Source organism: Plutella xylostella, chromosome 18, assembly GCF_932276165.1.
Source record: "Plutella xylostella chromosome 18, ilPluXylo3.1, whole genome shotgun sequence".
NCBI classification, from domain to species: Eukaryota; Metazoa; Arthropoda; class Insecta; order Lepidoptera; family Plutellidae; genus Plutella; species Plutella xylostella.
In genome coordinates this window covers 10773144-10834091 of record NC_063998.1, presented here as the reverse complement: position 1 = coordinate 10834091, position 60948 = coordinate 10773144, and the positions used below count along the sequence as shown (strand labels likewise).

At 41.3% G+C, this 60948-nt stretch overlaps 8 protein-coding genes across 9 annotated transcripts in view; 2 read left to right on the top strand and 6 right to left on the bottom strand.

The window, feature by feature from the left end:
- Positions 1-10717: 10717 nt before the first annotated feature.
- LOC105380866 lies at positions 10718-17344 on the bottom strand. 2 transcript variants are annotated; one of them, XM_011550473.3, is made up of 2 exons: positions 17188-17344; positions 10718-13527 (listed from the first exon to the last, which is right to left on the bottom strand). In XM_011550473.3, exons 1-2 carry the CDS (start codon positions 17194-17196, stop codon positions 12661-12663), a joined length of 876 nt encoding a protein of 291 aa, XP_011548775.2. In that variant the 5' UTR covers positions 17197-17344; the 3' UTR covers positions 10718-12660. The 2 variants fall into 2 exon arrangements, with proteins under 2 accessions (XP_011548775.2, XP_037969908.1); XM_038113980.2 differs by lacking the exon at positions 17188-17344 and adding an exon at positions 16907-17120.
- Positions 17345-17831: 487 nt separating this feature from the next.
- LOC105380899 (zinc finger protein OZF) lies at positions 17832-19727 on the bottom strand. The gene has a single exon (XM_011550507.3). The coding sequence runs from the start codon at positions 19536-19538 to the stop codon at positions 18090-18092; it is 1449 nt and encodes a 482-aa protein (XP_011548809.3). The 5' UTR covers positions 19539-19727; the 3' UTR covers positions 17832-18089.
- A 2258-nt stretch (positions 19728-21985) lies between these two features.
- LOC105380865 (gastrula zinc finger protein XlCGF57.1) lies at positions 21986-23821 on the top strand. Its single transcript, XM_011550472.3, has one exon. The coding sequence runs from the start codon at positions 22080-22082 to the stop codon at positions 23499-23501; it is 1422 nt and encodes a 473-aa protein (XP_011548774.3). The 5' UTR covers positions 21986-22079; the 3' UTR covers positions 23502-23821.
- A 1201-nt stretch (positions 23822-25022) lies between these two features.
- On the bottom strand, positions 25023-32798 carry LOC105380864 (protein Smaug). Its single transcript, XM_048627274.1, has 7 exons — positions 32312-32798; positions 31015-31228; positions 28828-29435; positions 27005-27217; positions 26463-26563; positions 26100-26233; positions 25023-25773 (listed from the first exon to the last, which is right to left on the bottom strand). The coding sequence occupies exons 1-7, from the start codon at positions 32553-32555 to the stop codon at positions 25596-25598; spliced, it is 1692 nt and encodes a 563-aa protein (XP_048483231.1). The 5' UTR covers positions 32556-32798; the 3' UTR covers positions 25023-25595.
- A 724-nt stretch (positions 32799-33522) lies between these two features.
- Positions 33523-34408, bottom strand: LOC105380898 (hepatic leukemia factor). Its single transcript, XM_011550506.3, has one exon. It carries the CDS (start codon positions 34406-34408, stop codon positions 33638-33640), a length of 771 nt encoding a protein of 256 aa, XP_011548808.3. The 3' UTR covers positions 33523-33637.
- A 5264-nt stretch (positions 34409-39672) lies between these two features.
- On the top strand, positions 39673-44138 carry LOC105380897 (transcription factor VBP-like). The gene is made up of 2 exons (XM_011550505.3): positions 39673-40261; positions 43456-44138. Exons 1-2 carry the CDS (start codon positions 39673-39675, stop codon positions 44136-44138), a joined length of 1272 nt encoding a protein of 423 aa, XP_011548807.3.
- A 4287-nt stretch (positions 44139-48425) lies between these two features.
- Positions 48426-49178, bottom strand: LOC105380862 (protein giant). Its single transcript, XM_011550468.3, has one exon. The coding sequence runs from the start codon at positions 49071-49073 to the stop codon at positions 48426-48428; it is 648 nt and encodes a 215-aa protein (XP_011548770.3). The 5' UTR covers positions 49074-49178.
- A 5730-nt stretch (positions 49179-54908) lies between these two features.
- LOC105380861 (40S ribosomal protein S12, mitochondrial) overlaps positions 54909-60948 on the bottom strand; it is a 6272-nt gene continuing 232 nt past the window's right edge. Inside the window, exons 2-5 of the mRNA XM_011550467.3 lie at positions 60876-60945; positions 56358-56521; positions 55752-55915; positions 54909-55066 (exon numbers count right to left, since the gene is read on the bottom strand). Coding sequence (XP_011548769.3) covers positions 54985-55066; positions 55752-55915; positions 56358-56521; positions 60876-60945 — 480 coding nt within the window. The 3' untranslated portion in view covers positions 54909-54984. The remainder of the gene's footprint in view (positions 55067-55751; positions 55916-56357; positions 56522-60875; positions 60946-60948) is intronic.

Sequence of the window (60948 nt, the reverse complement as noted above, 5' to 3'; positions counted from 1 at the left end):
AAGTAAGTTATGTTCCGCTATATAGGGTTGCTACATGAAAGATAGCAGTGCCCTCATTTAATTTCAGGACTTTATAGTTTCACTGTACCTAAGCAGGAACTGTTCTTTTTTGAAGTTGGTGCCATATTTCTTTAGATTACTTTGTCACCGCACCAACATCAAAAAACACATACGAGTAGAATTTGTGTAAACCTTAAATTATTTCTTACATTTTAGTGGTTTTTTGAAGTCGGTTTTTTAATTTTTTTAATTATTATAGATGATGAATATCATTCTATTCCCATTAGGTGCACAAGATTGGCCCATGCCGCATCAACAGTACGCCTCACGACACTTACTGCTATAAATGTGATGATTTTGATTATATAATAGTTGGCAAAGTAATGCGACACTGTGTGCAGTGTTCCCACAGCTGACAATATTCGGTCGCACGGCCACGGCGCGCCGCGAGTGGCTTTGTTTCCCAAATTAATGACAACACCGTTCTCATTACTAAATCTAGACTATTCAAATTATCCGAAAAGACACTCTTTTAAAACCGACAACAATAACTAATTAGTTGCATAAGATTGTTACAAAAATTAACGTCTACGCGCCCGGGGGTCCCGCAAGGGTCAGCCTTGGAACCGCCATTTTTCTATACATTTTTGTTATCTAAGCATGAATAAATTATGACTTATGGCTAAATCCTACGTTTAATTAAATATAATAAAAATATGTATACACTGGAATGATTTTGATTAGATTCGATGTCAAATCAGCACGTAAGATTTTCTCGCGCTTGTAAAAGTTTGTTCAGTTAAAGGAGTTGTGTAAATATAAGTGCTTTATTGCCAAGCCAAATATGGTAGATATTGTTGAAGTTACAGTGAAGCTTTTAGATACTTCGATTACCAAGTTGTGGAACGAATTGCTTTGCTATGAAATTATTTGCAGCTCGTTTTTCTTGACTTCGGTATTAGTTCCAGCTGTTGATTGACATCAATATCGTGGCTCTGCACATCATCATGTCTTTGTTGGTTGTATGAACAACTTACTACTTTCTTTGTCAAGTTATTGACCTTTGTACTTATTTGTTTAAACGCGTAGGTACATATTTTTTCTATCAGCGTTGTCAGTAAAATAAATTACAGTTTACTAGCAAGTAATAAGTACTAACTGCGTACCTAAGTATTTACCGTGTTTACTTTCATTTTAATTTATTTGTTCAAAATTTTAAAGAGTTTCGCTGACGTTGAATTGCGGACATCAAAGTTGATGACTTGCAAAACGTTGCCCCGCGCACCGAAGGCGATACGTGTCTACACAAAGTATGAAACTAAAACTAACACCCAGGCACCTACCCACATCACAATATCGTCATCATTAATCATTATTAATTGTACCTATCGTCAAACTAACTTTCATTGCATACATGGTGTAATGACTTGCTCCCGAAAAATTCAACCATTATATGTATATTGGTCAGCCTGGTCCAACTGAAGAATTTCGTCAAGATACTCGACAATTAACCATTTTACTTCAATCTCACTACAAGTTGAGATCTTGTTTTTTAAGGGAGATAGAAAGCCGATACATTTTCGAGGATGTGTTTCTTAAAGTTAGTTCTTTAGTTGGACCAGTAGAAATATTCGGTTTACATAAATGCATTATTGTTTTTGTAGAATAAAATGCTATGCTTTTGGTATTGAACTTTCTTACATTGTGTTTGTCGTTTGCAGTATCATTATCAATCGATGGTTGACTAATTTATTTCTGATAGGCTATCTTTTATCAAACTAACAAAAGGGTTATCTTCTTACATTTCGATAACGCGTGCTATAATATCGATGAATGTTAGCAATTATTTGCTATTTAAAAGTTCCTAACTTATCTTTGTTATTGCAAACAGCTAGAAAAACTAATGAAATCCACAAGATTGCTTTGCAAGACTAATTAATGTCATTTACATATTTATTGACGTCATTAAATTATGTTTGCAAAATGGTTTTTTTGCAATCCGTCAACCGTGCAATATTGGCCAAAGGTAACTTCTCGGAATTTACATTTACTGAAGTCTTTAAAACAGCTGCATTTTCAAACATAAAGTAGATCAGTGGCTCATGAATCTCGTGATGATGACTCATCCATCCCGCTGGTGGAGTGCTGTCTTCGAGGTAACCGTTCGATACCCGACCTTTTGATATGGTTGCTAATTTTCATCAGAATCAATTCTTGGTCGCTTAAAATGAACCTGAACACCAATTTTCCAAATTCTATAGTAAGTGCTGCAGTGCAGGTTTGCTTGGGAAGCTGCGAAGCTGTATCAGGGCCGGGGGCCTCCGCTAGCCGCTACATTTGTATGTCTAAATATCATAGAGGTTGACGTCGGATGTGGTGAAACCCAACTTATGAGTCAAACTGAAATCGAGATTATTTTAAAAAGTGCGGCCCGCGTCGCTAGTGGGTTCCGTATAAGTACCGGTGCACGCTGTCGGGTAAAGGACGTTCCCAAAAGGAGCGTAAATTAAAATAAACGAGTTGTGCGTGGAACTGCAGAATGGGTGTTACTTTCGAAGGAATGCGGGACGGCAGCATTATTGGAAAGCGAACGGTTTCGGACAATAATACTGACCTGGTAGGTACACGAGTACCTACCCACTGCCTGTATGAATGTGTCTACCCAGGCCTATCTTTCTTGTATAATCCAATGTAGACCTGATTTTTCACAGGTTGTTTCATAATGGAATAAATTGCAAGATTGGCGTGCATTCCTACTAAGGTAGACTCCTATTTAGGGAATGAAATGCCTAAATTTTATGCCGATACTCCACATTTACGTACATTTGCAGTACTAATGTGGGACGGAAAAAAAGAGTCTACCTACCTACGGATATCTCATATACGGTCACACATTACATGCCGCACTGTTGTAATTTAGTAAGATTGTGGATTTCTATAACTATTACGCTTATTTGCAATACAACCTTCGCCCCGCACCCCGCATCTCATGGGAAGGTTGTCGTTGATAGCAGACCGCATCAGGCACTCATTCACTCATCGTTCATATTATAATTGACCATTGTCTGCAGAGCGGGGACGGTGGATAGCCAAGGAGATGTGGCGGCCTGTAGCTATGCCGGCTACTGGAGGGTTACTTTACTCGTGCAATCGGAAAGTTTATTGTAACTAGATGGGAGTCGTGGCTCGCGCAGCAGCGCGGCAGCTCTCAGAAACTTAGTTTGTTGTCATTAGAGTGATCCCCCTGTATTTGTCATTATTAGGCAGTGCATCACTTTCGTTAGGTCACGTAAGAGATTCTGATGCAGTTTGTATGATTTGCTGATGTTGTTGAATCATTCATCAAAGCTCAACGTTTATTTAAATGTATACCTAAGTGAACCACCGCTGACGCGTCGACCGACGTACTATTTAGATGATAGCAAGCAAGTTTATGTTGCATATTATACCACATACATAATTTGTAACTAGGCTACTAGGAAGGTACATAAGTACACTGCGAGCCAGCCTGTAACAATCATACGTAGCAAATAAAATGAAAGTTGTCATATTTGGCTGCATTAATTGATTACTTTCACTACATACGCTGGCTACGGAAATATCAAAAGCCTTCTTTTTGGCGTCTGTCTGGCAGTTGTAAACTTTTTAAACAGACTCAACAGAAATGGGACCTAAATACTGAACTAAGTATAAAATCAAATACTTATAGTAATTTAAATACTAATATTATGTATGTATATTGTATAACCGTGCGGTCGACCGAAACAATCACACTCAGATTAGAATAAATTAATAGATTAATGTATTATGATTTTATGATGTACGAGTATAATATAAACTACATAGATTAAGCAAACATTATAATAATTCTAATGAAGCAGTTAGAAATGTCATTTTGTTTTTAATTTATAAAGTTCAGTAGTCTGCCTCGATATTTGAAGAAGAGTGCAATCGGAAATGTAGATGTCCATGTCCTCAAGTTACTGCTGCTTTAATTTAAAATAAATTAGCATTAATGCTCATAGGTTGTATTATCCTAGGTATAGAGCTATTATTACAGCTGGACAGTGGACACCTAATTCATACATACAACTTTATTCATTCAGTTATTTATAAGTACTTAATTAATTATAACTCACTCAGGTACTCGTAACCATCGCTATAAGACATAGCGGTAAAGTTAGAACAATATTTGATATAAATAAAACAACGGTTTCCTAGATATATGTAGCTACTACGCTATGATGATATATATGAATGATTAGATCATGATCTCATGATGGAGCTTATCCAACAGTGTCTTGATGCAGCGCACGTCCGCGATGTGACGACAGACGCAGCGTCCTTCACAAAGTGCGTGCAGAATAAATGCATTGCTATTGCTTTAGCCAATAGGAATTTCCAGATACATATTTAACACAGTCATTCCGACGCAACGCGAGGATTTTAAGGTACCTTCTTAAACCTAGTTTACTTCAGTTACGTCGCTCTTTGAACGTCATCGTCATCATAATCATAATGAAAATACAAGTTTTTATGTCTGCCTTCGCCGGATTTTAAACTGGGACCGTCGTTTATTCAGTGGGGCCAGCGCTCGCTGTTTTTATACACTGGAAGGCACAGACCATTCGTACTCCAGAAAAGGATGATCCGACGGATCATGAGGAAACCTCCTGATGAACCGGCGAGAGAGCTGTTCATCGAGTTAGGAGTCCTGACTGTGCCCAGTCTGTTCATTCTGGAGGTCGCCAAGTATGTGCGACTGAACCTTTCAGAATTCACATTTACCTCGAAAATTAGTAGGTACAGCTCCAGAAGGCCAAATAACTTGTTTGTCCCCGAACATCGGCTAGCCAAGACCACAAAGTCGATAGACATTGTTGGTCCCAAAATATACAATAAAATACCAGAAGGCATAAGGGAGTCACCAAGTTACAATATTTTTAAAAATAATCTGAAGAAATATTTGAGCCAGAAGGCTTTTTACACATTTGACGAATTTATTAATGACAAATAAGTATGGCTAAGGTACAATAGGTACAAAATTTGTATTTTAATTATCTTTGACATAAGTATTACTTTAATTTAACTAATTTGACATACCTTTTGTTATATATTTTATATTATGTAATTATTTAATGACACATTGTGATATACCTATTATCAATTTGTAAATTTGTTTAATATACAATTATTAATTTGTATTAATTAATAATACCTAATTATTAAGCTGACGATGTAAATTTAACAGAAAATAAATGAATTATGAATTATGAATTATGAAGATGACCACACCATACACTTGTCTGCTGTGATCTTAGTGCTTGGAGTGGCACTGCTAGTGGTAGTTGCAGTGGACCAATAAGATCACAATGGACTGGTGTGATCATCTTCTAGCGTATGACGGTTGTTAACTGAATATATAATACCTAGGTCTAGAAACATAAAACTTATTAGCTGTCTAGACTTTATTAGTGTGAATCTAGAGTAGCTAGACACGTGGATTGCGTAAACACAAGTGGGGCGACACACGGCGGCGACGACGCGTCGCCTAATGACCCACCCCAGGATCTAGGTCACAGTGATCCGACGGGAAACACCAGGAACACAGGTGTCATTCACGATCAAAGTTACCCTAGGTCAAATAATCGAGTTCATTATATTTACGGACCCGCTACTTTTCATTGAGTAAAGTAACAATATAAGTACCTACTTGTATATTTTATTCTATCTTTGACCTTGTTACTGCCAGCATGTACGTTATACTTACTTACCAAGGTAAAGTATCTATCAAGTCACCTGCATATAAGTATTTTCCTTATCGAAGGTATCGTTATCAATTCAATATCACAACACAGTGGGCAAAGATAAATTCTTAAAATCGTCACCGAGAGAAATGATATCCAAATGATACCCTTTAAAATTGACACGAATATGATAAGTGCTAGCCCAAACATCAATAGCCTTCTTGGCCCAGCGGTGTCTTCCCACATCAAACATGCAAAAAGTGGACTGGACTAGGTTTAATAACTGGGTCAAACTTTATGGGTCAAGGTCGTTAGGCGACCGCGGTCACGCCGTAGATGGAACCGTGTCACAGCAAGGAGCGCCCAATTCGTCGAATCACTCGTTCACGCGATACAAAACCGTGATCCGTTAGAGTGAGCGTTAAGTTTCCATCGCTCATGTTTGTGGGTTACATTTTTTGTTCCGGTCGCCGGTAATTACAAATTTAATCAGCGATTTAATGGTAGGCACAGTACCAGTAGTAGCACAATGGTCGACTACGTACGGCAGTTTTATGCCTCAGTGGCGTGCGTTGTATCAGGAAGGATTTCAAGTTGTCGTAGCAATTTGTTATCAGTCGGGAAAATATCAATTTTGTGCTCTGTTAGTTAAAAACACTTATAATTACTTATACCGCTGGAAATCGCCCATGTTCAATATTTTGTACACGTGTTACTGTAACTGTAAACACCTACTATCCCCATCGCCAGTAAATGTAGTTAATCCTATCCATTATCACCTATTCCTAGTTGCTTTTTTGTACTTTTAATAGTACCTACATACCTACTAGGTAGGTACAAAGGTAGAAAGATGATAGGTCTCAATCTCGAATCGGTTAATTTATCGATTCAATCGATTGTGACTAATAAAGAGTGAAAGCTTGAAATTGTAACTAAAACGCGAATCTTCCGTTAAAATAATTAAATTGAGAATATTGAGTATTGGCTCGACCGGCCCTCGCTGCGGGTTTACCGGTTCATAACATTGCTTTGAGACAAGAGCAACTAAGTAGGTAAGTACTTACTTATAACGTAAAATTCCTTGAATTTTAATAAAAAATATCACTTCATTTTTATTTCAGTACCTACAACTAATAAGAGTGCAAAAAACCTGACTGATCGCGGAGTGAATCTAGAAGCTGCCAAAAATATGATTTAAGGGCCCGTACAGGGTGACGTGCCGCGCCAATTTTGGGTTTTCAATGCTCTTCACACAGCACACGCAGTGACACGCACACATGTAAGTTTGCACAGTGGGTCGATAAACTTTTACTCGCCAACTTTATTGACAATTATTTTCAAGTAGTGATTTGAGGGTAAGTTTAATTTTTAATTACACTGGTAAGCACCAGGAAAGAGTAGAAATTAATAGGGGTGCCACTTTTCTCCATACTCGGAACCCGATTAGATTTCTAAACAAATGTGGTATTTACTTGTAGAAAGGTAACTACAGGTATTAAAGTGTAGATAATAAGTTATACTAAGGGTATACTAAGCCGAAAGGGGATGACTCAAGGGGTCATTCTGAACAACTTTAGTTCAACGAGTTTTGCAAAAACGCGAAAAAAAAATTCGTTTTCCATGGTAAAAAGTCACGTGTCAACAAAGTTTATATGATAAAGGTTTTTTTTGGTTAATTTTTAAAACTCGTAGAACAAAAGTTCAGAATCAGTCTCACTTGTTTTAACCCGACTGCCGAAGGAGGAGAGTAATGTTTTTTGATTGTATGTATGTATGTTTGTAAGTATATTTTTTGGTGGCAGAATAATATTTTTTCATATTTTTAGAGTTTCGTACCTCAAAAGGAAAAAAGCAACCGTTATAAGATCTCTTTGTTGTCCGTCTGTCTGACTGACTGTCTGTCACTGCCCTTTTTCTCAGAAACGGGTAAAGATATCAAGCTGATATTTCGCATAGATATGAGGAGTACCCAAAAAAAATTGGGGTACTCCCTCTCCCATACAAGTAAATTGGGGCTGATATTTTTTCCGGTTATTTTGATGGTGTAGGTAGGGTATCGTTGAATAGGTCTTTTAATATAATAGGTATAAAAAAGGTTAAAATATAATTATTTGGCTTTTACCCTTAAATTTGGGGACCACACCATAGACAAATCCTAATTTAAAAAATGATTTCAATAGATGGCGTGATTTTATGTTGGGTAACTCAGAATAAGAAGTGATGATATCTCAGAATAATAATGGTTAATGGTGCTATTCCGCTGAGCATCGAAACCGGTGGGACGCTAATGAAAAGTGGTCATGGAAATGCACCAGGGTAGACCCTGCTCCTAGAACAAGGCATGAGTTTGTGATTTGTGTGCGTGAAAAGCGAGGATGGAAACTTTGAATATTTTCTTGATTTTTTTATTATTGATGCAATAACATATAATTAGTATTATTCTGAGTTACCCACCGAAGTCACCCCGTGGCAGGTTGACTAGATAGGTACTTTTGCAAATCACGCCATATATCGTTGTTTTTATTAGTGGCTACTGTCTATAGAAGAAATTCCGTCATTGACAATTTTACGTTACGAATGAATTTAGTAAACCCAGTAAACCTAACTAATCCAGAGGAAACCTAAAATATCTTTCTCTCTCTCTTTGAAAAACATACTTAATAGCCCAAACTCGATTCTATTCTATTCTCTGTGGGGGTGTAAGTACCTGCACCTGGCTCTCTCGAGTGGAACCTTTGTGCATATCCCCAAGGTCTAAACTGCCTTCCTAAGCTTGAACCATTTCCCACCACGCTGGTCCACTGCGGGTTGGTGAGTTCACATATCTAGATGTGCTAAATCTAGATATGCAGGTTTCCTCACGATGTTTTCCTTCACCGTTAGAGCGATGGTATACATTGTACTTAAGTTAAAAGAACTCATTGGTACATGTCAGCGCCGTGATTTGAACCCGCATCTCTTGCGTGAGAAGCGGGCGCTTACCCGACTGAGCTACCACCGCGCCCAAACTCGATGCTTTTAGCTATTAAATCTTTGAAATAAAATTCAGTCACCTCCGTGTTACTGCCCTCATCAGATCCTCACGAGACCATGCCTCAACCAGCACCATGAGACTGTGTTTTTGAATCCTAACCTAATCTTCCTACGTATTGTCATCACTTAGATCCATTCACTATATTCCTGCTCCTCATCCCAGGGCCGTGGGGAGGCACGTCAGCTTTTTAAAGACATCAGCAGCAGACTAATAGAAGTCTCAAGGGACCCTAGGGCTGGCACTTACCTATCACAAAGGCTAAGTATCGCTATATAGCGGGGTAACGCGGCCAGCGTCTTGGGTACCCTACCCGACAGTGGCAGCGATCTGGCCAGCATCTTCTTTTTAGTTTAATTTTAATTTTATATTAGTGAGTTTTAGTTAGGCATTAATAATTATAATTTAATCAAGAAGTACCATGGACTTAACTAATAAAAAACATTATCATTTAATTTATTGAATATAGTATAAGAATTATGCTTCCTCAATTTCAAATCAAATTATGTTGGTGTCATAAAAGTTGAAAAAGTGCAATGACAACCAATGTGCAGTGATTTTGTGTCTGTACACAATTAGATCGCGAGCTGTCAGTGCCGCCTAAACCGACGTGACCCTTCTTTGGAGGCCACCGGCCAACTGAGTCAAACGTCGCTTGTGTTTATGATTTTATTACACAGAAAGCCGCCATAGATATTTGTATGAAGATTTGAGGGAAAAAAATTGCTCAAGTTTGGGATTAATTTACACAAAATAGGTGTGTGTTTATTAAAAAACAAGGTATTTAGCGCCTAGTCCAAGCATTTATCTTTATAATTTGATAAGAATCATATGAAAATTCTTGATAATTACGACACAGTTGTTACAATACGGGAGTGTGATTTACTGGTTTTTCGTAATTAATTTACAGTTATCCATAAGCATTTACTTAAATTCGAATGATTCAGCACCTAGCTAGACTCTTCGGCTACCTGTGTGATTTTTTTCAAGGCTGTAGAGCATCATTTACTACATAATTCTATGACAATGCCAACCCTCGATTGCCTATTGCCGACCCTTAATACCTACTTTTACAAAATAACAATGAATCATAATTTACTACATAATATTTCAAGAAATTCACAGTAGGTATTTATCTGCGGTACTATAGATAAGGATAGTTTATTGGAAACTACAATTTTGGATAACAATGCCAGGAACCTCGCCGGTTATAACTATATTATATCTGAGCCGCGACTGCAGCGGCCTCGCAATGTCTATTAATATTTTAAATACTCACCATTGTTTTACACAATGCAGCATAAGCAGAAACTTAATAGTTTTCCTGAACTGCAAGAATTAAAATAGAACAACATAAAAACAATGATGGCAAACAACAGGCAATGTGTAGATACTTATTGCAAAATTATATTGGATTAGCTAGGTAGGTACCTATCTATTAAATAATGATGACTGAACAATTGTTTACATAAATAGGCCCCAAGCAGCTACGTGCCTAGACTACCTCAGTAGCTTCGAGTGTCTAAAGTCTAGTTTACCGAGCGATAAACGTGCAGTGTGCCGAACACGAATATTTTCGTCGATAACGCCGCCCTAGCCACTACTGGGGGCACAACCATCCTAGCGACCCTTATATTGCCAAAATCGAGATTAGCTCACCTAAAATAAATAGGTATATATTTACATAGGTAGGTACATAAATTACATGTGAATCAAATCTGATTAAAAAGCTATAAGTAAGTAGGTACTTAGGAAAGTAAGTAGGTTAATATCCAGTAGAAGATACCTATTTCGAATAATGGAGCCTTTGAGTTTAATTTATACCTAAGTGCTTAACATAAATTATACTTAAAGTCTACATTATTCGAAATATGTCTCTTCTACTATTCCCTATATATTCTACTAACTAGGAGGAGGTAAATAAATGAAAGATGTCACATAAAAAATAATCAAAATTTTACTTTAAAACCTTAATCATCTAAACATAAATTATTTTTCTCATTGATTCTATTACCTATATGCACAGTTCAATAAACGCGTATTACTACATAAATATAAATACTTTGTTTCCATCAATTCATTTAATTACTGTAACAGGTAGAAAATACAAATTTTCAAATATAGATAAGTAGTAGATAATAATAAGGCATTGGTATCACATATTGAATTTCCTATAAAATGTTGGGATATCTAAATCGGCAGTAATTTTATAAATATAAATATTATGTACTTAAGTTGCGTAAATAGGAATCATTTAAGTAGCAAGCCCTCAGTATAGGTACATACATATCCAAAACATCTACCTTGAAGCATTGCATTGCCATCGTTACTTATATTATTTAATTAAATCTCTTTTCGATAGGTAGGTACTTCTACAATGTTGTGAAGCGATCCACTCTAATTGACTAATTAATTAACTATTATGCTACAAGAATACCTATTCCTTGAATGTTCTTCCTACATGTGGCATGGTGTGAACTAGAGACGGTTCGCCTCGTGCGTACAACATACTTATTCGTCGATCAAGGCACTCATTTTGACACTTCTACTGTGAATTTTTATTATACTTATGGCTTTTCAATACTATTCCGTGCAACGCATACGATGTGTGTTTCTGACCATAACTAACTGTAACTAGGTAGATACTTAATTGAAAACTAAAGTAAAACAAGTTCTGTAAGGCATCTTCACAAATTTAACAGCACTTTGTTCACGTTTAGACAAGATTATGTTGCTATCGAAATATCTCAATAGGTTCATTCGTAAATCTTTTCCCTTCTGTTCAGGGGTCAAACATAAGAACAAGCACGAGATGTAACCTATCGATCTTCATGTTCAATAGCTACGTCTTTAGTTTGATACCTAGAACAAGTTCTTTAGAACAGTAGTATTCTGTGGTGATGAGGTCAGGAGACTCCTCACTCGCGCTGCACGGGGCTGCGCTGTACCTACCTGCACTACATCAGCTACAAATAACAATAAAGTATTGCTTCTGTTTGCCGCGCACTGTGCGCACTGTGCGCGCTGCGCCGTGCGCTCTGCGCATCACGAGCGCGGATACCAGCTCCGCCGCGCCTGCATCACTCATCAATACTTCGCAACTCACACATTATCATTTAAATTAACTTAAAAAACTCATCACAGTAAAGTTACTATTTATGTGAAAGTATGCTCAAATGTTTGCACAATAATTCATGAATAATGCATCAATGTTAACACGAGGTGGCAAATGTAAATAAATGCATAAAAATATTAACAAGATAAGAGTTTTGAAATATGGCACCCCATTGCCAGAGCGCAGCCGGTCGGGGCGGCTCCATCCCACATTCAAATTAAACTAGATTATCATTATGTTTTTGCTTCGGACATTTTCTAGTTGCAGAAAAAAGTGCATCTACGAACAATACATTGCGGTTATGACAGATGAAAGACTGTACTGCCTCGGGAAAGCGATCGGCAAAAACAACCTGTTGGGTTTTTCGAATACCGCCTAACAATAGGAAGAAAACATTTACCCATACGTCGGGCGGCACTGCGTCTCATGCTATCGGCCGCTTTCCACTGCGCGAGTTAATTACTGTTACGGATAACCATCATTTGCATTGTTCGCAGTCTGGAGAAAATTAATTACCACAATCGATCGTCGATAGAAATCGATCAAAATTGACTACGAAGAGTGAAAACTGTTAACGCACTGCGACTATCGCTTAGAGCTACTCGCGCATACCGACGGCGATATGTCCCTGACGCTACACAGGCGCGGGGCGGCACTCGCGGCCAACCAGGTCGTCCTCGCCTCCTCGTCGCGACACTTGACTCATACCAACTACACATCGACACTTTGTCCTCACCGACACGCACTTAGTCCTGTGGCGGGCGCGGCTAGGCGGCGCCGGCCTCCTGCTTCTGCTGTATGATGGACTCCCACTGCGCGATGAGGCGCGTGGAGCTGGGCGCCAGGAACTCCTGCCCGGGGCGCAGCTCGCACAGCTCGGCCAGCGACTTGGCGGGCTTGAGGCTGCCCAGCGACTCCTGGCCGGAGCTGTGGCGCGGCGACGGCGTGCGCAGCTCCTCGTTGAGCGCCTCGTACAGCTCGCCGATGGAGCGCGCGGGCTTGAGCCGGCCCGGGCTCGCGTCCTCGTCCTCCGACTCGTCGCTGCTCTCGCCCGAGCTCAGCTCCAGGTCGAAGGGCCTCGTCTTCTTCTTCCTCATGCGCTTGAGCTCGTGCTCGCGGTCCTTCATCTCGCGCAGCTCCTTCTGTATCTTCTCCTCGACGGGCACGAAGCCCTTGCGCAGGAGCTTGCCGTCGGGCGCGCGCGCCACCGCGGGCGGCGTGTAGGGCGGCGTGGCGGCCACGGGCGAGGGGGTGAAGGCGAGCGGCGGGGTGAAGGCGCCCGGGGGGGTGGCGCCTACCGGGGACGTGATGTTGATCTTGCCCTTGTTGGCGATGAAGCGCTGCATGAGTCCCTTGGTGCCGTTCTGCGGGGTGAAGCGGCGCGTGTAGCCGTTGGAGGCGAGCAGCGCGGGCGAGGCCGGCGGCGAGGGCGCCACGGGCCCCAGCAGCGTGGACGTGCTGACGGCGCGGTGCAGCGCGGGCGCCCGCTGCTCGCGCGGCTCGTGCACGGCCAGCGTGGACTCCGACAGCAGCCGGTTCACGCGGAAGTGCCCCTCCTTGAACTCGCGCTCGCGCTCCGTCACCTCGATGATCTCGCGCTGGATCCGGCTCAGCGGATCTTCTTTCAGAAGTGACTGGAACAGAAGGAAACGATGCTTGTTTAGTGACGTCAGCGATACGACATAAGTAGGTATAATTATTGATGATTCATTTGTTTTCCAACTGCACAAATACCGATGTAGATATAAATACATTTTATATCGATAGGTTGATGGCTACCGATATCTGGGTACCTACGCATAGATATCTTTAACACTACACTTAGTTATACCTACCTATTGATTTCTAGATAAAACAAAATAGCATTTGCTATCAAATTATAAAGGTTGTATGAGTATTGAACCGGCCTTTTGCATGGGAAAGACAGAAGGAGGGTCAATATAATCATCTAAGTAAATTGTGGACGGGAACGCAACCCATCGCCCAATCACAGTAGGGGACCAGGGTGTACCTACGGCTGAATCACGATATAATAAAGATGATAAAAAGGTCCCTACGGACAATCGTAATAACATCTAAGTTACTTAAACAATTATTTCAGCAACGCTCATAACGAGATGCCTCCATGATGGGGCTGAGCGGGGCTGGGGCGGATCCTAGAGCAGTCCCACACACATGCTGTGTCGCTGCTGCTAGTGCTGGTGCCAAGACATCGCACCAGGTCATGTGCTCCACCTTCCGCAGCAAACTCTACCAGAAGTATCTGGGTCACATGGGACCTCATTCCACCGTTGTTGTCGGTAACGTAAGAACTGCTGGAGAGTTTATTTGAACCTCCACTACACGAGGTCGAACCCTCGAGGACATGCATCTCCTGCTCGGGGTGGCCATTTACGGCAGTAGGAAGTATATAGGGACTAACAGCCGGCGGAACTTTCAGATGGTTTAAAAGTACCTACCCAAGGAACTTGGAATTCAAAAGATTAAAATTAAAGGAAACACGAAACAATAAGGTAAACTCAACCACCGCTGCACTTCGGTACGTTTTTAACTACCCCATTATCTGTAATCTAAAATTGAGTGTAATAAGAATAACTATTTTGAATAAACAATTATAACGCTACAAATTCAAAAGTAACGCAGACAGGAAGGAAGGAAGCGCCGGGCAAGCAGCATGGTGTGAAGATGTGTATCACTGCAACTCGTTGTCAAGGAAACCAATAGAGGCTTGCACATCAGAGGAATAATTATTTATTTACTTCCTACTACCTGTAGTCTCACAAATATTAAGTACGTTGCCTCATCTCACAGTAGATTTATTATTTCCTACCAATATTTCTTAATGTCGGACAAAAGTTGTTAAGAGATAGGTACCCTCTCTCTCTCTTTCAGGCTATGTGTCCCAATATGGTGGTGGGGTCTGCCTTCCTCGTTTTCTCTCTCCACTTCGGCCTGTCTCCAACGTCGTCTTCAGAGACTTGGCAGTGTCGTAGGTCTTTTTGCACTACGTCTATCCATCTGGTTTTAGGTCTTCCTCGGGATCTCCGACCGGGGGCGGACAGGCGCAGTGCTTCGTTTCCAACATAGTCAGGTGGTCTTCTCTTGACATGTCCGAACCATCGCAAGCGGTTTTCTTGGAGTTTGTCGGCGATGTCGCGTACTCCCAGGCTGCCGCGAACGTACTCATTGCGGATTCTGTCAAGCCTTGTGACCCCGCACATCCACCTCAACATCTTCATTTCAGCCGCTTGGACCGCTCGGACATGCGTTTGCGTCGCTGCCCAGGTCTCACTGCCATACATTAAGAGATAGGTACCCAATTTCGGCTTACTATTCCACTGATACAACATGTTGTCTTTTAGTTAGGTAGGTTCCTATAATTTATAACAACAGAAAGGACATAAGCGTAAGCGTGGGACGCCTCCTAGGGCACGCTGGACCAATTACCTAATAATAAGTCAGGTAGCCGGTCGGTAGTGGCTGCACAAGGAAGGCCGAAGATAAATAAATGAGCCGACGTTGTGTCAATCGCTCCTATGGAGAGGCCTTTGTAGTGGACGATTACGAGCTGATGATGACGACGTTGACTACGGAGGTAGAAGCTACAGGTCCTCATTCCTTAGTTCTTTTAAACACGATTTCCCACGAACAATGTCCCAATAGAATATTTATAATTGCTTTGAGTAAGGAGGAAACTTTACCCACTTCTTTGCTGCAGAATACTATGACAAATAGCTAACTACATTCCAGCGATGCATAGAAGTCTGCCGAGTATAGCGAGACAACTACCGGGCCGACGGGAGTAGACAAAGGAATAGCGATAGACCACCTCACAGCCAGTTCAGCCCAGTTCACACACACCAACAAGTCTATCACAAAGATTTTAAAGCTAAAACCTGAGTAAAGTTCTAACTTAACTTGTTCTAACCTACCACTAGTTAATTAGTTAACTGAATGCATTTTTTATGCAGGTTTAAATTTTATTGCTGCTGCATTTATCTATTAGATATTTACCTACACCTTTACTAGTTCATATAAGTAAGTTTATAGTTTAATTCGATACTATTCCAAGTAATATTTAGTTAACCATTTTAAGAAAAATTCCCGCTAACACTCGCTCTTAGTTAAATCTTGTTTGTAATTATCCAGTTACCCACGAACTAGATTACAACCACAAGGTATTATTGTATAGCCATTGTTCGACCACGCCGCTGCCGAAAGCACAAGAGAAAATCGGCTTATCCTATTAATGAACTAAGTACCACACAAACTGTTTAGCAAAATTAGCCTAAAAGAGGTCAGAGTGTCAGACCACTGAAGCCGTACGCTTCCATATAAATGCAAATATGTCTCTACCTACACGCGTTACATTATATTGCTAACCAGCGACCATAACGGAATATTATCTGATATTGTGGACATGTACGGAACTTACATACTCGAACGCATTTCGACATACTGACAGACAAACACAGATGGTCTGTAGGCTCTACTAAGGTGCATTAGTGACGTGCCATAACTCCAACCCAGACCAACTAATTATCTAACTAAGTGGCATAGTATGGCGCCTACCCTACTGAGAGTACCGAGTCTACCGATCCTTTAAACAGGATTAAAAATAAATGTCCTAGGTCGCCTATAAACGGGTACTAAGGTATAGGTTGCTAACCTAGGTCGGTAGGTTATAGTTATTTAGCTGGGTTAACTAACTACAAAGTTACTAACTAGATAAGTTGTTAAGCTGTACTTGACAACATTCAGTTTTAAGAGAGGCATATAATTTCTCTGATAAGCAATCATTATCGTCTAATCAATTAATAACAATTTAATCGAATTCCCGGTGAGTACCTAATACCACCAAGATAAGTCATTTGTTCCAGCAAGAACATTCGATTCAATATCATTAAACACAAAGCGGACACAATAATCAAAGATAAAGTATCGACACGACGAGTGTTATCAGAAGTTGGTTAAACCGAATAACTGTACTTCGGCAATCTCGAGCGCTTTTACCGATGTAGCGGCGGCGTGCGACATGTCCCGGGCTGAGCTTTCTACCAGCGCCACCTGGCACCTGGCAGACCCTCCCGGCTGGCCACGGCCAGGGCACACCGGGCAGAGTGCTCTCACCCGTGGCCGCGCTAATTGCTCCGGCGACCCGCCGCTAAACCGCCGGCCCAGACGTTGACCTGCCCTACGACCGCAGATCGTAATCACAAACACACAGGAAAGTCCGATCTAACTGGAGCACGTCGCATTCCACCACTAATTGAAGCAAACAATTTGATACTCACTTCACTCATAGTGAAACTCGAAGAACAATCCAACAACAAGCGATCAGGAAGGAAGTTTTACACATGGAACACGTTCACGGTCTCGACATCACACACAGCACTGAGCGAGCGCGCGGGGCGGCGGCCGGCCGAGACATGCCATCGTCCTCAAGCAACGCCGCGGAGCGCCGGGCCTAATTGCTGCCAGAGCGGGACGGAGCGACTAGCGCACCTGTTGGAAAGAGAAAGGTGCACCTTCGCTTCGCACCTGGCTCTGTTTTATCGACGGCTCGGAGGTAGGCGGCTTTGCGGCCAGTTTGAAACTCTGGCGCGGATTTACGCGCGATTAGGTTACAGAGGGTGCCCCAGCCCCTCCCGACACAGGAAGGGACCGGGACCTCCGGAGCCCATGCAAGTGTGACGACGCCGGCACCGCCAGGGCTGGGAGATACTGTTACAGGTTCAATCACCGAAATACAACTATGTTTTGCTCCCATTAGATTCTAATTGGAAGATATACTTGGGTGCAAACAGTAACAACTAGCATCATGTCACCACACACATGGATCATCTCAGGATTGTTGGCTGTTTTATTTAACTTTCATAAAAGTTTTATCTGAATGGTTAATAGAAACTAAGCTTTAGCTTGAATGAAACAACTTATGTTCTTATTAGATGCTCTAATGACTGTTCTTATGCTAGTGACTAGGCAACAGTAAGTTTGTAAATATAGCTAGTCTTTTCAAAGTTATAACCTAGGTAGGTAGTATAATTTAACTAACATACTAAAGTAAATTAAGAATAAACCTTATATACTTATAAATATACATAATACTGTAAAAAAGGTATATAAATGGCACTTCCTCTGTGCTCTAATCTCTTTAGTTAACATTTAAACTAACTAATTCATAATTAAAGCACTACTACGCAGTCAAGTACGTGACGGGCTTGAGTGTGATGTTGGGTTCCTGCAGGCGCGGGTCGTGCTGGTGCGACACGCGCAGATGGCGCGACAGGTCGCTGGTGCGGTAGAACCCACGGGCGCAGTGCACACACACGTGCGGCGTGTGCTGCGCGTGCTGCTTCAGCAGGTGGAACTCCAGCATGGTGGCCGTGGGGAACGTGCGCAAGCACTCCTCTATCGAACACGCGTACTTCTTCACATTCTCGTGTTTGAATAAAACATGGTTGGATAAACTCCTCTTGGTGGCAAACGCTTTGCTGCACACGTCACAGATGAATGGCTTCTCGCCTGTGTGCTTCCGCATGTGCACTTCCAGGTCCGAGAATGTCTTCATGCACACATTGCACTGACCAGACTTCTCGGAATGTACTCTCTGTATGTGGATCTTCAGGTTGCCCTTCATGGTGAAGGCCATGCCGCAGAAGCTGCACACATTGTGCTTCTCATTGCTGTGGCGGGACATGTGTGCGCTCAGCGAGCTCTTGCTCTTCACACTCTTGCCGCATAGCTGGCAGCAGTACTTCTTCTCATCACTGTGTACAGATAGGTGCTTTGTTACCAGACATTTGTCATTGAAACCCTTGTTGCAGATTGGACACAAGAAGGGCTTGTCACCCGTATGGATTCTCTTATGCCGTATAAGGGATGAAATTTGAATGAATCTTTTATCACAGAAAGGGCAAATGTATGGTTTTTCTCCTGTATGTCGGCGCATGTGTGTGATAATATCATTCTTCCTGTAGAAGCTGCTGCCACAAGTCTCACAAGTGAACTTTTTCTCTCTGGTGGTGTGGTAGGTCTCAATGTGGCGCTTCATGGCTCCCTTGGAGACGAAGCTGGAGGCACAGTACTGGCACTGGAAAGGCTTATCACCAGTATGGGTGCGGACATGGATCTTCATAGCAGACGGACTGTTCACAAGAATGCCACAAATTGTGCAGGTTATTGGGCCAGCCTTACCTCGGTTTGCAACTTTCTTTTTGTTTTTCTTTACCTTGCTACTGACATTACTTTTTAGAGGTTTAACATCTTCACCGGACAATTCGTGAGTATTTAATGCGTCGAAAAAGTCGTTATCGAAGAAGGCTGCAGCATCAGTTTCCTCTTTGACTTCTAGTTTTATTTGTTCGTCTACGGGAGGGAAGAAGTAGTGGTCGTCGGGCGCGGCGGCGGCGGCGGCCCGCAGCGCGCGCTCGGCGGCCGCGGCGCGCGAGTGGAAGCGGTCGGCCACGGCCAGCTCGGCCAGGCAGCCGCCGCAGATGTGCCGCGGCAGCGCCTCCTCCGCCGAGATCACCACCGCGCTCACGCAGCGCATCACCCTCACGCTGTGCTGCACGCCGCCCTCGTCCTCGAACAGGGACACCGTAGCGGTTTTCATCAGACAAATACGACATATTTCCGGCTCCATTTTCTCAATGGAAAATTCGATATTAGACACTAATACTCGGTCTTCTGTATGTAAATAGTTAGAATCATAAATGTTTTAATTAATTAGATAGTTATCTCAATTCTTAAGATATAACAATTTTTTTTATGGAAATTATATGTTTCGCATTTTACATGGCTTGGTTCGTTTGTTTTGTTGCATTTTCGACGATGACAGTGACAGTCTTCTACACTGACAGACATCGATTTGACATACACACAGACCAGAGACCAGTAACCACCAATGAGGCCGTTATTGTTCTACGATCCCGTTATGAGAATGGGAGGATTTCTAACAGCTCAGCTCATTAAAAGTAAAAACTAAATCATAGATGGCTCTAGTTGCTAGTAAAAACTAAGTACTTATTAATTCCATGGTAAAAACCTTCATTCGACGCCTCTGCTTACTTACTGCCAGTTTCAATACTCAATCTCTTTCATACGATTTTGACTCAAAATCGTATAAAATGTAACTCAGCTATAATAATAATAATAATAATAAAGTTCTTTATTTACAGGTAAGACCCATTAGAATACAAATACAATAGTAAAATTAAATTAAATTATACATAATATGTTGCCTATGATAACTAATCTATAAAGCTAAGATTAGTTAAAATTTGCCATTCTCAGCACGGTGCACGGCCAACCAGTGTCTAACAAATCCGTTATCAAGGTTGGAACTAATCGTTTCTAGGATCCGGTTGTTAGAGTTCCTAATCCTCTCCCAAAAAGCAGGTGAACGAAACCGAAGGACAGCATAGAAATCCGGGACCCTGGCGTCCGCGAACATGCCACTCGCGCTGCAGTACCTGGGTAACTTCATTATAATACGGAAGGCGTCATTGTATTGCACTCTTAAGACATTGTAAAAGCGTTTGGTGAAGTTAACCCAGAGCTGACAGGTATAAAAAGTTTGGCAGTACGCTTTGAACAATGTTATTTTGACTTCACGGGAGCAGCGCGCGAATCGCCTGGCGAGCATGTTGCAGCGCACGGTCAGCGCGCGCCGCTCCCGCTCCATGTCCTGTTCGTCGTTCAGCTGCTCGTTCAGGAGGTGACCCAAGTACTTGAAGCTCCTCACTACCCGAACTGGTGAACCCAGCAAGTAAACCGGCGGCACCGTCTCCGGACCCCCACCTGCACGAAATACGAGCATCTCGGTTTTCGCCACATTATACTTTAAGCCGTGTCTTTCAGCAAAGGCTTCACAGACTGAAAGCAGCTTCCTTAATCCGTTAATCGAGGGGCTGAGAAGCACCATATCGTCCGCGTAGCTCAAGTTGTTAACACACACGTTATCAACATGGCAACCGATCCTGGTGCTTCTCAGCCCCACGATTAGATCGTTAACATACAGGTTGAAGAGGTCCGGAGAGGTGAGCCCCCCCTGTCGTACGCCACAGTCTAATCTAAAATCATTAGATAGTGCGTCGCCCCATTTCACATTGTTAGTCTGGTTCTCGTACCAATATCTCAACAGGTTCACAACAATAGTCGGTACGTTGGAATCAGTAAGCTTCTGCCAAAGAGTCTTATAGTTTACTAGATCGAAGGCGCGGCTAAGATCTAAGAAACATGCATAGACAGAAGTGTTACGATTGAGGTAGTATTTTACAGTATGTTTGAGCGCGACTATTGCTGAATCCGTCGAGAGACCGGCACGAAACCCAAACTGCGCGTCATCAATCTTTATATTGTTCACCAGTTCGGGCTGCAGGAGCCTCTCGAAGATTTTTCCTATAACCGTACCTAGCGAAATAGGCCTATAGTTGTTCGGGCTCGAGAGGTCACCAGTTTTGTTCTTGACAATCGGTACCACTACCGTCTTCATCATGTCGCTCGGCATGAAACAAAAACGGATCAAAAACTATCGATAGAGTTATTGAAACTGGCAGTTAGTACCTACTATCTAACTAATATTTAGTACTTTATCTGTGACCACTACATTTTATTTTATTAACGTACTATTCCGTGCATCGCGACTGTCATTTTGTCCCCTAATATATCTGTCGCAGCAGTGCCATACATTTTCATACTCTGACAGTCGTAAGCCGCGCGTGGTCTACGACTGTCGCGATGCACGGAATGGTACCTGCCTTTAAGCTGCGTACAGACCGGCCCAACGAACGCCCAACGATAGATATTTATCATACATAACACAAAGCAGATTGCAGCAAAGAAGGTCAACGAAACCCGTTCGTTGGGCCGGTCTGTACGCAGCTTTACAATGGTGTTGGATGGAGGCTTTACTAGCGTCATCTATGAGTTAGTTAAATTTTTTTAATGAGCTGTCTGAAAACCTCTCATTAGGTACTTAGTAAACGTACTCTGTGAATTGTGAGCCATTTTTGACAGTTGCTTTTGTAGCTAGGTTCCTGTCATTTGATGATTTTGGAATTTTGATTTGACTGTGGTTTTGTACTTTTGTAAAGCAAAACAAACAAATGTCTACACAAACACAAATATAAAGTCGATAAAATGTTTATATTGGCATTGCTGATAAGTTGGAAATAACTTTATAATGGAAACTTTGTGCCGCATATGCGGTGAACAGCCAGGAACCACACATATTTTCAGCAGCCCTACTGGATCCAAACTGAGTGAAATGTTAATGTACATTTGTGTTAACATAAAGATTAATGAAAGTGATGGACTGCCTGAACACGTCTGCAATATTTGTGAACAGGAATCGAAATCCGCATATCAGTTTGTGCGAAAATGTGAAGATTCTGACAAAAGGTTAAGATCTAAATACATAAATTCCCTGAAGCAGGAGTGTGCCGGCAACAATGAAGAACAAGAAGTAAAGGACGAGCCCGGCGACTCACCCCGCCATTACCATGATGAGGTGTGTGAAGATGACAGCATTGAGGATTTGAAGCCTCTTCTAACTGATCTAGGAAATATAAAAGAACCAACAAATAGTAAACATTGGGACCATGTTAATATTCCAATAGAATTCTCCAAGGAACATAAGAAAGAATCTTACCCTTGCCAGAATTGTGATCATACATTCAGATATAAATATAAATTAAATATCCACAAGATGAAGTGCCATGGAGAGAAGAAACCATACAGCTGTGAGAGTTGTGAGAAGGCATACACCACCAGGGGCAGCTTGAAAAAACATCAGCTCCTCCGCCACTGTGCGGAGCCGCGGAAGAGGGACTACATCTGCGAGGCATGTGGGAAGGCATTCTATTCCAAAAATGGCATAAAAATTCACATGAGAACTCACACAGGAGAAGCACCACACGCTTGCTCTATTTGCCCTAAAAAGTTTAAACAAATAAGTACATTAAAGAAGCATGAGCAGTATCACTCGGAGCAGAAGCCATACTCGTGCTCGGAGTGCGGGAAGGCGTTCAAGACCCGGGACTCCCTAAGCGGCCACCTGCTGGTGCACTCCGCTGACAAGAACTTCACATGTCCTGTCTGTAAGTCTACATTCAAATTTAAGAACAGCTTGAGGGCACATTTAGTTCTGCATTCTGGAATAAAAGGGTTTGTGTGTGATCACTGTGGTCGTGCTTTCTACACCAAGGGGAATCTCAAGATGCACATTGACAAGCAACACTCAGAGAAGTCGGGACAGTGCGCGGTGTGCAAGAAGCATGTCCCCGACCTGCAGGAGCACATGAAGAAGCATTCTGGTGAAAAATCATTCAAGTGCAAGCTCTGTGACAGTTCCTTTGGGACTCTGAATGGATTGAGTCATCACACAAATTTTCGTCATAAAAACACAGATAGATTCAAATGTTCATATGAAGGGTGCGGCAAGACGTTTCCGTCGGCGCCGATGGTGCAGTTCCACGAGGCCAAGCTGCACGGCGGCGGCGCCCCGCTCGCCTGCGCGCGCTGCGCCCGCCCCTTCTACCGCCGGAACGACCTCGCACGGCACATGATCGGCACACACAAGGAGAGGCTTTCCAATAACAAATGAAACTATATTCAACTGTCACATAATGCTTTTTATATTTAAATAGCTGGATTTATACAACATTCTTGTATGAGGTGTACTTTCATCAATTATTATCACAGACCACTACAGATATTACCTAGAAGGGAAACTGCAAGCTTCGAGGGAATTCCATACAAACAATCATAGCTTTATGTAAGATGTGTTCTAGTCATTGATAGTATAATTTAAAAGACATATTTCAGAGAAAATATATTATTTTAGTTAAGATTTAAGTAATATCTGAAGCCTGTGCAACTATTATTTATTTAAGTTGACATAATAAAACTGTTTTGGTCAAATAATATGATCTATTATTATCTATACTATCTCTAAATTCACTTAGCTACATTAGGTTACTTTTTTGTACAAAACATAGTTTAAATTCTTAACATTACATTGCAAACTGTTGATCCACTATTTACACAAGTGCGAGACTATCGTCCATCTTCATAAATAATTACATACATCTTTACAATCAAATAATTTGATCCAGTCAAAATTTAAGAAATTTTAAATAATAAAAATATTTAAGTCAACATAATTATAATATCCACCTGTGTATAAATATTAAAACAGAAATGTGTTAACAAAATTTAACTAATATCTATTTCTATTAACAGCAAATATACCTATTACATAGTAAAATTAAAATAAGTATTTCTCTACACTCTAGATAATAATAATATGCAGAGCATGATACTTTAAGTTTACATGATGTATATAAGACAAAGTTGTGTTCAGTTATGTGCAAATTCAATCAGTAACTAAACAAATAACACATACATACATCCACGACAAGCAGATACAGTTACTATGTATAATTAGGTACCCTCACTCACTATTAGGCCATCAAATATATATAAGGATCTATCGTCTACCTCGCGAACACATTGAAGTTGGTATTCCATTGCGAGACTCGACCTGCCACGATGTACACATCACTGGTAAATAGCACCAGACATACAGGACAATTATATCTAGTCTCTATAGAGTCAAAAACATTTTGAGTCGATGTCGTCGATCTATAGCTAATTACTTTAGAACAGATTGGTTTAACTTATGCAGTCATTGTACACATCACACCCTGCTGTAAAATGCAAATTACTATATAAAAAGCTATATAATATAATGGTAGCGCCTTCAGGGTAAAACTAAACTACTTATTATATGATAGTTTGTAATTTCTCTAAGGCATTTTGTTTTGGGACTGAAGTCTGACAAATATATTAATTATTTATTGACCACAAAATTAGGTAGGTATATTCTATTTATCATGAAAATGATAAACATAGCTACTGTCTGTCTATATATTATACCACGAATGAGGTATAAGTACTGCTCGAGCGATCACAATCAACACTAATTGGTAACGAAAATATTATCTAAATAAAATTGTAGAACTTGTCGCATAAAATATAAAATAGGGCACCGCTAGGGTCCCAGTCCAAAATAATTAAAATTTATTAAAACTTCCCACTAAAACCTGTTAAATACACAAAATAAAAACTATACAAAAGCAATTAATTTACAAATAAATTAATAAAATTTGATTTTAAATAAATATATAGGCAGTTACAATTCTAAAATAAAAATGGGAACAAGTTGGTGATGGTAATATTCATTACAATGCATGGCTCAAGCCATAATATTAGTCGCGAACCATAATAAAATTGTTCCTATATTATGCATTGGATACCGAATAGATGGAATACCAGTCAGCGTTCAACCAACGCATCACAAGTTGTATAAACTGTGATCTATCCATACACTTACAGCCTGAAATCTCATTTGTTAAACACCCTCTAGTCCAGTCAACGAATGTATTGTAAAATACAAGACTTACAATTACACTAACAGACTAGCTTCCTAACATTTATTTATGTAAACGGGTGCCATATTTTGGTGTTCTTCGATTATTCACCTCACTTATCTAATCATCATCAACCTATTGTTACCACCATTCACCATTGCACAAACCTCACAAGAGTTACCCATTACTTCGCCCACCGTCTTACCACCTTGTCACCGACACTATTACCCTACAGTCCTCTCTACACTCTCAGTTTTCTCTCATCTTCAGTTGATGGCCTGTTCGGTCATCTGCAGACACAGTGCATCAAGTCCTGAGTAGTCGTCGGCGGGCGGCGGCGGCGGCGGGTAGGGCGGGTACGAGTGCGACTTGCCGCGCGGCACGGCGGGCGGCACGGCCGGCCACGAGCGCCGCGGCCGCGACATGTAGTGCGACGTCCGCCATCTGGGAGGTAGAGATGGTAGTTTAAGAACAGTGTTATGATAAATGAAAAAAGCTAAAAGCTTATTACAGATGGCGCCTTAGGCGACTGTGCCCTCATTGGTTGGTTAAGTCGCCATTTTTCCCCCTGAACAATGTAATTGGTCCGAACCTGAAAGGCACATTTGATTGTGCTGCCAAAGCTTCACTTGATTTTCTTCCCCATTGCCTGTATGGGCTTTTCAAAGAGAGCTTACTAAGTACTATGACGCCAATCTGGCTCCAGTGTTTGTCACCGACACGGTATAAATGTGTGTGTGTGTGTGTTTGTTTGTGTGTGTGTGTGTCACCTGGTGTAGTGGGGGCGGCGGTGCGGCGGCATGTCGCTCACGTGGTGGAAGAACTGCCGGGGCGGGAGGCGGTGGCGCAGCCGCTTGAGCGCCTCCACGATCGGCGGGCTGCTGAACGACGGGTGGTGCAGGGCCTGGCAGACAAACACTTGTGAGTTATGAAGACTAGAAGACAAGATGTGACGATTCAAAATCCAACCAAAGATTTATTTAAATATTATAAGGGTTTGCCACTGGTTAAAGGATTAGCCATACAAATCAGCTGTTAGTAGCTGATTGCTCAGGGTGCCATTAGATAGAGTCGATTGATACGTCATATTATACACTCTACTAATCTCATTGAACAGATGATGCAATAGTTACCTTCTCGACGAGCCAGCAGTGCAGCGACATGGGGTCCACGGCGTCGGCGTCGGGGGCGGGCGGGGGCACGCGGCCGTCGCCGCTCAGCACGCACTTGGACGCTGGGGAGAGATGGGGTGTAGGTTAGAGGATGTGTTTCTTTTCAATATTACATGGCTGCACTGAAATTTGTTGTCATAGATAGATATTGGAGAAAAAGAAGAATTCCTAATTAAATTACAACAATAATTTTACTGTGGGATGCGTCTCTCTTTTAGGAAGTAGGTACTTGTAGTAGAGGAAACCCGCTCCTCCGACAGAGGGCGTTAGTTACATTTTGTAATGTCTAAAGATGTTAAACATAATTATGTAGTGAAATATCTGTGTGATCGGTAATTGCACACATATAGCAAAACCTAAGCAACCAATGAACCAAAATGGCGATTAGATGGTACTTTTCTGTGACAACAATCTGTCTTTACACTAACATATGCTTATATCTACCCAAATAAAGTCTCTAGTAAAGTGTTAAAAGTTTAGTGAAAAATCTCTCCACCGCTCACCTAACTCCAGCACCCTCAATATAGCCTCGGGCAGCGGCGAGGCGGGGCAGATGGGCGTGAGCAGCAGCGCGCGCAGCTGGTCCAGGGCGGCGCCCACGGCGGCGGGCGGCGCGCCCCCGCCCAGCTCGTGCGCCAGGGCGGCCAGCTGGGCGGGCCGCTCGTGCAGCTTGCGGATGGACAGGAGCAGCTTGTGGCGCGCGCCTTTTGTTACACCTGCGGAGGGGGGAGGGAGGATATGTAAACTGATATATATATATATATATATATATATATGTCGCAGGCATCTGGTTTAATCTCCTATTTGATTGAACCGCTAGCCCGTTCATTGGATGACGCTATTCAGTTGTATGACTAGGTCGAACGTTGAATGTACAAGCGTCACAAAACGTCCAACTAGTTAGCGGACTTAAAATCAGTCAGGTGGTGAATAAAACAAATATGGCGTCTAACAGCGAACAGCTGACACAAAAAGCACTTGTATTGTTATTTTTAGGGTTCCGTAGCCAAAATGGCAAAAACGGAACCCTTATAGTTTCGTCATGTCCGTCTGTCCGTCTGTCCGTCTGTCACAGCCGATTTACTCGGAAACTATAAGTACTACAGTGATGAAATTTGATGGGAATATGTGTTGTATGAACCGCTACAAAAATATGACACTAAATAGTAAAAAAAAGAATTGGGGGTGGGGCCCCCCATACATGTAACTGAGGGATGAAATTTTTTTTTTCGATGTACATACCCGTGTGGGGTATCAATGGAAAGGTCTTTTAAAATGATATAAAGTTTTCTAAAAAACATTTTTCTTAAAGTGAACGGTTTTTGAGATATCAGCTCTCAAAGTCGTAAAAAGTATGTCCCCCCCCCCTCTATTTTTATAACTACGGGGTATAAAATTCTAAAAAAAATAGAGGTGATGCATGCTAATTAACTCTTTCAACGATTTTTGGTTTGATCAAAGTATCTCTTATAGTTTTTGAGATAGGTTGATTTAAAGTTTATTATATTTGCTGCTACGGAACCCTTTGTGCGCGAGCCCGACTCGCACTTGGCCGGTTTTTTTGCAAATAAATTAGCTTTAAAGTGCGTTATTTATGTTAAAATTGTGTGACAACATGGATTGACCTATTATTACACCGTCGGCGGATAGTTTCAAAGAAAAAATGTGCTGAAAATGGATAATTATGAACAACAATATCAAGGTACGTTTATTGTTATTGTTTAGTTAATTTGTGAGATGAGAGCTTTGTAAAATAGTCTTTTTGTTGACTCTTGTCTGGTCATGTTCATCCTAACCAGACATTACAAAGTTGCTTTACTATATCCCATTTAACGACTTCGCTGAATAACGTTCAGTCAAGACGTTGGACGTTACAGTCAACCACTTGACGAGTTGTTCTTTAGTCATTCAACTGAGTAGCGTCATCCAATGAACGGGCTAGCGGTTCAATCAAACAAGAGATTAAACCAGATGCCTGCGACATATATATGGACTAGGCCTAAAAGCTAAAGCCCTTCTGACTTAAGGAGACCCGTGCGCCAGCGGTGGAGACGTGATGGGTTGTGATGATGATAAGTATGCACCTATGCATGCTGTGTCACTCGTGTGTGTGAGCTTGAATGAACATGGCCAGTGCGCTGCGTCTCCAGCAGTATCAACTGGTTTGTCTCGTATTTATAGGAAACGATAATGGAATAATCCTGAGATAAAATCGTGAAAGTAAAAATAGGAAAAGGGACTTTTCAATGTAAGAAAATCAAATGCAAACCGTAAGAAAGCTCGCACGGTGGTACTATAATAATAGCATTGAAATTGGGTATCTCACCTAATTTCTCCAGGTAGTCCTCATCAATAGCCATCATCTGCTCGTAGCTGATATTCGTGAACAGCCACACATACTTGTGCAGACGCAGGCTCTTGAGCCACGAGGCGACGGCGGCCATGGCGGCGTGCTCCGGGGCGCAGCCGCCGCGGAGCTGGTCCAGCCGCGTCTCGCTGCCCGTCGTGAACCCCGCCAGCGGCCGCAACTGGCTCAAACTATGCTCACTGGACAACGAGAAACTACGCGGTTTTTGCACAAACGGCTCGTCGCTCAAGTTCTCCGCTGATGAGGACATGTGCATGAAGTTGGTCGACGGCGGGGTCAAACTATTCGATCTTTGTGATTTTGGCTGTGAGATGGCCGCGTCAAAAGTCAACTTCTCTCCGTCTAAGCTTATGTCGACGTCTCTGCCATTCTTGGAGAAGGACTCTTGCAGCGGGTCGGAGTAGGGCTCGTCGCCGCGGAACTCCACATTCTTGCCGATGGTGCGGCGGAAGGCGCACGCGCCCCAGATGTTGGCGGCGGGGGCGGGGGGCGCGGGGTCGCGGGGCCACGCCCCCTCCGCGCCCGACAGCTGCGTCTCCAGGTAGCGGAGCCACTGGGTCAAGGTTCTGGAAGAAGTAGAAATAGGGAAGTTTATGAGTTGTTTTGTATTGAAAGTGGGATGGAGCTGGCACTGTTAGGTATATAATTTCTGGGAGAATTAGATGGATGGGAATCAAAGAGTCTAGGTTCAGCGGTTGAGCCTTATCGGCTGAACATGACCAACCAAAGAATAGTCCTATAATCATACTCAAAATATTTTGGAGACCACGCGGGGGATAAATGCTGATCTGGAAAGGGTGGTGCAATGGTCCGAAAAGAATTGCTTGCTGCTAAATCCTGGTAAATCCAAGTTTCTAGTCTTCGGAACAAGTCTCCAGCGAGCGAGAACGATTGAGCAACTGTCGGCTACTACTATTCAGGTACGTAATGTGCCAATAGAGCGGGTTGCTCAAGCTAGGAACTTGGGTTTACTAATGGATGGACAGTTGAAATTCGAGGACCATATTGTGGGGGTGGTAAGTAGCTGCTTCTACCGACTCAAGGTACTGTACAGAATACGGGACTACCTCAGTGTCGAAATGCGGATCAAATTGTGTGAGTCATTGGTGTTGTCCACGCTGAACTACTGCGACGTGGTCTACGGTGGGTGCCTCCTCGGTAGATCTGAACGGCTGGTGCAGAGAGTTCAGAATGCGTGTGCGCGCTTCTGCTTCCGTATCCCCCCCAGGACGCATGTGACGCCGTATCTGAACAACGCTGATCTGCTCAAAATGGCGGCACGAAGACGATTGCACCTTGCAACGTTGCTGTTTGGTGTGGTCAAGCGCGAAACCCCGAAATACTTGTATGAAAAACTGCAATGGTCGTTCAATTCATACAAGTATAAGGTCCGCTTGTCCGTGCCACGACATCGATCGGCCGCCTTTCGAGGCAGTTTCAGATATGCGGCGTCCAAGTGCTGGAATGACCTACCCCCTCCTTTGAAAAGGCTACATGGTAGGTACATCAACACCTTTAAGTCCCAACTTAAAGGTTATTTGCTGACTGCGCAAAAATCTCTAACATGAATTTCAGCACTGGACTATAATGTAATTTAATTTATCGTACTTTTTGGCTTCTGTATTTATTGTTATCTATATATTAATATTTACCTATACACTATACATTAATATTTATACACTGCTGCTTGTTTCTGTTTTTATTTTAATTTATTTACTTATGTTGTATTTTTATGTCTCGATGTCGTTTCCGTGAGTCACGTAAAGGGTCCCTGCTGAAAATCAGCGCTGCAGGTGCATTTATGTACTTGTAGCATATGCTGAGCTCGGGGCCTTTTTGGCGCTGCGCTGATGCACCACCAACACAGGCTGGCCAGGTTATTTGTTTCTTGTGTATTTTTTGTATGTATGTTAACTATTTTTTTTTGTTTTTTTTTTTGTTTTGTGTTTTGTGTACTATCCTGTGTTTGTGTTATTAGCGTATATGTAAATTGTTTTTCTGTGTAAGTGGTGTATTCGTGTAGCTCTAAATAAATGTCTTTTCTTTCTTTTCTTTCTTTCTTTCTTTCTTATACTTGCTATTTCTGTTACTTTCCCTAAAGTCCTGCATCAGAAAGACATGGTATGATATGAGCCAGGTCCTCACCTCTGGTCATGATGCGTGAGCGCGGGATGCACGAGCAGGTACGACAGCAGCTGCCGGCACAGCTCCCCCGCGCCCCCGCCCCCGCCCCCGCGGCGCGCGTCCAGGGCGCGGCGCACGAGGGCGGGCGCGGCGCCCACGTACACCTCCTTGCAGCGCTCGTTGTCAGTGCGGAGGAGCGGGAGTAGGGTGAGGAGCTGCTGGAGACGCTCGCTGACTGTAAGTGGATGGGTGATAGGTGTGAGTGAGAGTGGAGTATTGCTCTAGCAAGAGTGAAATTTAAGAAATAAAATTACATTTTTAGGGATTAAGACTAAAATGTCTACTAGTCATACACTCACATTTGTGATTGCTTGGATAGCCTATACATCAGACAAAACATCCTGCAGACTATACATGACACTTATTCAGACTTACATTCAGCTATTTCAAACTATATTTTCTAACTTAAAATACAAAAGCTATTTGAGTAGGTTAACTAAAAAGTATAAATGGCTAACGCAAATATGACATCATATGAATGGTAAGCCATTCATAAGGTCAGTCACCTAAAAAGTGAAATTTTGAATGGCCCAGACTGCATAATCATTCCACATTTGTGAATTTTAAATTAGGTAGGTAATTTGTTCTTTATAAAAAGTATACTGTAACTAAAATAGTCTTGGAATGTATATGTATTTAGAACACCAAGAAGTCCTAAATCCATGGATACAGGTTTCACCACAATTATTTTACTCCTACTAAGAACGATGGTATACACTGTACAAGATCTCAAGTTAATTTGAACCCAAAGGCATGCATGGGTAGTGCTACCACTCTTGAAAGGGTTTCCCAATAATACTAGTAAAGACTGGTCATCTAAAAGATTAATATGTATAGGTACAACTTCATTGATAAGGAAATGCATTATGAAGTTTTAACTTTTTATTACATTTTAATAATATTTTAAATTCAATAATTCTTTGTTTTAATGGACTGTGTGATGGGCAATACTTTCAAAAAGATCCACAGTTGAGGCGATCCTTTCAAAAAGATTCACAGTTGAGGAAATTACAGAACTACCCTCTTCTTTGCCACCGAATTTGTACTTTCCAAATTCTGTCTCGACTTAAATGAATCCAAATCACATAAGACATTTCATATTGCAATATCTTCATTATTAGATAGAGATCTCAAGAGAGTCTTTATTTTGTACAAAAATTACTCAACTCAAAGCTCAACCCCCAGTTGAATACCGACCCCTAAACCACCCAAAACTCATAGCTATTCAGTAGGATATGTAACAGTCGCTGGCACTGACCTTCATCCTCGTCGTCGTCGGCAAGCAGCGCGGCGAGGTGCACGTCGTCGTTGGCGTGGCTCTCCAGCCGCGCGTCGCCGCCGTGCTGGCGCAGCGCCGCCTCCACCGCGCGCTGCAGCAGCCGCAGCCCCGGCCACGGCACCCGCCGCGCCAGCGCGCACGCCACCACCGTCCGCTCGCACGCGCCCCATTGCTCGAACAACCCGGCGACACCCCCCAACTGCTCGTAAAACTGACCGTTCATTATAAAAGCATAGCAGCAGACCAGATCTGGAGACCAAGTTGTTTGTTTCCACACGTCAACAGCTGATCGACTTCAGACGGCCTCGCGCGACATGGGGGCTGCGCGCGGTCGGGGCGGATGATGTGGAACGACGGTTACGCAGACGGCGGACGTTGAGGGTTGATTTTATAAAAATATTCACAGGTAGAATAAAAACATTGTAGATTTCTTGACGGTCAAACAAATTGTCTAAAATCCAAAATGGCCGTCGGAGTTGCAGGTGTTGCCATTATTAAAATTGTGTTTTGCAGAAGACGTACAGTTGTAACAGTTTTTCTACTCAACACTAGATGGCGTGGAAAGCCTATTTTAGTTTTATAAATAATTTCAGAAAGATTACGAACATGGGTAGGTAACTTTTATTTCTGCTACTTTTATGCTAAATCACCAAATTAATTAATAATTATACATTAACTTCGTGCATGATTACTGAGAGGTCAGTTGCTGGTCTACAAATAGTACAAACTTGAACAAAATTTGCATAAACCTGAAACGCTTCTTTCAGGACCTTCACTATCCACAGACGTATCATTTGAATTTGTCGGGTTTGATTGATTTGATTTGAATCGACATAAGGATTTAATAATTTGCTCAAGTGGCACTAGCTGTGTATGTATATCAATGAAAGAACCGAAGATCATTGGAATAACGAGCCTGAAATGGAGTGGAGACCACGGGCACATGGCATCCAACAAGCCAGCGTACCGTGGGAGGCACTCCGGCACACGCCGGTATCTACCGCCGCCGACGACCTCAGACAGGCAGGTAGCTCGATGCGAAACGCCGAGAATAGAGTTAGTAGTAATTCTTGGGAGAGAGATTGTTGGTAGTGTTGGTTATTAATAACATGGCATTAATGGTTTTCATCAATAAATTTTATTTGAACAGGTTAAATTAGAGAGAACCGAAAATATGTTTACAAATAAAAGCCTACTTAAATACCTAACCTTAACTGCTTACAATTTTATTTACAATGTTTGATTCTGGATAAATTATAATTACAGTTTTAGTACTTATTTATATCTACAGAATAAGAATCTTAACTAATCAAAACTTGTGTGACAATCTGTGCAGAGGGCAGCCGCGTGGATCTGCCGTCGCAGCTGTGCGTTGTCCTGCTCGAGGAAGGCGGCGCGGATGGCCAGCTCGTCCTCCCTCGCCCGGCGCAGGTCGCGGCTGCGCTTGGCCGCCGCGTTGTTGCGCTCCCTGCGCGCCTGGTACCCCGCCCCCGCCGCCGCCGCGCCCCGCACCGCGCGCCGCATGCGCGGGTTGCTCGCCGACAGGCTGCCGCCGTTGCGCGCGCGGATGGCGTCCAACATGGCCGACCGGAAAGCCTCGTACCTCACATCCGGTGGCGCCGACCCGGATGGCACTGGCAATGCGGCTGTCATCGCTGTGAACGGCCGCTTCTGCTTCCTCTTCACAGGGGACGTGCTGACCTCTGCATGCTCATAGTAGCCTGGTATAGGTGTGGCTATATCTGGCTGCGGTGTCCAATATGGGCTGCTCATCAATGCAGGGCTCGCAGAATGGGTGGGATAGGTTGCAAATGCAGCATCTGTTTCGAACCAGTGTGGCTCCCAGTGTGCGCTGCTGCTCAGCCCGGGCTGGTCCCTGGTCCCGAATTCTCCATGATGGCTCGAGGACGTCGAGCTGGCCGGGGGAGATACGCTCGCGAACGAGCCCAAGTCTTCACGAGATATGTTGTGCACCATGTGTTGTAACTTCTGCACATAACATTCCGTATTCTCTTCAGTATTATCTTCTGTTCGTTCCACTTTGATTTGCTTTTCGAATGGTCTCCAGAAAGACATTTTGGCAGTCCGATGTTCGCTCTCAGAGATGCAAAAAGATAATGAGGTGATATTTGAGTGTCACCGCTATTTGAGGGTAGGTCGTTGGGGGCTGCTCGTGCGTAATTAGGATGGGTCATTGTCTTAAAGCCACATTAGGGTTGTTGTTGTGTTCGTGTAGGATTCCAGGTAGATTCAGGTAGGAGGCGGTGACGCAATAGATAAGGTCAAGCCATGGTCAAGCCTTGGAGAAAGTATAGTATAGACAGGTACATACCTATTTATTATCACTTAATTCACAGGTAGGACAAACAAGTGCTAAATTATGTCTGTGTAAATGGCCTGCAGTGATAAGAAATGCGTAGAGGCGTAAGCAAAATAATTAGCTAACTAGTTAACCGTTCATTACGTAGGTACTGTTTGTATCCGAAAAACAATGCCCGGCAAGTAAATTGTCCTGTAGTGTCCCAATTTATGAAAAGGTGTATTTATGTAAACAGAATAATTAGTGAATTACCATTAATGTTTTGTAAACAACACACTTACTCTAACTTATTATTTATTAATATTAACTAGTTAAATATTGAATGTACCTAACTGCTATTATACTTCCTACACTGCCATAATAATATGTTAAATTCTTACTGAAATGTGTACATATCTTCCGCAGGTATATACACTATACCTACACTATAGAATGCAGAGCACTGTAATTTGGTGTTATACCGACTTAATCTTATTTTAATCAAGAAATTCTTATTCTGATTTTAACTCTATATCTCTAGTTAAACACTAGCTAGGTAAGCTACCATACCATCCATAGGTAGGTACAATAGTAGGTAACTAAATTTATAGACCACAGGTTTAAATAAAAGTTGGAACCTATGGGTAGGAGATACTCAAAGATAGATGAAAATCTAATCTACATAATGCTGGCGGCGTGACGAAAGCGTAATAACTAGCCGTACCTACAGAGAGACGAATGATTTTTGGACAACAGTGGGCCCTCCACGTCGCCATTGCTTCACCAGCACAATTGTACAATGCGTCAGGCTATTCAGCACGACTGTAATCCGCTGACAATCCGCGCTTCCTCTCCGTCCAGTCCGCTCGAGAGGTTGTCCATTATCGCTGCTCCGTCGTGTGGAACAATCTGATAATGTCATTTAGCAGAGACCCTCAGGACGTGCCGCCTACGACGACAGTTTTTGCATGCTGGAGTTGACGTCGAATAATTCGGAAATTCGGGGTGTAACCTTTATTGTTACATAGGTAGAAATAGAATATATTTTCATAGATCCTCTCCACTTTGATCACACACAGCGCGGCAGCGTGTAATAAACAAGGTATCGTCGTCACAGAACAATTAGGTACTGGTATTGGAATAACAAGTTATACTTATCTAAATAAATTGATATTGTGTTTGTGTATCCAATCTTTGCTAAGGAGGTATAACATAGCAGGTAGGTTACCTATCTTCAAAAGCTATCAATCAATTTAATAACAAAACCGAACTGCGTTGCCCAAAACTACCGTTACTATTCTCTGATAAAAGATAAAGATAAAACTGCGTCTAAACTGTTAGGAAGTCCTACTGAAATGATGTAAAAGCTCATTCTACCTGAAAGACAAAGGACCCGACGACGTAATCCTCCACCGAGGCCAAGCGAGTGCAGCCACCTAGTGAAAGGCTTAGTTAATTCAAGGAAAGCGAAAACAGTGAAGTAATAGTAGCTAATAGATAAACAATTGGACGCCGCGCGGAGATTAGTAACAATCTTTACGACGCGTCAAGTCTTTGAAGAATTCAGCAGCTGCGTTCTGTAATTAACCAGGTCCACCCTCTATTACATACCTACGTACTTACGTCAGCCCTAAATATAAAATTAAAGACTTGATAAGAGACAAAATTGCGTTATGCCTCCAGCTTATTGTGTCCTCTGTCAAAATCCAATTGAGATATGATTCACATAGGTGAACCACATTAGGTAGTAGGTCACTGTAGGCAAATGCTATTGGCGGGCACAGTGGAGGTGATGTTAAAGATTTTAGATCTTCTACACCAATGTAGATAAACATAACGGAACTCGGACATTTCATTCGATAGTTTATTTTGTCTCCTAAACAATAGCACCCATGCTGCATTGTTGACACCAGCGTGACGTGAGCTTACCTCACACTAATATTGGGAAACGTGGATGTTTCGCAAAATACGCGTGTTCTATTGTTGCCATTGAAGTTCGTTTTTAGCTTTCGGCACATCATTTATTATTGCCAAAATAAAACATTATAAGTATCAAATTCAAATTCAAATCTTTATTGCATTCCATAATTAGTGTTACATAAGGTGTTAAAATAATAAACAAGCGATCATTATGGACCCGGAAGGGCACAGCAATTTTCTATTAAGAGAAGGAAGGAGGAGGACTTAGCATTTGCATAAATAAATTTAGTTAGATTAAATAATTTTATCTTATTAATATTATTATTATTTTAATTAATTTACTCTTATTAAATTCATTCTATTCGTAAATGTCACTCTAATTTGCATTGGTAAATAGCGTGAAATACTTACATACATAAAATTTACAGCAAATCTTCACAATTTAGTTAATATCATAATTCATCATCGTCCAAATACTCGTTAATAGAATAGTAAGATTTCTGTAGTAGTAATTTTTTTAGTTTGTAAATGAAATTTTTTGTATTATTATTGCTTTTTAATGTTTCGGGTAATTTATTATATATACTTTTACTGAAGAAATGTATACACTTGAAGAGTAGAGTTTCATTCGGCTAAGCGGTAAAATTAAATTATTTTTGTTGCGGCGCTGTTCATATTTTCTATTAAGATTGTCTCTTTTAGCATAGTATTCTGGGTAGTTCCGAACAAATTTGCATATTTCTAATATGTAAATACAAGGTAAGGTCAGTAATTCAAGTTTTTGGAAGTATGGTTTACAAGAGTCAGTTACTTTAATATTCATCATAATTCTTACGAGTTTTTTCTGGAGAGTAAAAAGGTCAGGTGCATCGGTGCTATTTCCCCATAGGATTATGCCATACATAAGCCACGCATATGCGTAAGCGTAGTAGGTTACTAGTGCAGTGTTTAAATCAGTTGTCTTTTTTATTTCTTGTAAGGCGTAGGAAAATCTGGAAAGTTTTTGTCTTATCTTTTGAATATGGGGTTTCCAATTTATGTTTGTATCTATGGTTATACCGAGAAGGGGGAATTCGTTTACTACTTTTAATTTTACACCGTTGAACGTGAAGCAAATTTCTAGTGGATCTTTTTGGTAGGGATGAAAGGTTATTAGTTTAGATTTTTCATAATTTATTTGTAGGTTATGATCATCCATCCAATCTTTTACTTTATTTAATATATTAGTAAGTAGTATTAGTAAGTAATGTTTACGTTAACCCCTATTTTTTTATATACTTATCTTTATGTGAGTAGTGGAAGTCTTAATACCAGAGCCTCATTTTTTAAATAGGTACATAAGTAACTAGGTATACTTACTTATTCTGTTGTTCAAATTTACTAACAGGGTGGTATTTACCTAGCATTAAGACTGTACTTACCTAGCAATTTTGCCTGCATAGGTATATTTTTATTCATCTAACTATTGTTGCACCCGCATTTATTTTAATCTTCTGCAGTCTAAAATAATCCCCAAAAATAAGTTATACATTTTATGGCACCGCCTTTTGTTTCACTTGCAATCACAGCAGTCCGCATGATTCTCTCTTGTTTCTATTTTGTGACAACATTACAGGAATGGAAGTCATAAAATGAGATAATTTTAAAAAGGAGATATTACCGCGTGGCTTTGTTAATATTTTTACTAAAATATCGAATATAGTTATAGTTATAGTTATACGGTTATAGTTAGTTCTAGAAATTACTAAGCCGGGGATTCGGTCCATTCGGACTCCTGGTTAAAGCTGAATACAGCAAATTACATATTATGAAATTCTTGACAGACATAACTACCTTTTATGTAAATTCTTCTAATCTATATAGATCAGTGGTTGACTTACGAATCTCATACTGTGTAGAACTTTCCTAAGAATTTTAATTATTCTCTCTTTTGATTTTCTACAGTACCTAACGTAAGTAGCGATGTCTGCGCCGTGTAGGTAACTACCTACCTTGCGCACGATCAATTTGCGTATCATTTTTTTAATGACAAGTTATGATGACACTCGTAAATACTTCAACAACAGGTTTTTTTTACAACATCGGTTTACTTAAAAAAAACTAGCTTTAGGTACTTTCCTGTTTATTATCGCGTTTAGCTAGACTTTGTGCAACTAACAATTAATTTGCAATGTTTAGCTACTGTTTACGTAAATACAACCTAATTATTTGATTTCGACATCTAATAATAGCCTATCATTGAATTTGTCCGGTTCTTCTTACCATGTCTGTAACAAAAAAAAGATGTAGGTTAGGTACATCTACTAGCTAGTCATCTGGCGGTCCCGGCGGTCCCAGGTTCGATGAAGTCGGGATGAACTGAGAACCCCTGACGCTATTCATGATCTACATACGAACACCAACATAGTTATAAAAAAAATGCGCAATGTAGGTACCTACATACATAGAAAGTCTGCATACATAGGTCGGTTGCGTCAAATTTAAATAAAAGGTTAGGCTTCATAATGTCTTGCATACCTATAATTTACGTAATAGGTACTAGGTATGAGTACCTAGTAGTAATCTATGCTATAAGTTTATAGCTAGGTGTAGATAAGTATCTACCTAGTTGTGCTAGATGGAAGAATTTATTGTTTACAAGTTTCGTTACCCTAATAATCCTAATATTGTTTACGTAGACGTAGGTAGGAAAGTACCTACTTAATTTAATTACGAAATTTCTCATTAAGAAGCCTTATCCCGAACTTATGAAGTTACATTAGGTACATCTCTTGCACCTCGATAATATGTAAACAAACAAATTAATTAGATAATGAATCACATTTTACTACTTACATTAGCGTAAAATTAATAGTAACTTAAAAAACCTAGCGTTTGTTCGTAAAATATCTTTAACTACGTTTATCAATCTATTTATTTTATTTAACCCTTCAAAAGACTATGAGGGTGAATTTGACCCTGTAACCACGGAGCGCTGTGATTGGTCGAGCGGCACCGCAGGCCCCGCCCACCCCTCACGTTGCATCGCACGAGCAAAGTCGCGCGTGCCATCCTCATTTGCCATTTACACATCCGACCGCTAACTATTCCCGTTATAGGAATTGTTTTACTACTTACGAAGATGTCTCTGTGGACACCTTACGAACCGGACCAAGCTTTGGACCTGAGCAAATCCTCCAAATTAGTAAAGCCGAAGGAGGAAGCTAATTATTCACCAATAAGAGATGATTCAAGTGATTTTCAACTTTCGCCGACCTTGTACAGCCATCATGCATACATTCCGTACCAGGGACTGTCGCCATCACCACCGCAGCTTGTACCAGGATACCATGAAGCTACGCAACCTGCCGTGACCTCGTCGAGAGCGAGGAAGCTGCCGCGGCCGTTCAAAGCGGTGACGGCGGCGCTGCCCGAGCTGCAGGCGGCGGGTGACCCCGACCGGCACTACGCGGCCTTCAGAGCCGCCATGCTAGAGGCCATCCGCGCCAGACATGGGGGCTCACTGGGTGCTAGCAACCCGCGCATGCGCCGCGCCGTGCACCGCTCCAGCTGCGCCGAGGATGATGAATACCTGGAGAGGCGGGCCAGGAACAACGCGGCGGCCAAGCGCAGCCGCGACCTGCGGAGGCAGAAGGAGGACGAGCTGGCCATCCGCGCTGCCTACTTGGAGCGGGTCAACGCTGACCTCAGGGGTCAGATAGCTGCCGCCAGCCGCTGCCTGCAGTGCGATGCGGTGGTGATGTAGACTTTTGTAACGTTGAGAAGTGGGAGTGCAATATGTTTTCGAGTGTTGAATTTAGATATCTACTTAGTAATAAGATTCACTTGGGGAACAAGAAATTTATTAGTTTTAAGATTGTAAATAGCTTGACTTCGAACCAAATTATACTACCAAATATACTGTAACTGTAATATTGTAAAGAAATTATTTAGCTAAATAAAAATATATTTTCCAAAATTTTACTGTGTTTCTGTTTAAACCATGCAAATATGTTCTTTTTTGCAAAGTTAACGGTAAAATATTGACTGAGTAAGATAAAATCAACAGAACTAATCCCACCCCAAGGATGGGTCGCTCGACGGAGACAGTGGTCAAAGATAAACAATAGATAATGTCTGGCGCGTCGAATGTACGACCGCGCCGACAACGGGCCGCACGAACACCTCCACGACATCGCCCCGACCTACGACCGGCCAGACAATGGCAGACCCTATCCTCGGGAGCTCCTTCTGTTGGCACCAGCCGACGAAGTGGCTCCCTGAGTCGATACTACACCGGACGAGACACCTGATCCTCGGGAGCCCTAGCTGTTGGCACTCAGCTGACAAGAGGGGCTCCCTGAGTCGATCCACTGGACCAGACGATTCCTCGTGAGCTGCTGTCGTCGGCAACCAGTCGATGCGGCGGCTCACTGAGACGAAGACAGCCAACAAGACGCCGCCTGCTGAACAGGCGGCCCCCCGGACCCAGGAGCTGGTTGGCCCTGGAGAAGAAGCCCGGGCAAGGAGGGCTCCCTCATAGGCCCGAAGCCTGCGCCCTGACGGGCGCAGAAGACAACCAACGACGACGGAGACAGTGGTCAAAGATAAACAATAGGCATCACAGTAAGGAGGATTAACAGTTTTTTTATCAGAGTCATGTTACCATTCCAGACATTTGACGACCTCAGCTTAGTTGTGTAACTTTACGAAATGACACATATAAATCCCTATTAAAGTTAAGTGCCGTTCTACTGGGTGTACTCCTGTCAACCCCTCTTAATAAAAGCAGCAATATTTATAATAATAGGTATTCAATTTAACTCTTTATAGCTGGCACGTGTCTGTCACCCATATTCAAGCCAGCCAGACCCACGCCATGCCAAATCCCAATAACATAATTAATATTTCTGCTGCGACATATGGCACCGAAAAAAACATCCTTCCGTTTTGCACACAACGATTAGCAAATACGCACTATTAGGATCCGACAATGGAGGTTGAAGATGATGTTCAATTATAACGTAACAATGAGAGCTGGATGTGGTCAACAGAGTCGCCGAGGCGTCACTAACCACGCAACTGTCGTGTGGTACTTCCGGCTGTCCTCCCACTGGACAACTCTTTCTCTACAGAACCTTTGTGAGAAATTGAGGAGTCATTTGGAAAAGTTATTATATTTTGGTTACAATTGACCCATAACCATACTTAATATTAATAGACAGCACCTAAGTATACCTACTTATACATTTATAAAATGATCTATGTTTTAATAACAAAGAATAAAGTAGATATCTAGTAGGTATAGGTACCCAATGCTATCAATAAATTTCTATTGATCTGTCATAAGGGTCTGTATTTCTCACGCTGACCGCACACATTACGCAGGCCGCTTGCAGGGCGCAGTTGCAATAATATTGGAAGTTGGTCATTTCTGTTAAAGGTGATACAATTCCCAAAGGGTTGATGTGAATGCGGGTGGGTCCACGAGGAAGCCAGTCGCCACATTTATTTCCTAAATAATAATGTTAAAATTCATTTATATTCCGTATTCTCCCATCAATTATATATTATCATCTGAACTAGAATTTTACTTATTTAAGTCAGTAGATACTTGAGTATCTATTAGTGATGGGCCGAATGTGGTTTGAACCGAAGTTCGGCTTCGGCCGAACATTCGGTATTTTTGTTACTTTTGTTATTGGCAGGGAAATGTACCCAAAATACTGAACAACTTCATAAATTGTCGCTGACATCCAAATACAGCTGTTTTATAAATTTTCGTTTGTCAAGAGGGAAGTATACCTAGGGAAATAGGTATTTAGGAAAACATTTGCTATCACTTGTGCATTCATGCCCCAAGATCAATGCAGTTCGCGACTGACAATATGTACTTTTCTTGGTGAAATTTTAATTTGGGAAGAAAACGGTTTTTGACGTACTTAAAAAAATATATGTTTGATTTTGATGTTTTTTTTAAATACATTGTTTTTGTTCAACAATGACTTGATTCCACACACAGTTGACCAAACTACTTTCATACAACCTTACATAGGTATTGTACGAAATTCCAGACACAGTTTTGATGGCAATAATTACGTTATTTGAGGTGCCTAAAAAAGTTTGAATCTTTAGCAAAATTGAAAAAAGAAAAAACTATAAACCTAGTACTTAATTCGATATTTCGGTGAACATTCAAAAAAATCATGGAGTTAATATTTAGTACTTAGGTTGTAGAAAAAAGTTTTCTCTTTTTTTTGGCCGAGCAAGTGCTTCCTACTTAATTACGTATAAGTATTTAACTTTACTATGAAACAGCTGTGTTTTTCGCGATTTCAAAGCGGTACAAAAAGTGTCCATGCATTACGGTTAGAAACACCCGCCAACACAAACGTTGCAATCAAAATTCCACATTGTATTTCATACAAAATTGTAGAAAAAGAAGTGCCGAATGTTCGGCATTTGAACCGAATTTCGGCCGAATACCGAAGTTCGGTTAAACCTGCCGAAGTTCGGTTCAACCGAATGTCTACCGAATTTCGGCCCATCCCTAGTATCTATATTTCATGATATTTTCCTATTTACAGGGATATCTAAATTATTTACGCTATTGAAACATAAAAAAGGTAGGTAGTTATGTAGATAACATATTCATTTACGAACAAGAATCTACAAAATGCTAAAGGTATTTAAAAAAGTATCAAATATAAATAAAATAATTCGCAGGTTGTTTCACAGTTAACCCTTCAAACACGCTAACGGGAGCTTTTCACCCCCGCTCCAAGCCGCGCGCTGATTGGCCGCGCGCGCGCTCGCCCCTCCCACCTCCCCGAGCAGACGCTTGGGCATATTTGCAAGCACTTCCCAATATCCTAATCACTTGTGCTTGACGCGTTGCGCGGACCACTACCGTATTCTTTTCAAGAAGTATTATTCTCGTCTGACATCATGTCTCTGTGGACCCCGTACGACCCTGAGCAAGTGCTGGACCTGAGCAAGGCCGCTGCGATGGCCCGGGTGAAGCTGGAGCCGGGGCTTCCGCGCTCGCCGCCCGCCGCCGCCGGCCCGGAGCCCTACCCGCTGCAGCAGTACCCGCAGTACCTGGCCGGGTCGCCGCTGCTGTCGCCCGAGTCCCTGCGCTACTCCGCGTCCAGCTACGGCGTCTCTCCGCCCGCCTCCAGCCCCGACTCCTCCAGTGGACGCCACTCCGCCGGCTCGCGGCCGCCGCGCCCGTTCAAGGCGGTCACAGCTGCATTACCCGAACTGGGGGCTGCCTCCGACCCTGACCCTAAGTTCGCGGCGTTCAGAGCGGCCATGCTCGAAGCTATGCGGGCGAGGAACGGCGGGTCTCTGACGGTGTCGAACCCCCGCATGCGTCGCTCCGTACACCGCTCCAGCGACACCGGTGAAGATGGAGACTACTTGGAGCGTAGAGCGAGAAACAACGCGGCGGCCAAGCGCAGCCGGGACCTGAGGAAGCAGAAGGAGGACGAGCTGGCCATCCGCGTGGCCTATCTGGAGCAGCAGAACGCCGAGCTGCGGGAGGACCTGGCCGCCGCCGCCAGGAGACCCTGCGCCGGCTGTCTGCACAGATACAACCCCTACTGAGAAGCTGCGGGTTTCGTGGTTACCGGAATTACATGTGCCATGTGTTATGAATAAAATGTAGTTAAGAATGAGTAATATACTGTATCAGTATTAGGTAGTAATTTATAAAGAATTAAGCATTTGTATAAATGTAGACTAAGTACAATCACTGTAAATAATTTATAGCCATAAGATAACAGCGTGCAATTTTAATCTTCTATGCAATAAAAATCAATTGAATAATATTCTATGTTTCATTTCTCGAACTGCCCTGAGTATTTTCCCTGGGGACTGTCTACGTTGGCGGCGGGTTTGGACAATATGGCGTCTAACGGTATATTTGATACATTTGGCGACGCAAGTGTGCTAATCCGTTGACAAGGACGCGCCCCGGCCGAGACAAAGGGTTGACAATGACGCAGGTATCTAAGATGTTTACCTGAATGAAGTCGAACCTACCAGAGCGCCTTTATTTTAACAAGATACTTAATGCAAATAAAATATAAGAAATTCTAGAAATGAACTAGGTAGCTATATTCTGAACAGGGAGATTTGTTAGATGCTTTAGTCGGCTACCCAGCACACTTTATTCAGAGATTCTCAAATTTTAATAGGCACTAAAATATATTTCACACAGGTAGTATATCTAGTATAAAGTTATTTTAATTAAGCTGTTTTAACATAGCTTACGTAATATTTAAAAGTTCCTACTAGTCTAGAAGGTATCTTCCATGTGACCGTGCAGCGAGCACCGGATTCGATACTATTTTCGAATCTACACGAAGGGTCACTTTTACCAAATTCTAAACGTATTTAAAACAAATTTTAAATACATTTTGTACTAACTGACAGACGTATGACAGGCTACTAAATACGTTTAGCGTTTGGTGAAATTCTACCTAACATATGGAAAAAACAAATGTCACTTTTGGAACTAACTTTGCCTTACATTTTGACAGTGACAGTTGACGATACGCAACGTAAACGGAGGCATAACGGAGGTTTCGAATCCTGTGCTCGCGACACTGCTATATGTATCGAATAATTATGTACTTACACGGACAGGGACCTACTTACGATGTGAACAATCAAAGAAAAAGGCGGACGATTCAGCCCGAAAAAACATAAAAAACCTTAAAATAAATCTTCAAAGGCTCATAAATTAAAACGCTAAGTAGGCATTTAGATAAAAACCGAAGAACCGAAATTTCGTTAAATAAGAGGCTGGCTACTTAAAAAACTGGCCGCCTTTTAAATCTTTTTACGGTAGGTAGGTAAGTAGCAATAAAACATTGTGCATGTCGTAAATAAAGGTTGAGCTAAGGAGGGTTATCCGGGTAATGTGGCAGGTACGTACATTATGTGGGTGAATTGTCTTAACTTTAGTTGGTCAGGGTTTTCCATTAATGCATTGGAAGGTGAAATAAAATATTGAAGCTTTCAAGTTCTTTGTAATTAAAAGTAACTTTACACTATACCTAACTTTTCTCTCTAGTTGTTAGTAGGTAAATAAAGTAAAAGTACGATATACTTAAGTGACTTTTCATAAGGATTTGGCCAGTTTTGTCTATGATTTATCCTGATTACGCCTAGATAGACAATTAGACAAGGCACAATCAAATAATAAATTGTATTTTTTGCATTAACTTAGCACGTGACTGATATTTTAGTTAGGTAGTCATACGGCTGTCCCATTTCAAAACACAGTAACCGCCAACTTTAAAAAAAAACGGGTCTTTGATTTATATATTATTTTAGGCGATTCCGCACAAAACTGCATTGTCAGAATATCAAAAAACCGCTTAGAAACGAAAATAAAATTTCTAAAAACCTAGTAACTCCACCCTGCGAAATCAAAAATGCCACGAAAACCATTTCAAAACATAGTAAGAGCCACCAACCATTTTAAAACACAGTAAGTGAAAATGACTTACTAGGTTTTAAAATGGTCAATGGCGCTTACTAGGTTTTGAAATGGTCAGCAAAGGACAATTTTCGTCCGTTAATTTTAGTAAGTCACAAATGGCATACATTATTACTAACACTTTTTTCGAACAAAATATCAGACATTTCAGAACCTGTATCTTTGCACCAATGAGACCTAGAGAGTTGAATTAAAAGTAGAACATAAGTAAATTTTGTCTTCTTTATAAAAGCCATAGAGACCTTTCTCGTCAGAACCTTTCTACTAGCCCTATTTTGCATAAACCAAAAAAAAAACAAGTTATAAATAAGAGGAAACTGATTTTTAGATAGAAATTTAGGAAATATTGTCTAATTGAAGGCAGCCATAAATAATTTTCATGTTAGAGCCTTCTTAATATGGCTATTTAATTCATTTACATAAAACAAAAAAAAAACATAAAAATATGCCCGTATTTCAGCTATTACTTATAGTGCCGTCGTGTAAAAGTGCTGCAAAATTGGATTTATAATATGTGAAGGATCCCAAACATATAAAAAATGAAATTATTACGCAATTATTGCAATTTCAATATACTTAACTTGTCTTAAATTACACAATAATGGCTCTTACTAGGTTTTGAAATGGTCAGTGAGGGCGGTTTTAGGGTGAGAAAACCATATAAAACCTAGTAAGTGTTTTCTTTTGTGCATTACAGCAACAATTTTAGTTATATTTAAATGAAATAGTATTGTATGTAAAGCCTAGGTTCTGCCGCTTCTTTTAAGCTTACATTTGTTCAGATATCTGTCATAGTTTTACCAGGGCATTGAAATGAAGGGACAAAAATGTTTTTTGGCTCTCCTGAACATTTTGTCTCATGGCTGTTACTGTGTTTTAAAATGGGACAGCCGCATAGTCATACATTTCCAAGAATCACATCCTCTCATTCACCATTACAATTTGGGCAAATCTGATATAGGTAGGTAGGTTGGGTTACGAAAACATTTGGCACGCGGGCTTAAGAAAATAATAACATTGATCGGCGGGCTGAGGACTGAAAGGATTGTTATCATTGGGCGCGTGGCGTGTCACTGTTGTCACTGCGTCGCTGCTTGTCTTCTGTGAAGAGCAATAATGTCGATCGTAAGATAACTCGTCTATTTTAGCAGCTGTCCGCCGTTTAACACTTACTATGTAAAGTGGATTTATTTGATGTCGTCGATATAGGTATATAATGTTCTATGTAACGATAGAATATTCTTTATTTATACTTAATTATTAGAAATTTATGCTTATAGGTACTTAATTTTTCACAATTGAGGTATATTAAATACACCTATATACGTACCTAGGGTGCGGATTGGAAAGATAAAGTATTTTTCGATATTAGTTAGGCGTAACATAGGTAATAACAAAACAATAGACCCACTCATACTAAACGCGTCTCAGCTTAGATATCCGCACCTTCGTATTTTAATCATCGTTTCATTCATTCATAGTGTAGGGCAGTGCCGTACAAATGTACAATTCCCTTATATTAGAAACGTGCAGACGGCCATTTTGGCAGCAGAATAGATGACCCGTCACTGCACATTGCACATGGGGTCCACACGGCCCTCGCCCTCTCCCTCCGTCCACGTAACGTAATTAGTGCTGTGCAACCCTCCACGCGAGGGGGATACGCAAGATCTAATAGACTGCGGTGGAAGGAAAATCATTATACTTCTGGGAGTTTAATCAAATCGACTTGGGCAAAGATAAAACCCGAATCCTGCATTACTTATACCTAAACTAGGTATATGAATTAACTACTTGCATTTTAAATCTTTTACGCTATTTCGGTTTGAACAGTACCTACCTACCCATTACCAGTTATAATATTCTAGTCTATGCCCATTACTATCTGGGGGCCTTATTGTTTAGGTATTAGATATTACATTTACTTTAAGGTTTAGAGGAGGTAGTTTTTTTAGTTTTAGGTTAGCTTTTCTTATGTACCTAAGTACCTAAGCAGAAATGGAAATATAGTTTAAAATTACACCCTCCTTGCATGGAAAATAGCGATATGCTATATTTGTGAAACATATATTTGTAGCTATATTTTGTGAAACGCTGTTGGTTTTTCTAAACAATAAATAAATAAATAAATAAATAAATAAATGTGTAGCTCACGATCAAGACTGAAAATAACATACATGCCTACCTACTTAACTAACTAAAACAATGGGATCAAAAAAATACTTAATGATTTATATTTAGTTCAAAGTTTATTCATGAGTATAATTTAGTTATCATCGTAGGTAATTTACAAAATTGCACAAAATCTTACACAATAAATTCTATTTACAATTATATTGACTTAAAAACAATCATGGCACACTCCGCATCAGCGTTTCCCTTCATCAATACGGTGTAAACCTGGCGAGGCAGGTTGGGCAGGGCCGGCTGACGGTAGCGGCCAGGTCCTCGCGGAGGCGCGCGTTCTGCCGCTCCAGGTAGGCCACGCGGATGGCCAGCTCGTCCTCCTTCTGCTTCCTCAGGTCCCGGCTGCGCTTGGCTGCCGCGTTGTTCCTCGCGCGACGCTCGAAGTACTCCGCGTCTTCACCGGTGTCGCTCGAGCGGTGCACGGAGCGACGCATGCGGGGGTTCGACACCGTCAGAGACCCGCCGTTCCTCGCCCGCATAGCTTCAAGCATGGCCGCTCTGAACGCCGCGTACTGAGGGTCCGGGTCCACTGAAGCGCCCAGCTCCGGTAAGGCTGCTGTGACCGCCTTGAAAGGGCGCTGCAGTCGCGACGCCGACGACACTCTGTCACAGGACGAGTCGGGGCTGGAGGCGGGCGGGGAGCAGTCGCTGTACAGGGACTGCTGGCTGTGGTACACGGAGTCGGGCGACACGAGCGGCGAGGACGCGTAGTACTGCTGGTACGGGGCGGGGTAGGCCGGGGGCGCGGGGGGCGACGGCGGCAGGTCTGGCTCGATCTTCACTGGAACGGCCGCCTTGCTGAGGTCCAACACTTGCTCCGGGTCGTACGGGGTCCACAGAGACATGGTGAAATTAAGTGATTTAGTCCACTTGAAGAAAGGTACTTGCTCGCGTGACGCGTCAAAGAGTTATGACGAAAAGTTGCGGTGTTTATGTCGTAGACGCGCGGGCGCTTGGGGGCGTGGCCTCGGCAGCCGCTCGACCAATCAGGGATCAGGGGTCTAACGGGAACGCTGAGGGATTTATTCGACCGTCTCGACAAGCGAAGGGTTAATGAGATAGTGGGTGTAACAGTGCAATTTCAAAGTATTTGTATGTCATTGTAACGAGATGAAATTTATTAATTAACTAATTAGTTTGTTTACTCGATGAATATTTGAAAAACACAGAACTTACTTACCTATTTTTAATTTGTTTTGATACAGTTTTAACTTTACCTACTTATACCTCACCTAACTAATCCATAATAATAGGCTCCTCATTAGAAAAGCTTAATTTGCATAGAATTGGAGTTCTAAAAGAACTGTTCGCTTTAATTATCTAACTAATTAAGTACTCTATTTACCAACAACTTGACGGAATAGAAATATCTTTAATAACAAAATATTGAGCCTTATCCATCTTTATAATATTAAAGTAGATAGTATTAAAAAATTAAATTAATGTTGATGTAATAATTTGTTTGAGAAAGAAAGAAAGAAAGAAAGAAAGAAATAGTTTATTCGCCTTCAAGAATACACAACATGGAAAATCACATAACAATACAAATTAGGTAGGTACACAGCTTATACATTAAATAATAAATAAACAAATTTTATGGTTGCCAATCTCCATGTCGTGCACAGTGATAGCGAAATGGTTCAGACTCAGCATGTGCTACATATATATAAGTGTGTATATATATATATAGCGCTGATAATTCTGCCAGAACCAGTTCTTAAAGGGTACCTATGTGGCGTATACATATATTACAAGTAGGTCTATTCTAAGTGCATGCTCCATAATTAGCATATAACATTTTATTAATTTTAACTGATCTTTAAATACGTTGTAAAAAATATATAGGAAGAAAGAATAAATGTGTCTGTTAAACTGTGAAATAAATGGTATATAGTATATAACAGTGTAAATAACTATGCTTGTGAGTACTCTGTTATTTATGTATAGTTGTAAGGCCAGCTGAAAGATAGGAAATATGTAATGTATAATGAAATGTGTGTGTGTGTGTGTGTGTGTGTGTGTGTGTGTGTGTGTGTGTGTGTGTGTGTGTGTGTGTGTGTGTGTGTGTGTGTTTGTGTGTATGTCTGTGTGCGTGTGTGTGTGTGTGTGATATATATAACTGCTTATTACTGATTTTGTTTTTGCCTATTTAGTAAAAACATTTTATACCGACTCCTTAACTCGAGCGAATACCTAGGTACCTCTCCAGTTCCATCTATATCCACACTCAGACGATTCCATGATCATAAAGTAAAAGTGATAGGTATAGAATGTGTCTTATGAGAGTTAAAAATCCCTAAAATTTATTGAAAGATCGCATAACCGCGCGCAACTAATCCAAATATAGTGAACATGGCAGATGGTCTCGATCGAAAATACGCATTTTGAAGCTATCTGGCCATAGGAAGATAACAGCGTAAACGTATAACACCCCTCTTTTTTCATCGTGACTTAGAAGGAAATATTTGGTAGAGTTGTGGAGTCATGTGGCCACCAAGGTCCACAAATAGCTGCGTCGGACCTCCGCGGCCAGCGCCAGCATTTGTGTGCAATTTCCACGGTATGCAAATTGTCAGATTTGCATCCTCCCACATTGTTCCATCTACGAACAAAGGGTTGGTCCTTTCTCCCAAAAACAAAAGAACAACGTAACGGGACGTCGTGAAAAGGCTGTAACTAGAAATTTTAATCCGCTCCATAATAGTGACTTTTACAGCTGTGTTGACTTGTCTTTAGATGCTGAGCCAGATTATAGCTCCGGTAAAATAACGCCGCAAAAGATTTTTTTCTGAGTAATGTGTTTCGGATTAAAAGTTGCTTCGGGGTTTTCAGATCTGCCTACCTACCGGGATATTTTTATTGTAGTTTGTTCCAGTTTTATGACATAGGCGGATAAAGAATAAGTCAAACCATAAGCTTAACATTTTTGCACTAATACCTAGTTGGGTACGTACATGATTATTTATCATCAATTCTAAATGAACACCCTGTAGTGGATTGATATACAGGTAGACTGAAGAAGGAGAATACTTACATTATAACTATGATCGGTGAACATACATAAAAAAAAACAAAAACAAATATCCCGACGAATTGAGAACCTCCTCCTTTTTTTGAAGTCGGTTAAAAACCAACTAAAACGACATCTGTAAATAATGTAAGTTCGTTGCGCGCGTTGAATTCTAATGTATGGGTAAAATTACAATGCCTAATATCTGGCCTGTAATAAAATAAACAAGGATGTAAATTGAACTGACTACTGATATTGGTACCAGCCGGCTACTCATTACCTACCCAACGGTTATAAATTGTTTATATTATATAACCATTGTCAAGTGTATAACTAATTTGATTGGTATATTCATATAAAACCAAAAATAAAATCTGATCCTAATACCTTATACGAATTAAATGCGTTTAATATACGAGTAGTCCTGCAACTATTCCATTCACCAACTAACTAAAAACTAACCTTTATATAAGTTAGCATTCGTCTTTGTTTGCCTATCTACCAAGGAGCGTTATTGACAAAAAGGCGGAGCGTGTCAATAAAAGCGCATTGTGCAACGGCCAGCCCCCGCCGCCGTCGCCGTTGGTACCTACTACTACCTACATAGCACAAAAACTACAACAATACGGGGTCGTAGGGCGGTGGCCACATTGTGCAATGTTTATTTTATTTACTACAAACAGGCAACCAATAGACGCGCTGGGTTTGCCCATTTATTGCGCAGGTTCTTTATGCATGTGATATGAGTGCCTTTCTATAGAATAGAATAAGCTTTCGTTTTTATTATAAAAGGTTTCAGAATTACAGGAACAGTAGGTTAAATTAAAGTCCGCTTTAATCATAAGTACGACGTTATAATAAACGTCGTACTTATAATTAATTATTCAAATCGCGTTTAGTAGCCGACTAGCCCCATAACAATATAAGAATACGCATTGCTCACAAGCGAAAACTTATCTATACAATATGTATACTAGGTAGTTAAGTTAGGTATATGATGATGATGATGTCCTCCACGACGTGTCCGTCGACGGCGACTGAGATATAGTTTTTTAATTCGTAGGTATAGGTCGGTAGGGTTTATTTTAAACCACAACTGTGGAATCATTAGGATGTTCCACTGTACTTCCTACAATACAGATCCGTAATAGAAAACAGTTACATCTTCATACAAACTCCCACACAATCAAAACTGCAACATAATTACCGTTCCTTCCTCTGTCACCGTCCACTGTTATTAATCCATCTTCCTTCGTCCATCATTTACCCTTTCACATCAAAGCCCGTATTATTTTCAGATACAACTTTTTCCGGGACCACCGTGGCATCATTATCTGTGGAGTTACGTAGTTATACAACAAAGATGTAGATGTCCACTCTGTATAGGAGAGACGGAAGTGCGACAAAAACTGCAGATTATGATTGCTATAGATGTGACATTTGCGTTATTATAACCGCATGGATGGAGTTGGACAGTTCGCTTTGTGCCTTTGATATCCGCTGGTTTAGGAAGCCGTAAGTTGTTTAGCTATGGTCTGAGATGTCTTCTCATTGGCTGAGCTCTGTGTCATGTATATTAATCCACGGATCCCAGATAGTGAAATAGCCCACTATGCCACAGAATTAACAGAATAAGTAGTAATAACAGATAGTTACTAAGTCCTGCGCATATAATCAAAGGTCCTGCGTAAATAAAATTGCTAGGCAATTTTAGACTGCATTAAAAACTTAAGTACTTACCTCCCTAGCATACTCCACTACAATCTAGTTAAATACTTTATCCGTCTACCTAAATATTTTCGATAAGACTCCCTGTTGTATGTCTACAGTTAGGTTACCATACTTACCATTATATTGGTTTGGTGTGAATAAAGTTACATTGAATAGTATTTTTATCCAACTCTTTTCACCAAAATGCTTTATAAAATGTTAGTAAGTATGAAACGGCGATGTGAACCACACAATGGCGATACAAACCACATTGCGACGACACCATCGATCAATACATAGCGGGACGGGGGCAGACCCTGAGAATTATTTGATGTATTTATTATTTATGTAGGAGGTAGGAATAAGTATTACGGTTCAATCTATACGATTTATATTGAATTGTTTAAGTTAGAGCCATATTTTTTTCGTTGGAGGTAAGTTAAGAATTTTATTTAGATACCCACTTACTTATATCAATTTACCCTTTTCCCTTTAGTTTTAGAAAGAGTTGATCACATTTATGTATGAAATTGTTCATAGATAGAAAAGTATTGAAATAGGATTTAGAAAATTAGTTCCACAATACTTTTATAGAATGAAGCTTTAGAATAATATTTTTCGATATTCCGTTCCGTATGGGTGTTTATATTCCCAGAAATCCTGACAAATATTATCTTTTCTGATCAGCCACAGCCGAGCACCTGCCTGGAGTCTCCTCATATTGCGAATTATAATCCTTCATTATAGTGGGCATTGTCCAAATATGACGGACATACCCCAGTTCCACCATCAACAGGTAAAATAGCTCTTGTTTTCGTAAAATTATGATTCAATTTTCTTTCTCGTGTAACATTTTTTTCTAACTGTATTAAATGTGCGTGGTCACAATACGACAAAAGGCAAGAGTTGTCTCGGAAAGTATGATTTTCTGAGAAAAGTGTTTTGTATTGTGCATTTCTGTGCCATTCGAAAGTAACCAACAGTTTTTATTCAAACAAGATTAAGATAACGTGAACAGATAACTATAGTCCTGTCATACCTAGGTTTCGGAGATTTGGTTTAATATCGGGATGAGTTTACAATGAGCAATAATGAGTAGCGTCCTTAATACTTACCATACACTTATAGTACGTATGGTAAGTATTATACACATGCCTATGCAATGAAAGAAGAGAAAGAGCTTAAAATTATGTTCTTATTAATTTCACAGTGTCCTAAACAGAAAGAGCAGCATCATGAATATAATGACGCAAATATACCTGCCTGATCATTTACCACAGCCACCACCATACACACAAACTTATTTAAGCGGTACTATCTTTGTAGGTATGTCTCCAAATATTTGTTCTATTAGAAATTACCTATTCATCCCCAGTTGTGAGTGTTTATCTGTTTATACTGTTAAACATTAATAAGGGTGCTTTTCCACCAGACATGTGCTATGCTACGATGCTATGGATGCGTTTGATATCCACCAATCATATTATTGGTGCACATAGCTAAGCACTGGTGGAAACGGATTCAACTAAGATATGTTTTTTGTATGGAATGATGCGTGCTATGGATGTGTGCTATGGATGCGTGCTATGGATATGTGCTATGGACGATCGCGAGTGGTGTAGCTATGTATGTGCAGAGCAGACCTACAGTATGCCCGCGTTTTTCACTGAAAGTAGACATGCCATCGTGGAAGCAAAAAGCATAGCTCGAGATGCGCATCTTTCTCGCACAGCTACTTTGCGGCGGCGCATCTTCGTAGCGCATCTTCCTCGCACAGCTACCTAGCGTAGTATTGGTGGAAACGGTCACATATTTTCGTAGCGTAGATATCACATCTTCGCAGCATAGCTGCATAGCACATCTATGGTGGAAAAGCACCCTAAGTCTATCAAATCTATCATCTACCAAACCCAAAGACTCCACCCAATAGTTAAGGGTAATCACAATAAAAATACTCTCATGGTGTCCTTACAACTCTAATTGACTACATTAAATATACAAAGTACATAAGCATCTATTTACTAACTAGCACACGACTAGGCCTTCGCCTTGATCACGTGCGGCAGGTCGTACTTGCCGCGCACGCACTTCAGCTTCACGCCGGGACAGTCCTTCACTCTGCAATTAGAAAAGAAACATACATTAGGATGATTAACTTACATTTTAGCGGACAGAAACAATATAAATAACATAATTATCTGACTGTGAATGGCATCCATATCTGGGATATACAGGGTGTTGCAAAAATGGTATACTAAGCCGAAACCTACTATGGAGAATAAATAGATTTTCGCGAATTTTGAAATTCTGATTTAATTTTCGGGCTTAGATAAAACATGCTGCACACGTAGGTTTCAACACCCTGTATAGGGTGCTTTTCCGCCGATGCGTTTCATATCCACCAACCATATTAATAGGTGCACAATGCACAATTGCTCACAGCTTAGCTCTGGTGGAAAATAGTATATGTTTTTATGTGGAAGGATGTACGTTATGAATGGATGCTTGCTATAGATGCGTGCTATGGATGCGTGCTATGAATGCCTGCTACGGATGCGTGCTATGGATGTCTGCTATGGATGCGTGCTATGGATGTCTGCTATGGATGCGGGATATAGATGCGTGCTTTGGATGCGTGATATGAATGCGTACCTACTATGGACGCGCGCTACAGATGCGTGCTATGTGCTATAGATGCGTGCTATGGAGCTTAAGCTTTTTATTTTTCACGCAGTCACCTTGCCGCGGCGCATCTTCTGAACGAAGACCTTTAACTGAATAGATACAGGTCAAAGATAAGCACCTGCCGACTCGTACGAGCACGATGTTGTGCTCCTGCAGGTTGTGTCCTATCCCCGGGATGTACGCCACCATCTCCTTGCCGCTGGACAGCCGCACCACCACGCACTTGCGGTTCGCCGAGTTGGGCTTCTTCGGCTTCTTGATCACTGTCTTGAGGACCACGCCCTGGGATAAGTAGGGGATGTTGAGGTTAGTGGTCACGTAATGAATAGACAGTGGCATTTTACAGGCCTGCGTCTAGGCACGTTATTTAGGCGCCACAGAAATGAATTGCGAGTGAAACGTAAACTATGAAGTTTATTTTGGCACATATTATTATATCGGTCAAATAAATGATTTCTATTCTATTCTAATTGTTGGCGCTTTCCGTGTAGGAAAAAGTGCTAGTCGAAACGAAGCACTGAAGTGAAATTGGGCTGGTAGTTTCAGATAAAGAACAGTAGTAGTAGGATGAAGCTCGCCGAGGCTAGAGTGCTGTGGCGCTCTTTAAGAGAAGCCTAGAGGTTCAATAGTGGTCGATTATTATCTGATGATGGTTCATAATTTATCAGTCTAATCTTCAGTCAAGGCCACATAGCATAGGCATTTATTTGTGGTACCGACATACCTTAGCAAAAGGGTTCCCGCTGAGTGGATTCCTGGACTTCCTGATCTTGATGTGCGGACCGGTGCGGTGCATCTGCTCCAGCGAGGCCATGGCGCGAGACACCAGGCCCAGGGCGCCTGCGGGGGCGGGGGCGGGGGGGGACCAGGCGCTCGGCAGCGCTGGTACTGGGGGGAGGGAAGAGGATATGCTAGAGCAATGTCTATGCAGAAGACAAGTGAAAGGGTTGTTTTCTTTATGTTATCTAATTTCCCTCCCTGTGTATAAGGTTAAGGGTTCGGTAACATGTGGATGATGATGTCTTGATCACACGTGTTTGATGACTACTATTGCAAGTACTTTGGCAATTTACTCTGTGATGGATTTTCACCGTCTTATCTAGGAACAAAAAAATTAGATATATTTTGGATGCTGCAGCCGTCGATTGAGGAAGGCCGTGTGGAGAAAGAAACAAAGACCCGAAGGCTTTTCGCGTATAATCACCGATACCGTTATAGGAGCGAGGAACGTGTGACTACCAACAGGTGCTGACAAACATTGTAACGCGACGGATTATCCGCAAAGATGCAAAACAACACAATACTCCACATCCATCGCAATGGGACAATAGCGCGATGCACAACGCCTGTGCTGTGCCTGCAGACGATATACTCCCGTATGTGGTGGGTGATAAAGGTGTCAGAAACTGCACAGGTAAGTTTGTGATGTGGTGAAGAGGCAGGCGTGACGAATAATTGCACGTAAAAGGCTAAAGGGTACAGTTAGGCTGTCTGTATGGGGATTGGTGGTTTTGAGGCGTTCCCGCAACTCTCGACAATTGTGCCAATTGTAGTGATTGTGTGAGAGATTCTGCGATTCGATGCGAACAACGAGCGGTGGATGCGAGTTCGATGGCGGAACCAAAAGGATTTGATTGACATGTCCATGTTCAATGGGTTTGAAACTGTATTTTTTTGGATGAAATGGCGTGTTCCATATTTAAAAGATCGCTTATCAGTTTGGGTTTAAGTTATGGGTTTGTTACTGTATCTGCGACATCTAGAGATGGCATGTTATTATCATAAGCGCGTGCGCACAATCTTAATCGAAAACTAATGCAGCCGTATCAGTTTCGGTTCCTGAAGTTTGGTGAATTCAGTAAAATGTTAGAACATTTAAATGTCACGTTCAGTCCTTGCGTCCGGCAAAATATTATTGTTTGGGATAATGAGCCGGCCGTCCCGTGGGACGCCGCTACCATCTGCCACGCAAGCAAACATCCACCACTGTACCTGCTCTTTTTGCCGCGTTTAATCCGCTAATAGTGGGCATTGTCCAACAGATGATGGACATTCATATTTACCAACAACTTCTGCTGTTGCGAACGTCTTTCAGATGTAGAATATAAGGTAGATTTTGCAAAAGCCACCAGCAAGTATATCTCGGTGTAAGCTCCGCTGTGACACAATAGGCAAGAGTTGGCCACCGACCGCATTGTAGCTTCTAAGAAAAATCGTAAATCATATTTGTATGAAAGTAATGCTCTTAGAAAATGCACACGACTTTATTTAGCCAGTGTCGCTTTTCTAGAAGCTCCGTGCATTGTGCGCCGCATTCACAACGACACATGTTGCGCTCGCTTGTCTAATGTCTATTCAATCTAGTTTAAAATAATATTTTTTGCTAAACAAATTATCGTTTGGATGAAAAAAAACTAAATACAAATTGCAAGGACTTTAAAAATTGACCACATAACGCATATCTTAATTTGTTCCCGACATAAATAAGAAAGCTTACATACCAACGTAAGTACCTAGCCTACAGCTTATAAAGCTTATGTACATTCTTATAGGGCATATTATATTGCCGAAAACTCTTTGCAGAGGAACCAAATATATCCTATTGAAATCCAGGAAGTTTTCTGCAAGATTGCCTGCTAGTGGAGGCGATCATGTATGTGTACTTAACAAGTATTAGCGATGAGCGAGTCCTGTCTCCGGTGAGAGTGGGAAAGTGACCGCAGTTACACTCTCACGGGGAATATTATAAATTGACCATGTTCTTTTGGACCGAAAGTTTTATTGTGTCATGCTCAGCGATATTGGGCTGCAGGTTTGTCACGAAATGAACTTATAGTAAGTTTAGGGCAGGAAGTGCGTTACGTTTTTAGAGAACTGTTTAACGAGTTTTTAGATTTTCTTGCGTCATAAAATGGAAAAGGATTTCAGTCTTTCAGAGATGCAGACAAATTGTTATAAAGATTGTTATGTGGACTCGGTTTGGTATATTGTATCTGTCAGTCTGGCATTCATTGAGACATCGTTGCAAAGATTACATTTATGAATAAAGCGGTGGAGTCAAACTTTAAATCCAGGGATTATACAATTACAAGAAACGCAACGAAAAGGCGATCTGACAATGCTGGGGCAGGCGCTGGCTTTAGATTGGACAAAATTAACAGAAAATGGCTGAAAGAGACTGAATGGGAGCACAATTTTGGGAGCAACTCATGCAAGTACTGCACAATGGGGCGATTGTGTGGAGGTGTGAATGGGAGATTACGGGTGGATATATTGGACGTGGTCAGTCGCTGTTGTTGCTGACTCACGCACCCCTTGCCTCGGACATTATATGTGGTAGCGTCAGCAGAATGACTACCGGGAATTTTACTCGTATTTTTGTTATTTTAGGATGATACAGTCTAATTTTGTGGCGTGAAAGAACATTTCCTATCTAATTTATTATTTGTGGAAAGAATACAGAAGAATCAACTTCCGGGGTCCATCTCATCAGCTTCTATTTGATGGCATCCTATTGAATGACAGAAATCCTGAAAACTGTTGTAGAAGTTCCAACTAAAAACTTTAAAACGATCGATCAGTGCTGCACAGTAGATACACAATTTCCTATATTATTCGACGCCGTCTAACAGTACCAATCTATCCATAAATATTTGATTTGCTGTCGCCCCGGCGCGTCCCGGGCGCGGGCAGCTGCCCCGGACATAATCCCAGTCCACGCGGAAGGGTTGTCCAAATGACAGGCGCGTAAACGTCACACCGAGAAAAAACAATTAAGACTGCATCCACGCGAGAATCTACTGTCTCCTCAATGTTATAAGATAGGTTCTGGCGTGGCGGAGGGCGGCAGATGCGGACGGGATAACCCTGCAGATGTCACTTGATATGTGCCGTTCTGATGAAGCCGCTATTTAAACGGGATTGCGGTTTCCTATGTACCGTATGTACTGGTGCAGTTGGGGCAGTTGGGGGTGGCGGTAAATAGGGCTGACGGGTTACGTTTACATTGCGCTTGTAGAATGTTGCAAGAGTAGGTAGGTATATTACGATGATTATAAATTTTCACAGGAATAGTAGGTACCTATAGGTAAGTACCTACTAATTTCCGGGTTTGAATTCAAGCCAGCCATTGAATTACTATTATTTTTTGGATCACCATTTCACCATATTTCTGGCTTTCCTGTTTTCAGGAGATCCCTGAAGTTTGATGGTATATTATTCAATTCACATTTTTGTATGAAAACAAATATAGGTATTTATACCTATTTGCACACTAAATGTTTGAATTCAATTGGAACCAAAATAAAGAAGGCAGAGGAATTTATTTTTGGATGTGCAAGAAAACTATAGTGACTGTTTGTTTGTTTGAAAAAACGTTTATTCATCAAATAATACAATAAAAACATACATTATACCCCAAACAGCAGTACTGTTTCTCGGGGAAGATACACTCTAGAAAAAAAAAAAAATTTATACATAACTAGCCATTATACCAAAGCCTACAAATAACATCTAACATCTAAGTTAAAACTTAGTAAACTGTGCGACTTTGTGAGGTGTTTGTTTGGTGTAGGAATAAGGAAAACATCAGTTTTACTTATCAGTAAAGTCCTAGGGATCTAGGACTAAAAGGACTTGAAATGTACCAATAAAACCAAGTTGTTTTAAAAATCTTTGAATATCTTTGGAAGTTTTACGGTAGCTATTATAGCAGTTATGTTACATACCTTTCTTGCACTTTTTTTCCTAAACATAATGGATTAATTTATTAGAAAGCCAAAATTTAGTTGACGTAAAGAGTATTCCACTTATAAATAGCTTCATGTCTTTTTTAATAGTTTAAATTTCAGAATATGAACGAGCCTTGGAGTACAATACATACATATAATTATACTTATCCAGTAGTGATCGGGTGAGAAAGCAACCAACATAGCTCTAGGACAAAATGTTGGTAAAATGCTTGGCTTGATAATCAAGAACTTTTTGAAAGGCGGAACCTATTTTAGGTAAACATCAGGCACATTTGTTTTGGAGTGAAGCCATACAGACAGACACAATGCCCTCCTGTTGATAGTGTTAACAATATCTTTTTCAGTAAGTACAGAAAAAAAATAGGCCCCCAAGAAGATCAAGTAACCATATTTTCAATAATAATAACCTGTAAGTTGCAGCATAACTGCATAACCTAACTGGAATTACTGAGGGAAATACGATATTATCCAAATATTCATAGTCTACGTACCTCTGTATTGTGTACATTGTGTCCTTATACTAGTGGAGAGTAGGGAGAGGCCTCTTCGAATAAGATTCATCTG

What these genes read in the sequence shown, in the direction of transcription:
- LOC105380897 (XM_011550505.3), top strand. Translation starts at nt 39,673, where the DNA reads ATGTCTCTGTGGACACCTTACGAACCGGACCAAGCTTTGGACCTGAGC. An exon ending in GGGTCAGATAGCTGCCGCCA is followed by an intron (nt 40,262 to 43,455) that starts GCCGCTGCCTGC and finishes ATTCTTTTCAAG; the next exon opens with AAGTATTATTCTCGTCTGAC.
- LOC105380864 (XM_048627274.1), bottom strand. Translation starts at nt 32,555, where the DNA reads ATGAACGGTCAGTTTTACGAGCAGTTGGGGGGTGTCGCCGGGTTGTTC. An exon ending in CGACGACGACGAGGATGAAG is followed by an intron (nt 31,229 to 32,311) that starts GTCAGTGCCAGC and finishes ATCCACTTACAG; the next exon opens with TCAGCGAGCGTCTCCAGCAG. An exon ending in CGCCGCCCCCACTACACCAG is followed by an intron (nt 25,774 to 26,099) that starts GTGACACACACA and finishes TCTACCTCCCAG; the next exon opens with ATGGCGGACGTCGCACTACA.
- LOC105380866 (XM_038113980.2), bottom strand. Translation starts at nt 16,930, where the DNA reads ATGTCGCACGCCGCCGCTACATCG. An exon ending in CGCACGCCGCCGCTACATCG is followed by an intron (nt 13,528 to 16,906) that starts GTAAAAGCGCTC and finishes CTTCTGTTCCAG; the next exon opens with TCACTTCTGAAAGAAGATCC.
- LOC105380865 (XM_011550472.3), top strand. Translation starts at nt 22,080, where the DNA reads ATGGAAACTTTGTGCCGCATATGCGGTGAACAGCCAGGAACCACACAT.
- LOC105380898 (XM_011550506.3), bottom strand. Translation starts at nt 34,408, where the DNA reads ATGTCTTTCTGGAGACCATTCGAAAAGCAAATCAAAGTGGAACGAACA.
- LOC105380899 (XM_011550507.3), bottom strand. Translation starts at nt 19,538, where the DNA reads ATGGAGCCGGAAATATGTCGTATTTGTCTGATGAAAACCGCTACGGTG.
- LOC105380862 (XM_011550468.3), bottom strand. Translation starts at nt 49,073, where the DNA reads ATGTCTCTGTGGACCCCGTACGACCCGGAGCAAGTGTTGGACCTCAGC.